Raw genomic sequence first — 72,089 nt, 5'->3', positions numbered from 1 at the left:
ATCACTGGCCTGGCATTTCCCGGGGACTCCTGCACAACTGAGAGCCCCACCAGGCCACCCACTCCTGGCAGGGTGCATTTTTAGGTCATGCCCAGGACCAGGAGCCTCTTGACCATCCCCTACAGCTCCTGCCCTTACCTCCAGGATGTTCCAGCAGCTCTGCAGCCAAGTGATGTTGCTGCCTCCCCAGCCAGCAAGGAACTGAGCTCTTTATATGGGCAGCCAGAGATCTAAAATGGTCCTGCACTCTGTGAAGTTAAGCTGGACCAGGTTTCCCTATGCCTTATCTGCATATACATTTTATGAGGATCCCAGGAATTATGACAAGAACACCCAGTTTCAGTCATGAGCTGGGAACTAATTAGCACATGGATTCTTTGGGGCACCTGGAATACACTCACACACTGAGCAGTGCTAAACTGTAGGGTCACCATGACTTGATATGTTATTGACTCTAGTGAGGTCTAGCCCAATGGTAAATCTTGAGCCTTTTGGCTTTGGACTAATATCATGCCTAGTTTGTACTATATAAAAGTAAATATAAAAGTACTGCTTAAAAGTGTGTTTATAGAATATCTTCAATAAAACTTGCAGCAGTTTCAGAAAAGATCAAATGCATCAGTTGTGGATGAACTCAGTCTATGGGTACTATATGCAAAGGTTATTGTTTTCAAATTTTCTTTTCATCTCCATGTGCTCAGGGAGAGAAGGGTTTCATTGTAAGAGGAGGGGGAAAGGGCTGTAGAGGGGGAAGAAATTGGGGGGAGATAGAGGGCACGGGGGCTACCTGACCCCCCAGATCTATTTTCCCTGCTGTAGCAGTAGGAGGGGAACATATTCAAGGCAAACCTCCAATAATTAGATTATAGGCATGGAAAATGATAACAAAATTATAAGGAGTACTCAGTAGCCATGTTGGCCTGATCCAAAAAGATATATAAAAAACTAGAACTCTTGGTTCCAAAATGATACCATTTATTAGACAAACTGGACTAATAAAAGGTATCATTTTGGAACAAAATTATAAGTTTTCCATATATAGATGGTAATTATTGGGGGGTCATCTTATGATCAGTCATCTTATATTCAAGTAAATATGATATATCATGAAACTAGTTTTTAAACTAACACCTCCTCTTCTTAGACTGAATCTTAACTTAAACAAAGATTCTGCTCATCACTAAGAGGCATTTCTGAAGACAATCAGTGGCTTGTTAGTTATTTTATTTTACTAGATATTTTCCAAGTAATATTTGCATTTACTCTTTCATTTCACGTTTTGAAATTTTATTCTTTTCAAAAAGCAAATGTCACTGTATTGAAATTTAACAATACACAGCCCTAACAGGATTGAATAGCATGAAAGAATAAATGTAACATGAGCAAATGATTTACTGCGCATCACATTTGAGTTACGGCAGCATTCCTTAGATAAAAAAGCCCATATAGTTATCGGAGTTACTAAAGATTGACAGTACTATTTCAGTTAAGTTTATTGTTCATACTAAACCATTACAAAGTATAGTAAGAGATAGAACAAATTTGATTTTGAAGTTGACTTTTTGTGCTTAGAGCATGTGATGAGGGAAAATGTTCTGACAGCTCAAGCTTACTCAAGCTTAATGACTGATCTAAATTGGAGCTTGGAGATAAAAGAAATTCTTTAGTGATGCCTCAGTTGTCATTGATTGCTATGAGCAATTTTAAAGCTATTCAAGATGAGAATTGCCAGCTTGGTTCTAAAAGAGGAGAAAGTGGTACATAAGATTAGAGGCTGGTGCAAACGCTATCATGTAAAAAAAAGAAAGAACAGGTTTGTATTACTTGCGTACATAGGTGATAATCGCAACTGCATATAGAATTATATATCAGCAGGAAATGACTCAATGAATCTACAGGGTACATTGTAAGCACCAGCTGTGCTGGGGAAGATGAAAATGAAAGGCAGTGTGCATTACAAGCATCAACAGGAGTAAGATGGCTGAAAACAAAATGTTAGATGCTAAAGCCAACAAGCCAGTTAACAAATTCATAACAGAAGCTCTTCTTGCAAATTATAAATTATACAGCACAGGCTTTTTCCAGGGGTTTTCTGAGGATCTTAAAATTACAGAATGGAATAAAGGAAGGGAGAGGTTGTTCCCACCCCCATCCTCCAATAGCTCAATACTTTTAATCTCTGACTAATAAAATCATCTGCAACTTTACATAAATATGATCACATGCATGCTCCATTTCAGCTCTGCCTATTAGAGCCATCATATATTTCTATCATTTAATAAACAAATTGTGACACAGATGGATGAAAGCACCAGCACTCAAGGCTGATGTAAAGTGAGACTCTTCTCGTATAATCATGCTAAGAAAAGGGTCAGACCATGGAATAGGGGAGGGGGGCGGGGGGAGATAACAAAAATAGAAAGCAGAGGGTTTGCAATTGTTCATATACCTGAATAACTTAAATTGAGCCTCAGGGCTAGATACAAACACTCAAAAAGCCCAAGGCTGAATTGATTCAGTTTTTGCAGATTAGTTTAAACTATACAGATTAAATTGAAACAGCAGTGAAAAGACATTTACCTTTGATTCAAGAAATGCAGCCACATGCCTGCAGCAGCTCAGCCAAAAGCTAGCAGGGGGAGCGGGGGATGCTAGGGCACAGCTCTCTGGCTGTGTGTTCACTTCTGCTTCCTGCTTCCCCTCAGGTCTCTGGGATTTGCAGTCCAGAATTACAGCAGCAGGACTCTGCAGCATTGCTCATCACTTTCCCTTCCTGCTTCCAGGTATCTCTGGGATTTTTAGTCCACATTTGCAGCCAGGAGTAAGTTTGAGCAGGCGAAGGGGTGTTTAGTCCCCCTCCCTAGCCCCAGACCCTAGCCGAGGTTTGCTGGGGGGGGGGGCAGTCCCTGTAAACTGGGCTGCATCCCCAGCCAGGCTTTCCCCCACCCTCCCCTTGTCAGCCAGCCCTCACTGCTTCAGCTAGTGAGCAGAGGGGTGGGGCCAGCCCTGCTCTTTGGAGTAGATAGCCCAGACCAGACCAGGGCTGGAAAGTATACTGGGATGCAGAAGGGGCTGTGATTTAACTTGAACCAGGAAGAGGTCTGGAACAGAAGTTTCATGAACCAGTTTTATCCAGATCAATTAAGACTGATACTACATTCAACCATGATTAACTTAAACCATTTTCAGCCATTTGAAACTGGTTTATGTGCACTGAGCTTCTGTTCTGTTACAGATTTAAACCAGTTTCTGATCACTTAAACCAGCTTATGTGTAACTTCTGTCCCTAGCCCAAATGGCTACTGTGAAAATGTGTCTTGGGGGAGGAGTACTTGGCAGGTCTGAGGTGGGACAGGTGTCTGACAGGATTGGTGGGGGCTGATGGGCCTACAGGGGAGGTTGGGAGGTCTACAGGGAAGGTTGTCCATCAAGGAATGGTGGAGTTAGGGGACTAAAAAATAGTCCAATCAGCATCAGGAGGTTAGGAAGAGTGCAGTTCTGGGGCTGAAGCAAGAAATACAACTTTTCCAGCCCTGGGGCTGCGCTTAAAATGTATACAGACATTTGGCAGATCTACCTAATCTGTTCCTGATCTAACTTAGTTCACATTCTCAGATGAACTAACTTAGATCTGGCCAGTCATTTTTTGCCTGATTTCAGATCTCCGAACACCTGCATCAATCAGCACTTATATCGACCTAACTCTATTAGGTCAATCTATTTGTAATGTCTGTACATACCCCTAGACTTTAAGTTCTTTGGGGCAGGGTCTTTATCAAGTGCAAAGAGGGGTCCTGAACCTGACTGAGAACTCTAAACATTACCTTAATACCCATAACAATGATATTTTCCAAATCTTTAATTGGATTATGTCTGTTAAAAGTTTATGAAAAAGAAACTCAAACATCTCTCTCACACATGTTGGAGTGAAAGAGAGTTATACATATATATTGACTATCAATAGTTTCTGGAAGGTTTTCTAAAATTGAAAACAAAGTTTTCATCTTTCAAATAGAGCAATAAAAATAGGAAAAAATCCAGGCTATATTTTTGGCCAGTTTTGGATTAACCCTAAATAATAATGAATAATGATGATAGTTAGTTAACATCTTTGGTTAATATTACTTACAGTCTTGGGTCAGTGAAGAAAGTGAAGAAGGTAAGATCAGTAGAATGTAGAATGCTTCTGTAAAAAGTGCAGACCCTGGCAGCAATAGAAAACAGCTTGAATAATTGTACTTACATGAGATGCATGAAAATATAAAATCAATACTTGGACACCAATCCTACAAGTAAAACAGGAGCAAAATAGAAAGTGACTGAAATGTTGAAAGTGCTACTGGCTTTTTTTGTTTGAAAGTAAAATGTCATTTTTTATTTTTTATTTTAAAAGATAAGTATTCTCCTTTTCAACTGCTTTTAGGGAGATTGCACTCATACATGGAGTGGAATTTTTATTGTCTTTTTGCTCTACTTTAAGTTGTTCCAAAAGCATTTCAGATAGTTGAATACATTAAGCAAATATATTTTTGTTTAGGGTGTCATGCCCCATGCTACTTCTGCTGCTGACCGACACTTCTGGTATCAAACTTTTTTCATTGTAGATCTTCCAGTTCAGTTGTCTATATCCAGATATATTAGGAATAAAAACTTCCAAGGTTCTGTTTATAAAATATTATCGCTTTGATACTTTGGTCAAGACTGGGCCTTCCTGCTTATACTGACATACAAGGTGGTAATATATTTTATTAAACTAACTACAGGGCTAGGAGAGATTTCACACAAGCTTTCAAACACGAAATACTTTTCTTTAGGTCTGAAGTTCAGGTCTGAAGCTCACAACACGTGGACCATCATGGCTGTAACATCACTCCTATACTGAGATGAAAAGCCTTGTCTTCAGTATCTTTAGCTCTTCTTATTTGCCCGATTTCAGATCTCTGAACACGTGCATCAATCAAAAACAGGGTCCAGAAAACTGGACCCACACTTAAAAATGTGTTGACCCAGGTGATTATTAGGATAAGAAAGTTGCTTGAAGTGACAGGATTTGGGAAAGGTACAACAAGCTTCCTGCCTCCTTGCACTGCAATGGCAAAGTATAATAGCCATCCTTGCCTAGCAGTGGTGCCATAATCTCAAAAGAACTGTAGCTGAGTCTCCTCATTCTAACAATCATTAGGAATTAACTGTATCAGTCCTTTGTATCCAAGCCTATTCTGGTGTGTGACTGTCGGGCTAGAGGAGGGGGAGGGAGAACCCCCTTCGGAACAGCGGCATGGTGGAAGGGTGGCGCTATTCCCCTAGGTCCGGAGCAGATGTAGGGTAATCAGGTCCCCGCCCTGGTTCTCGCCCGCCACGACTTGTTGTAAGGTTCAGTGGGACGGCTCCTGATTCTCCGTAGCCTGGGATCCCCGACGGTCACATTGCGGGGCTCCGCCACCCCTTAACACCCCGGCCTTACTCCCCCTTGGATCTCCTGTAGGCGAGACCCCAGCCCTCGCCCGGGCTTTCCCGGTGATGTTCCTCACCGGATCCCTTGCCCGGGGGGGAGAAACTTAGCCAGCTGGCATCCCAGCTTTCGACCTGGGTCCTCCTGGGGATCCTCCCTTCCAGGTTCTGGTCCGCTGGTGTCCGGCGTCGGTCCAGGCACTTATGGTGCCTCGTCGGTGCCCTCCCAGGCCCCTGCGCCGGCTCCCGACCTGTAAACTCCGGGTGCAGGTGGGACGCAGTCCCAGTACTCCCCGTCACTGGAATCCTTGTCTTCCGGGCCAACCCGCCGCTCCCCGCTCCGGGTTCGGGGTCCAGCTGCCACCGCTGTCCTTCCCCCCAGTGGGGTAAGCGGCCACTCCCCGTCGGGGTCCGCGCTCCCGCCTGGTGCAGGTCCCCCTGCCGTCTCTCCTTCTGGAGCCCCAGTCTCCGCGGCAGCGAGTCCCCCCTTCGGACTCCTCCCACGTCTGTTCCGGCCGGTTGTTTTTATTGCCGGCTCCCGGCCACCAGCACGGGCACCGGCTTCCGGCATAAACAAGTGGCGGATGTCCCGCTCGGGCTCCGCCGCCTCCGCGGGCAAGCCCCGCCCCGTCCCCCCGGGACATGGTGCCATTCCTTGCATGTGTTCAGAGGGATCTACAAGTAGTCTTTAAAACATAAACATCATTAATATCAAATCCAGAGCACGCACTACATATAAAGAATACATGCAGATGTTACATTTAGATCACTTTGGGGCAAAGCATCCACACCAGAAGACAGGTATATGATCCAGGCTGACCTGGACAGGCTCAGCAAATGGGCAGATGAGAACCTGATGATGTTTAACACTGAAAAATGTTGTCCACCTTGGAAGGAAAAACCTGTAGCATCCCTATAGGCTTGGCAGTGCTACCCTGACTAGCACTATGGAAGAAAGAAACTTGGCAGTCATCATTGACCACAAGATGAACATGAGCCTAGGATGTGATGCTGCAGATAGTAAAGCGACCAAAAGCAACCAAAAAGCTGGCTTGCAACCATAGATGCTTCTCAAGCAAATTCCAGGACATCATTCTCCCCTTGTACTCGGTGGTGAGGCTGCAGCTGGAGTACTGCGTCCAGTTTTGGGCTCCACAATTCAAAAAGGATGTGGAGAAGTTTGAGAGAGTTCAAAGAGCCATGCTCATGATCAGAGGTCAGAAAAACAGACTTTACGACAACAGGCTGAGAGCCATGGGGCTCTTTAGCCTGATGGCCACCTATAAGTTTATCAGGGGTGACCACCAGGATCTGGGGGAACGTTTGTTCACCAGAGCGCCTCAAGGTATGACAAGGTTGAACGGTTATAAACTACTGCAAGACCGTTTCAGGCTGGACATAAGGAAGAATTTCTTTACTGTCCGAGCCCCCCAAGGTCTGGAACAGCCTGCCACTGGAGGTGATTCAAGCACTTACATTGAACACCTTCAAGAGTAAATTGAATGCTTATCTTGCTGGGATCGTATGACCCCAGCTGACTTCCTGCCCTTCAGGCAGGAGGATGGACTCAATGATCTTCCAAGGTCCATTCCGGCCCTAATGTCTATGAAATCTATGAAATTAACTTAACTGGGCTGGGCTTCTCTCCCTTCCTCCCTGCTGGGGCCATAGGTCACATTTCTGGCATCACACTTCTCCTGGTTTCAGTTCTACACTACTTCAGCTGGTTGTGCTCTTGTTCCTATTAGGTTGATCTAAGTGCTGAACATTACATTCATTTAGGGAGTTTAGATAAGGCAAAAATGGCCTCCTGATCTAATTTGGTTTACTTGAGGTGCACCAAGTAGATTGGGACAACCAATACCCAACCTAATCAAACATATACACACATTCAGAACACAGCCCCAAGGGTGGAAAAGCTAAACTTCTCACCACGGCCCCAGGACTGCACTTTTTATACCCATCCCTGTGGGAGCAGGAAGCCTCACAGGAGGTGGGCCAAGGAAGGAAGCCCCATGTAGGCTGAAGGTATTCCCCACGTACCTCCAGGAACAATGGCAGCGCCAGCAGAGGCAGCAGGAAAGTGGCAGGCATGGTGGCAACCCTGGTATGTAAGTTTCTGTTCACTCCACATTGGCGGGCTTGAAGGAACCACCAGTATAGCTGAAAGTCTGGTGCTGGCAAGAAAAGGGGCAGCTGAAGTGGCATGGAACTGGAACCAGGAGAAATGTGGCACCAGGGATGTGACCTGGGGCCCCAGCATGGAGGAAGGGAGTGAAGCCCAGCCCTGGGAGCCCAGCAGAGTGTGGGGCATTGACAGCCCAGGTGCTTGGAGAAGTGGCAGAAACAGCAAAGTCCAAGAGATGCTCCAGGATCAGGGACAGTGGAGGAACACTTGATCTGTTCTTCACAGTGCCAGGGACATATGGTGGAAGTAGAAGCCAGCCTCAATTAGTGATGCCAATAGACTTTTTCCTTTTCTTTTCTTACATGTATGAACTCTGATTGCTAGCTGGGATATTGTTGGGTGAGTACAATGAACTGGACAACTGGGACCCAAACTGTCACAAGGGAGGATTAAGGCAAAGTATATTTAAAAGACCAGAAGGTCTGAGTCAGCTCTTATTTTGTAGTTATGCCATGAGTCAGGGCATGATTTGCTTTAAAGTCTTTATTTAACAGAACGCCAATGTCTGAGCCAGGGATTGGAGTTGTTGGCTCTGCTGTTTGTATGAGCACACCAGAAATTACAACTCAGGACTGAGTGTTACCCACAGTGGCCAGAGGATATGGCTTTCAGCCCTGAAGTACATCTCTGCTACGGTGAACCAGTTGGCATTTGGAAGGTGTATAAGGGGAGGCAGAGCCCCAAAAGTCACCTTCGTGCAGGGTATATTTCTGTGGGGAAATATGTAAGCCATGCTGAAAGCCAGGCTGTCTGGACCCAGGGAATCATTTTTCTGGAGGGAAGACACCCACAAAGTCTGACACAACACATACTGCCCCCACCCTGACTCATTTATTTTTAGCTCACTGACCCACCACCTCTGGATAGACAACCCCCTTGTGAACTCAACAACTCTGCCCCTCCTGTGGACCCAGCAACCCTCCCTAATTGTTTCCCCTATGGACCACCAGCCCTCCTTCTCCCCAAGCCCCACCCAGCCCTTCTCTACCCCAAGTTACTTAGATTGCATTCCTGGTGCACCTCCCAGCACCAGCGAACACATGCACAAGCAGGGACCCAATTGTTGATCATGTGCCTTAAAAAAAAATGCATGGTCATAGATTGCATCCTGGGAAAACATGCAAGTGGACAAGGTTGTCCAAACATTTCTATTCTAGACTCTTTGAGCTCAAATGTTTCTTGTTTGGTATTTGCATCTGGAAGAATGTCTTGAAAGTCTGAGCCAAAAAGATTAAGCTGCTGCTCATGGAAACAGCAAAAAAACAAAAAAGCCCCATCTTTTCTGCAATGTTAGGTACATACACATAAGCCATTTCACATTACTGAGTGCCTAGGATAGGGTTATATACACTGTGTCAGATGAAATTGTTTTCTATAAAAATAATATTAACAGAAATTATAATAATCCTATTCATTTCAAGTCTTAATTTTTTTAAATAGAATATTAAAGTTTCTTTTATTTAAGAAAACTAATATCTAAGCAAATAAATATTAGGTTGAATATACAACCATAACTCTTCCCTACATGGGTAATTCTTCTCACTACTTTGTAAGACTTACAAATATCAAAAAACTTTCAGGGAATCTGTTCCCTGTTTTAGGTATTCAATAAAAACTGACATCAGGTGAGGCATTGCTTCAAAGATATGTTGCTCAGCATGGGGTAAATGCTGTAAAGCATTTCACTCCTAAACTAGAATGAAACTCATTGTGGGGACATCATGAAAAGCTCCAGAGACAAAACTCAGATGTTGTACTTAATGGAGGTCCCACAGGTTACTCATTTCAGCTTCCTGAAACAGTTATTTTCTATGAAAGCATTAAATGTACAGACTCAAAAATACTGAATGGAAAGAGCTGGTAATAATGTATGCTAAATATGTAACACTTTATTTAGTTTAGGTACAGTTTTGCATACCAGACATGAAATGCTGACCTAAAAGGGATAAACGTACAGTAATTGCAGTAAAAATGGTACCATGCTACATACTCAGTTACTCTAAATAGTCAGGCAACCTGATCTTCCTTTTATAAATTTGCCACATCTTTTTTTTCAGATACTTTTTTCATTCTGCTTCTCTTTACTCAAGTGCTATAGGTTAAAGTTAAAGTGTACAGCTTTTTACTAGTGCTGCTTTCTTTTTCCATGTATATATTCATTTTTCATACAGCAGATTTCAATCCAAGTGATTGGAAAGAATAGCCAGTTTATTTTCCTACTATTGCTAAATGTTATTAGTATATTAAAGGAAACAAGAAATAGAGATTTAGGATTCAAGATCTGGAAAATTAGCCGAAGGGAGTTTTGTACTTCATGTGTAATGAGCTTATGATTTTACAGGAGGTGATTTTCCTATATAGGTACTTTGAGATTTTTTGGATATTGATGTACTGAAATTGATGACGATGAGGATGATATCAGGACATTTGCAACTGAACATTTAGTTTGCAAAAATATGTATTATAGTAATACATATAAATCTGTTTAGTAATCCAGATAAATTAATCCTATGTGACTTTGCATCCTTATAACAACTATGATGCACAGATTTTCATATTTTAGAAGACAGATCTATTTTCATGAACCAGTCAAGATTATCACAAGGTGTGGAAACTCTACAGGCAAGTGTGTCTTACTTATAAAGCTTGGCTTGTATGAACCTTGATGGAAGAGAGCTGAGCAAAAGATGTCTTTTTCTGAACTTTATTTTTAAATCCCTGAAGGATTTAAATAGATGTAAAATACCTTTAACTAGTCTGAAGGAAATTAGAAGAGTAATGTTTGCAAAATAGAGTAAATCCACCAGAAATATGTATGAAAAAACTTGAATCTTTCTCATTTATTTTAATTATATTACAGTTGTAAAAATTTATGCCAAAGCACAAGTCAAATGTCTGACCAGAAGCAGAAATGTCTTTATTTTGTCTTTTAAATAAAATAAAGAGTATATAAAATAACAAGTTCAGGAGATTACAATTTGGTGAAATAAAAATCCTTTAGTGCTGAAATTCAGGGTTAGGTCCAAAACCCTTTGAAGTCAGCTTGAGTATTTCCCTTGATTCTAGTAAGCATCAGATCTAGCCTTTGGCTCACAGGCTCCTACAAGAAAAGAACAATATTGGTTAAGCTGTGGTTCTTTGTTTATTGAGGTGGATGAACACACACACACACACAGAATTTTACAAGTTGCTGACAAGCTTTATGCAAAGTTTGTGTATGCAATTACAGCTTCAGATTGGCAGCTGTTGCTTAAGTGGGCCTCTCCTCTTCTATATAGGTTATTATATTATGCTTACCTCCATATTATCTGCCTGTCTCCCACTTGTTCATTACACAGTGTGATAAAACACCTGTCATATTTTGGTTTTAATCCTTTTCCCTGCAGGCAAAGCATATACAGTGGAATATTGTTTTAGATAGTGTTTTCAGGGTTTTCCTCCACTACATATGTTATATTATCTTTTCTAGGCCGTGAAGTGCCTAAAAATGTGGATGTAAACTTTGAGTTTTATTTGAAATTCTATGAGAAGGTAGTGAATAGAGTGGTGGACTTGTCTGAAGTACTCAATGTTGCCAAGGAGACACATTTCAGCCTTCTGTACTAGTTGGAATTTTCTAAGTGTCAAAGCTTTCATGACCAGGCATTTCAAGTTCCAGTAGTTTGGACAAGAGATGTCAAAGACATGAATAACCAAGATCAGGTCACAGTTTGTCAGGATTGGATGCAATGTCCTTGCAAAGAGATCATAGTAGGTAGTACTCAAGAACGATATTATTGTAAGAGGCAGCAAAAACTTCCAACCCTAGACTTCTATCCTAGCATCAGCAAAGAGCTCAACTATCAGTTGTGAATGAGAACTTTTTATGGTTGGTTGGGCACTTCAGAACCATGAAGGATTATATGACTGGAAGTGAATAAATTCTCAGTTGTGCACTTCCAGATAATCTAGCATTCATTTCTTCAAGTTCTGGAATTCTTATAATGAAATGGCAACCCTGTTCTGAGGTAGCTGGATTTTAATGAAACTCAGTTTCAACCTTTGCTTTAACTAAGTTTTTGCTTTAAAATATTTTATAATACCATCCATTGGGCTGTTCATTAGATTAAGAATCTCTATATATTTGCACTTTCTAAAATGAATAAAGCTGCAATACATCTTAGTCTAGTTCAGGAGATATGGAGGAGACTGAATAATATAAATGCCAGCAATGTAAAAAGCTGTTCATTTTTTCCTTTCATTTCTAATCAGATTCCAAAAAGAAAGAAAATTCAAACATAGAGGAAATTATTTAATATGTCAACAATAATGCTGACAAAATTCTAAAGCAAATAAAACATTATAACTAAAAAGTATTACTCTTCTAATATTGCTGCCGCTGGCATTGTGAAGCCAGTAACTACTCCTTTACACTGGCTACTTACATAAAAGAAGCAGCATAGGCAGAGAAGTTCTCCAGAACTGCTTATGTCCTCACCACTATATAAATTGGTGAAAGTGGACTGGTGGCAACTGAAACCTGGCTCTGTCACCATTCTCTGGTGCCAGCCAGGATAGCTATGTACACACAGCAGAGAAATTATGCAGTGCTATTGGCCTGGTGAAACTTACTTCCTCCCGGGAACACTGAGAGAATTGGAGAGAAGTCAAAATTCTGAATGACAGTCTTCCTGCCACGCTCCTTCAGAGGCACCATAAACAGTGCTTAAGATGGATTGTCTATACACAGCCTGGCACACTACCCCCTTTCCCCCTCCTAAAGACAGACATTTACTCTTTACCAGAATCCTGCTCAAGTAAGAAATGTAGAATTGGCATCATACTGTAAAGGCTGGTGCAGACCGGTTGAGCCAGTTAATTAATTTGTGCCCCTGTTCTGAACTTAGTAGATTCCCTGATCTGATTCCTATTAAAAATAAACCCAGATTTTGGTATTTTGTTTCTCATCCCCACAGTGATAACCCACAACATTTACATCTAGACTGAGTTTTCATTTGGCAGCCTATTATGATTGTATTATGAGGAAAAATACATTGGGGCTTGAGTTTTGCGAAGAATAGAGAATTGTTTTTTCTCTTTATATGTTTTCTTATAAATTATTAAAAATATAAAACAGCCTGTTGTGAACCATATGTTCTTTCACTTCAAATGTCTTTTACTTTAGGACTTTTCCAAGAATCCAGTGTTTCCTTCTTCAGGAACTGTAACTGATTATTCTGCGGTATCACTTATAGTATTGTGTTAGTGCTCAGGATGCTCAGCTTACCAACTGGGCATTCTGAGTCATTCTTTTTCTGAGGCACTAATTTAATTTTCATAATCATTAATGGATAATAATAAATTCCCATTGACCCTGGTGGGAATTTTGGGTTTGTGACAAATGAAGGATCAAGATTCTCAGATATAATGAATGAAAAGTATTTTTCTAATACCGATTAAATTAGGAATTCAGGTTTATGTGCACATTTATTGTCCCTAATTTAGGCATCTAACAAGTTATAAGTTGGGCTTGCTAGTCTGCAGTTTTCAAAAGCAAAAGGAGATTAAAAGAGTCTTGATGATACTGTGATTGGGCTCAACACCATTCTTATTATGTTTCTTAATTTAGTACACAACTTCTCAATTAGGAGGAAAAGAAGAACTGAGCAATTACAAACTGAAGCACACAATAGAAGAATAATTGAACCAGAGAAAGAAATAATTTACTTCAATGTGAGTGTGCCTGAGTATGAACAGAGTAGGTACTTATTAGGGTCTGTGTTTGAACCATAAATGGACTTTCATACTTTCCCATTTATGAGGGAGAAAATATTGTTCCACATAAAGAATAGGGAAAGGAATTGTCATAATTGTTAATAGATGTAGAGTGGATTTGATCTGGCAAAACAATCTAGTTCTAGGCCTGCAATGATTCAAGAATTCCCAAACAAAATAAATTCAAATGAAACATTAATTCAACATAGTACAGCTTGCAGGATTCACAATGGATTTTATAAGCCTCATAACAGAAGTTTGTTTTGAAAAAAAATCAAGTAACAGATAAGCCAAATTATAAGAGAAAGGAGGATTTAGTTAAGGAGCTTAACAGGCATAATAAGGAAACCGTTAGTCTTAAAACCTCCTTTTCTCTTAAGCATACCCTACTGCGGACCTTTAAAATTTACAGCTAACAGTCCAAAAAAGAATATGAAGTCAATAAAGATATTGGAAATAAATTTAGAATCATTGAACTGGTAGGAAAAAATAGTCCATCACTCAAGTAAATTTATATGTAAAGTAAGTGGTGATTGGTATTTTTTCCCCTCCCAGGTAGTGAAAAAAATTAAGTATCTGGGACATGTTAGCAAAAGGGCCCATCTGCAACTGAGTTGCAATCCAAAAGCTAATGGTTCAAGCCTACATCACTAAAATCAATGGGAGTACTTCTGTCACTTTAGATGGATGACCATATTATTGCTGATCAAATGACAAGAATTTCTAGGTTTAGAATATACCCGTTGCATAAGTAGCCTCTAAGAAAAATGTTACTAATGTCCAAGAAGAGCATCAGAAGGATTTTTGGGCTATTTATTCCTGTGAAAGAGTAAACAGCGACATGGCAAAAAGAGCTGGAGAACACCGCTTCCAGAGCTATTACCTTATTAGGATAGAGGCTCTGGAAAAAGAAAAGAAAGAGGAGAAGGGAGTCTCAGAAAGGGAGAAGAAAGAAAGAGCATCTGAAGGAGAAAGTGAAGGAGAAAAAAGGTCTCCAGGAGATAAGACGCTTACCTCAGGATTTTTCTCGCCGCTGGAGAGAGCGGAGCTCTGAGACGGGGGGCGGATCCCCGAAGAGGCACGGCAGACGTGGCTGGGGGCTGCGCTAAAAAGTAAACAAAAACCAAAAAAAAGAGAAGAGTGAATTGACTCACTCCCACAAGCTTAGTGAAAACAACTGAGTGCTGACCACAAGGACTCAAGGCTTCAGGCATGCACCAGATGAAAGGTACACACTCAGGACAGCAAAAGTAAATAGAGAGAAATAACAAGGCTTGAAGAGAAAAGCCTGGTCTAAAAAAAAACCAAGGAAATAAATGGACAAACTAGAGTTAAAGGGACTTTGTTTATCAACACCAAGTTCAGTCCAACCAAACTGATAAAGGTTAAATAAGAACAGTATATAGACAGAATTACAAAGTTGATATAATTGTTAAAAAAAGGACCACTTCTGTTTAAAGATAATGAAAGTTTGTATAGTGTTATAAAGAATAAAGATAAAGACAAGTGTTAATCTGCATCTGATTGTGAATATATATATAGGCGAGTGTGTGGGAATAATCAAGTGAAGTTTTCCTCTACAATACCGGGATTCCTAATAGAGACACCCAAAGAGCAAAACAACAAATATATATATAATAACCCTCCCGACAGGTGACATCATAAAGCAGAACTTATTGTAATAAGATCCAAGATGTGGCAGGCGGGAAAGCTGGAGTACTTACAGCTCTTTGGGAGATCATAAAAGGATCCAGAGATGCAAGGTGCACCATCACAATTCCTTTTCTAACTAATAGATAGATCATGGAACGCAGCTCTTATTTTGTTATACACAAGACTTGAAGCCACTACTTTTAAATCTTTGTTGGGGCACATCAGAGGACAACAAAGTAAAAAATCTTAGGCTTTCTGACACTTACTTTCAAACAAGTAATAGCTTATGGATTACAGTGCTAGTAATACTTCTAGAGTAATAGTCATAGATATGCTAGTCCCTAGCAAGGTATGTGAAGGATAAGAAGAAAGGTTTCTACAAGTATGTCAGTAGCAAGATCAGGGAAAGTGTGGATCCCTCACTGAATGGGGGAGGCAACCTTCTGACAGAGGATGCAGAAAAAGTGGAAGTGCTCAGTGCCTTTATTGCCTCAGTCTTCACAGGCAAGGTCAGCTCCTAGACTACTGCACCTGGCAGCATAGTTTGGGGAGGAGGTGAGCAGCCCTCAGTGCGAAAGAACAGGTGAGGGACTCATAGAAAAGCTGGATAAGTACAAGTCCACGGGGCCAGATGGGATGCACTCAAGGATGCTGAGGGAGTTGGCTGATATGACAGCAGAGCCATTGGCCATCATCTTTGAAAACTCATGGTGATCAGGAGAGGTCCCGGATGAATGGAAAAAGGGAAACATAGTGCCCATATTTAAGAAAGGGAAAAAAGAGGATCTGGAGAACTACAGACCAGTCAGCCTCACCTCAGTCCCTGGGAAAATCATGGAGGAGATCCTCAAGGAATCCATCTCAAACCACTTGGAGGTGAAGAAGGTGTTTAGGAACAGTCAGCACAGATTCACCAGTGGCAAGTCATTCCTGAACAACCTGATTGCTTTTTATGATAGATGACTGGCTCTGTGGATACAGGGAGACTGGTGGATGCGGTGCACCTTTATTTTAGCAAGGCTTTAGATACAGTCTCCTGCACCGTTCTTGCAGGCAGACTAAGCAAGTATGGGCTATATGAATGGACTGTAAGGTGGATAGAAAACTGGCTGGAGCATCAGGCTCAGAGTGTAGTAATCAATGGCTCAATGTCTAGTTGGCAGGTGGTATCGAGCCCAGGGGTTGGTCCTGGGGCTGGTTTTTTTGTTCAGTGACCTAAAAGAAGGCATAGAGTGCACCCTCAGCAAGTTTGCAGATGATACCAAGCTGGGGGGCAGTAATAAATATGCTGGAGGGTAGGGCTAGGATTCAGAAATGGTGAAGAGCCTGGGGCACATGACTTATGAGGCGAGGCTGAGGGAACTGGGCTTATTTAGTCTAGAGAAGAGGAGACTGAGAGGGAACTTAATAACTGCCTTCAACTACCTGAAGTGGGGACTGAAAGAGGATGGAGCTAGACTGTTCTCAGTGGTGGGAAATGACAGAACAAGGAACAACAGTCTCAAACTGCAGCAAGGAAAGTTTAGGATAGATATTAGGAAGAATTTTGCCACCAGGAGGGTAGTAAAACACTGGAACAGGTTACCCAGAGAGGTGGTGGAATCTCCATCCTTGGAGGTTCAAAGTGTTGGCTGAGCTGATCTAGTTGGGGCTGGTCCTGCCTTGAGCAGGGGCTGGATTAGAAGACCTCCTGAGGTCCCTTCCAACCCTACATTTCTATGATTCTATGATTTCATATTTCTTGAGTAATAGTCATCGATGTCCTGGTATTTTTTGACTGAGCTATTTGTCTGTGTGAACTATATATAAAATTCTCCATTCTATTGCCTTATCAAATGTGTAATTAAATATAGTGGTTATCTTTTGCTGTGAAATGTATAGTGTAACAAAGTTAATCATGTTGAATCCTAAACCCTTCCATATCCATACCTCTGCATTCCTAATTTCTGTGTAATTTTAACCCATGATTTTGCATTAACACTTCTTTTTTTAACATTTTAGGTGATACATTTGTGATTTAAATAAAATACCCAATAACCTCACAGGTTAGGACAAAACTTCCTCTGTATCTTTCCTTATTATTCCCAAATATAACACCAGCTGAAGTAGCAGATAGATCTGTAACTAGACAATACTGTGCCCTGGGCAGCAATGCAATGGAGGAGCATCTGGGTGCACTGCCACTGGAGGATATATTCTCCTTCCTTTGTTTGTTGTTGACACATGCACCAAATGGCAAAAAATCCACCAGTTTTCCATGGAAAAAAGACAAGTGACACCTTCTTTTACCACAGTAAATAACCAGCTGCTTCTCCTGCACCACATGCTGCTGCCGTTCCTGCTGCCAGGGGTGGAGCTGCTGCAGGGAAGCTGCAGGGTATGGTGAGGGGAAAGGTATAGTTGGGTGAGGCACCCTTCCACCCTCCCTTTATATAGCACCCAGGCCTTGTGCCCTGCCCAACCATATTTACACTACTGGAAGCAGAATATGTTTAAGTATGTAAAGTACTATATCCAATAGTGCAATAGGAAAATAAAAAGCTGGTTTTGTTGACACTGTCATTTGTAAAAGCAGCCTTAGGCATTTTTATTCTGAATTTCCTTCCTTTTTTAAGTTTAAAAACTATTTGTGCTCACTCTTTATCGTGTTTATCAGAGGAAAACAAAAAGGTAACCTTTCCTTCACAACAGATAGTACTTATTCCTTTCCTGTAATTTGAAATGCTTCTGTATATTTTTATAAATACTCAAAGCACTGCCTCAGAGATGGAAGCACGAGCATCAGAAACCAATAGAAATGCAAAGCATTGACAGCATTTCAAGGATATTAGGTATGTTGTGTCAAGGCTTTGGACTCTGAGTCATGTATTGTAAGAATACTAAATATTGATGCAATTCATCATATTCAGTCATTCAGAGTTGTCATGATGTACTGTAGTTCTGCACAGTACTGTAGATCTGAACATTGGCATTTATCACAAGTACAGATAAAAAAATCAAACATTTCTGTGCACAGACAGGAGCAGAGTTACATGAAAATAAACATTTAAATGATAAACTTTCACATGATACTAATTCAAAATAAAACATAGATTTTCAGCCAGAGATGTAACAAGCCAGCTGGGTGCCTGGGGCAGCTGTAACACATGGGGACAGCAGAAGCTTTTGACCACCACCTTGCTGCCAGTGCAATTGTAGCACTGTAGTAGCAGCTGTTTTTTTCCATTTCCCGCCCCCACCCAAGTGGGTGTCCAACCTACTTTCTGTTGTCATCAAGAGAAGCAATGTAGGGCCATAGTTTGTTTTCCTACTTATAGATACTACACCAAAACCCAAAATCCATGTACTTGTTCAAAAAAAATAGACATGGCTATTTTAATAAATATTTACTGTTGCTTGTCAAGTTTAAGTTGAAATAAGTTTCAACTACTAAAATCACTCATAGAAGTGAGCTTATGTTAACTGTATTTTAGAGCCAAAACAGGAGTAATTCTATAAAGCTTACAATTGATCTGAAATGCAAAATGTAAGCAAGCCACCAAAACATGACATATATGGGTTACAGTAAGTTCTTAGAAAAGCAAATAGAAAATTGGTTTTCAAATGAATGCTGGGTTAAAAAGTGATAAATAGAAAATGGACTAATCTAGACTGCCCTATAGTACACATTTGAAAATAACATGCATTATTGTTCCAATTATAAGCTGACTCTGCATATAGGTCAACCCCTTATCTTCAGGTTAAATTTTAGGAAAAATAGCTTTTTCCTCAAATATAAATGAATAACTACAGTTAAAATCCTTGAACTACTAGTGTTGTCCTTAGCAAATCCCACAGGAGAATCAAAAAACCAAAGAAAGGGCTCAGTGTTAATTTTGTTGAAAACATTAAAATAAGAAAGTAACCTTTATAAAAAGTTAATTTTGCCCAAGGTTCACCATATTGTATTGAACGTAAAATTCCATGTTACTATATATCAAAACAAATATTTCTAGTTAAACAGAAGCTGTTCATAAGCTTAAGGAAAGCCAGGTCCTTATTTAAAGATGAAGTTTAAATTGCAATTCTGGATTCAAAATTCATATAACATGTAAACCCAAAGCCCTGGATCAAAACAGCTGTTTTAGGGGTTCAGAATCCAAATGCTCCTTATTTTTTGAGGGATGTGGAAAAAAAGAAAGTTGGAAATTTTCTGGCAATTTTTGTTGTTTGTTTGAAATTACACATTGCATTGAGCAACATGTTTCACTATTGATTTTGGCAAACTTCCAATGGATTTTGACCAACTTCCAGTGAAGCACAGGCACAGTTCCAATAGAACTCTACACAATTTCCTGCCATCTCACCTTGCAGCCTGTTTCCTGGCTATATGGCTCCAGTGGCAACTTGCCACATAGGCTGCCCTAGAACTTGGGACCTGAGGCTTCTCAGTTTCCTCATCTTTAAAGTAGAGCTAAGGGCTTGGAAGCCGCATTTTAACATAGGGTTCTTAAGGCTTCTGAGCTTTTATTCTCCCTATGGGAGGATTAATACCTACTTTCTACATCAGTGGAACAGACCAGAGAGATCTCTAGGAAGCAGGGTTGTGACCATCTGAGTCACCCTGCCATTATAGCTCTTCTGTGAGCAAATTATGTCCACCATCATGCTAAAGCAGATGAACCTGTGCACAGCGTCATTTGCTGCAGCATAGTGGTAGCACAGCAAATGACTCTGCAATACCCTTGAGGATGTTGGAGCAGATGTCCCCACACAGTAACTTTAAGAAAAATCAAATATATGCTACTCTCTGCCTCCTCCCCCCACCCCCTTCCAGAAGTGCTTAGCTACCAGAAAAATTCTGTCAGATAATCCACACCTATACTCCTCAACAGTACTTCCCTAGCAAACCCTGCCAGTAGTTTAAAATGATGTTATAACACGTGTCGTTAATATGTTTCTCTTCTATCAAATAGCTATTAAGCTTTTGTGCTTATTTGATGGTGCTAACTACATGTCTTAGCACAAAATTATAGATCTTTAATGACCCTCATCCTAATATGAATGTAATGGGATAAACCCTTGTAACCTGGCACCATGGCCCTGTTACTATGAAAGGGATGAAGGGTGCAAAAAACCTAGAAGACCCCGTTAAGAATAGGCCTTTTGTGGCTTAGAGGGGCAACATGAACTTGGCTTTAGAGAAAGACAAGGTCTCAGCTTCCCAACATCAGAAAAGAAGTCTCTGATTAGTCAGTTGCAAGGCAGGGATAAAGTAGTTTGTACAGCAGTAAACAGTTCTGGGAGGGTAGCCGCTAGAATAGCAGAGCTACCTGTTTCTATGGGAAATAAGCTGCCTAGCAATAGGTCCCACAGAAGCTGAACACCAGGCCAGGGGTAAACTGAGAGCTGCAAGCAGGTACAGAGACTGACCCAGAATGTGATCCAATACTGTAGACCTACCTTTTGTGGAGCAGGCTGAAAGTAAATGAAATTATAGATGGGATAATAGGAAACCCCTGTGCTGGGGCTGAGAGGCAGGGACCAGCTAACCAGAAGGGGTTAGCTGGTCCCTGGGGCTAGCTGGTATATAGGCTTGCCTCCAAGGTAGAGTGGGTAACTCTGGCCTTAAGTATTGGTAAGAGAGGAACTCTCTTGCAGAATGTAGGAAAATTACTAGGGCTGTGCAAAGCTTTGGTCGCTGATTCAATTCAGCGGAGATTCGGACCATGTGGGGGCTCCATATAGTCTCTCCATCCTGCCTGGATCAGATTGCGGTGGGGCCAGAGTGTGGTGGTGGAGCAAGTCTGGCCCCAGTGTGGGCTGAAGGAAGGAGAATTTATAGATCAACAAATTGAATAGGATTTTGCCTTGTCATTGGTAACATACCTGGATGAGATTTTTAATTCATTATTTCAAGATTATCATGAATTCATAATACATACAGGGTACATTTAATTTAAATTCTTCTTAAGAGATTTCTAAAAACCTCATGATATGTAATAGCTCATTTTTAAAGAACCAACAGCAGCAGCAATAAACATGCGAATTAATGTATGTACTTGTATACAAATTCACTCATTCATCAGAAACATTGTGGTCAGGTGTAGGTTAGGTTTCTGACTATCATTGTTGATTTGCTTACTTTATGTGCAATCTTCTTGGGGAAAATAGACAATACACTAAGTCTATAGTTAGTCTATAGTTAAATACTCAGTAGTCTCTTTGGGGTCATTAACTGTGTACTACTGTTTCATTAGGGTTTAAATTATATCTTTTAGAAAGAAAAGTAATTAGTATCTGAGCTACTAAATGATCACTTTAGGTCAGGCAAAGTGCCTATCAATTTAATAGGACAATAACTGTATATTAAGAATTTGTGAGATAAACTGTTAACTTGGTATTACTCTCTATCTTCATTCTGTCAAAGGAAGATATCACATTTTCTGTGTGAACATTAAGGGTGAAATATATTTGATCATTACTTTGAGATCTCTAATTGCACTCCTATAATTTTATCAGTTTTAATAATCCACTTAGAAATATGCTTTAAACTTTAAAGATCGCATTGGCGGGTCCTAATGTTAGAATGTAGGGGTCCTACTGCATTGGAGGAGAGAAATACACCAGCAGATTATACCTCATTAGAAGACTGGAGAGAATGCTAGGTCATTCAATCACAAAGGGGAGTTAGAAACAAGTGGAATTGATCAATTCACGGAAAGATAATCCCTGCATTTGGTGGATGGTAGGAAGGAACCATGATGTGTTTCTTCCTGCTTTAAAATTTGTACTACTAGAAGTACATATGTATTTGATATAGGACTGATTAGAAGCTGCAAGAACCATTTTAAGATTCTTCATGTCATTTTGTTTATTAAAACTTTAACAAATACCATAAGAATTTTTGTGGGGGATTCGGTTCTAGGTATTGATAAGGAAAGATTAATTTGTTCTGATGTTCAGTTAGAAGCTATATAACACCAGGTCAAACCAGTATAATCATCCTAGAGAAGTACTAGTAGGATCTGTTCTACCTGAATCAAATTACTGAAATGTATGACTGAGAAGAAGTATTGTCATATTGAAACTTAGATAAAGAGACCCAAATCTATGGCTTTGATACCAATGAAGCCTATATGAGTGATGAAATTGACATGTATTATTTACTGAAAAAGGCATAGAAATGTAAGAACAGTTTATTTCTTTCTCATATCAAATTATTTCCTCAGATATTCTAAGAACTCAGTAAGATAGTCTAAGATATTTAGTACCTTGGAAGCAACCGCTTGTTGACAGATGTTAACAGTGGAACGTAAAAGATGGCTGAAAGAAGCATTAAATAGCAGTATCTTAGTAGAAATATAGTGAGCTTCCTTAATAGCCATAACTGGTTAGGCTCAAAGGTTTAGGTCATGAAAAGTATTAGTAACATTGATGACCCAAACCTTTATCATGTATATAATCTCTAAAAAAAAGGGAGGAAGAAGAAAATAAAATTATGCACAATTGCGAATCATTTTGTACCCTTTCTGGATAAAATGAAAGATGAACAATGAAACTGGTCTACACAGCTGAACTGTGGTATTTTGTCCATAATACCACCAGACTTCTGGTATTCATGAACATCCCTGAAAATAATTTTCTTTATCTCTGAAACCATTAGATGGCTAGGCTAAATTTGAACACAGTGGTTATTTCCTCTTTTGTTATTCTGACTTGGTGTTCTGCATCATTTTGTCAAACTCATCAAAGATTTGGATAAGCTCAAAACTATTTCCTCTGTGGGATTTATATAGGCAATTAAAATCCCTTACCCCTTAAGGCCACTGATGCTAAGCTTGGCCCTGTCCTATTGTGATTAACTTTGCATATACTTGTTCTTAGGTACAGCTTCCTTTCCCGATGTGAAATAAATGTGTTTTCTGCATTGATATTTGCCTTTTGATACAGACTCTGTTGTTATCCTCTTTATGGTATAATAGGTTTTTAAGATATTTTCAGAATGCTAAAGAGATTATTGTTTTTCCTGGTTTGGCTTTCTTAAAAACAAATCAAAGCCTCAATGCCCAATTTTGTAATTTGATTCTACTGCCATGAAGGAAGAGAGAAAACATTCTTATATCAAAATTATTAATTTCCAATCCTAACCCATATTTTCTATCATGCAAATTAAATATATTTAATATATTAATCAAAGTTGGGATAGCCATGTTGACTGTGTCCTAAGGTTTTATTTCTTTCTAATAGATGGGAAAAGGGAGATAATTCTGAGGTAGGTCAAATAATGTATTTCCTATATTTACATCTGCAAGGGCTTATATGTAGCTGAACTATTTCATTTACAGATAAAAAATGAAAAAGGATGTAGATCAGGATGAAGAAAACAGCTAGCTACTCCCCAAAATGTTAGAAAATAGTTACTTAGAAGTCACTGAGCTCTCACTAGAAATTGGAACTAGAAGTGAAAAGGTAAAAGGTCTCAAAGTAATGCTGGGAAAAAAATTAAATGGAACTTTTTTCATCAGAAAATTCAGTTTACTTAAAACAAACTTGAGGGATAGTGGAACATGTTGATTTCAAGAAAATATTTGGCAAGAAAAGGTCAAAACAGTTTAATATTCCTAATTTCATTTCTATAATAAAGTCAAAGTAACAATAAGGTAAATATCTTTTTATACTTTATTGTTTCTATTCTTCTTATTTCAACTCTTATTTTAAAATATTTGATATTAAATTGTGTATTGTATTCTGTATTATATTAAAATGTTTTGACTTTGAAAGAAAAGAATAAAGAATAAAAATTGATTTTTTTTCCTGTAAGTTTCAAAATGTTGAGTTTTTTTTAAAGAAAGCAAATGTTAAAATAACAGAATGGGATTTTTGTTTCCTGATACGGTGTACCTATAAAAAGAAAGAAGTAAATCATAACTATTTTGTTCTGAGGCTTTTACTTATCCTTTTGTCCACTAGCAAGATTTGTTTGGAGCTTTGGTTTTATGAGCAAAATGAATGTCAAGAAATCTGAAGTACCTGACCATGATACTTTGAGTTCTTCAGAATTGAAAACTGGTTGCTTTCACACAACTTAATACACACAAATTAAAAGATCTGTTGATTTATTTACAAGGCCAAAGAGTGATTCATCGATATACCCCTTGGGATAATAGTATGGTTACAAACCCATTATAATCCTATGACAGAATTGTCTTTATTAGCAGCCTTTTACTTGGGAGACCTGGCATTTAAGCTCAGATTGTTTTACAAAACTGGTAGTAGATCCTATCAACAACTCAAGAAATTTCAAAATCATTAAGAGGCTAGATGATTTCTAGCCACTTAGTAGTAAAGTGAAATCTCAAGAGGCAAAAGATATTAACTGTACTAAGTGTGAGAAAGAAACAAATCAATAATCTTAGCTAGAACAAGCTGTATTTCTATTACGTGTTTCTCTGCTGGTGTATTGCAAAGATTTCTGGAATAAAGTAATGGTTAACACTGGCAGAGCCCTACCACCTGCAAAGCATAAAGGAAAAAGCCCAGCAAGAAAGATTGAGGGGGGAAAAGAAAATGAATGTTTAATAGCTGAAAATCTCCGATGCAGGTAAACTATGCTAAAAAAACATCTGTTCATAACTACCATCAAAAATAGATTCTTTGTTCTTACAGCTGTTTTGTCTACAACTCACATCACTTACTGATTTGCAAATAATGATGCAGACAAAAAAACCTTTCTAATTGCTACTCAGAGTTTTAAATTGTTTCTACAAATTAAGGCTTAAACTCACATCAATAACATTATTACCCATATTTACATTAGGTTAAGGCATTGGGGAAAAAAAACAGAACATGAAAATGTTCTACCACTTGAAAATGAAAAAGTTGTCCCATGAAAAGAAAAAGTCTAATATTATTTATCTTTTTAAAAATGGATGTTATTTTGACTTTCCTTGTGTTCTTATCTAGTAGTATCAAGGAAAGTCTACATATTTTGTATTACTGTTATCAAAGTAATTCAAGACAATTTGCTTATTTTTTTAAATAAAAGTCTATTCTCTAACCATATCTCAAAGACTCCTTCTAAAATTATATTGATGATTTATTCTGAAGGGGAGTGATTTGAAGATTGCTTCACCCAAGGGAATATTTAAACCCTTAGACATATGCTCAAGGATAAAGTTATAATAAAGATTTTAAGACTTGTAAATAAAGTCACTATCAATTGAGATTTTCAAAGTTACTCTTTTTTTTCCTTAAGAGTAAGTATTACACCCTCAAATTCATCAGTGTTTGGCCATTTGAAAATTCTTAATGCAAATACACAGGCTATGCGATTTAAAGAACACTCAGTGGAGGCATCTACATGTGCACTTTGCTGTGGAGTTGACTAATTAGCTCCGCAGTAAAACATCACCATCTACGCATGCAGTGTTATTAGGCCAATAAACTAATTAACTCTGCTGCAGGATAGTACTACCCAATGCAAGTACTATCCTATGACAGTTATTTACTGTCCAGCAATGCATTTTTATACAGTAACCGGGTTGGCAGGGGCACAAGGTTGCTATAGTTCAGGAGTGCCTGCTCGCTAACTTCATGTGTAGATGAGCTCATGTAAATGTACCCATGGATGTAGATGTGCCCATTTCTTCAATATGAGGGAATAAGCCTGTAAATATAAATTTTAGCAAACTATTTAATGAAGAGATAGCACCTTATAAAAGAACCTAACAATTTCTGTTTACAAAATATCATGGTATCTAACTATACTTTTTAGTTAGAGAAACAAAATGTTTATAGAAATTATTTCATATTGTCAAAATTAACCAGCTTTTACAATACTTTGGGCTTTTATTTGACTTCCAGAAGGAGTACCCTTCTAGAATAGATGTTAATGGCTATCCAAGCTAGCTGTTTCCAAAAACAGGCCCTTGAAACACCTATCTTTTCATTTTCATTTTCATCTTTTCTTTTCTTTGCCTGTTCAGTTCCTAATGAAAACATTTCCAGTAACTTGAGTGGGAGCTGAATGGGGCTAGTACTCTTTAAATAAGTGAATAAAATACATCTAAAAATACCAGCATATTCTTCCTAAAAAGTAATTATTACATGAAAAGTTATCAAACTAAATGAGTAAGAGCATGTATTGCTGTAGAGCAAACACAAAGTGAAGAAGTCAGCTAAAAGGAGATAAAAGATAGAAAGGAAAACTACTGCATCATCAAAAAGATAATGAAGTTTAGACGAAAGTATAAAAAAAGCAGAGACTTTGTAGGACATGTATAAAATGCAATGCAACTCAAACCAATAAAAGCAGGGAAACTTTTGTATAGGAACTGTCACTAATTAGATATTGTTAAAGCTGGAATTAGCATTTTATTTTTATGGCCTGGCAAATAAAACCCTTATGCCAGCATTGCTGATTTTACCAGTAACTACAATGCATATTGTATGCCATTTCCAAGGGACTCATCCAACAGTAGTGTGGTGTGATTCGTGTTGGTTGATAATTGTGAGATATGTAGAATCTCTATTCTGTATGCCAGAAGAGATCAGCGTCATCTTGCTGGAAGGGTGCAAGGTGACTTGCTCTTTGACCAGATCTCTTGTATTTGATCCAGAAAAGGACACGCATACAGCTTCATAAGTCACTCTTTCCCCATGTCCAGCTTACAGTCCAATAATTCAAGTATTGCCTAATTAAGATCTTGGTCCTACAAATCCACGTTCACTTCCTTAGTGCTATTGATACCAAAAAAGCTACCTGTATGTTCAAGCCCTATACATTACTATTATACGCCATAAAGCAACTCTATTTACTTTTAGTCACCTTTAGGAATAATGATCAATATTCACTGAAACAGCAGAAGTCTATAGCAGAAAGAAATCTATAGCAGAAGTCTGTCATTTTTTTTCATGAGTCCCAAAATCACAGTTAGCTGCTAGCAACATCTCTGCCATACAAAAAAACAATTAAGCTGTTGAATACTAGAGTAACTTATCATAAAAATTGTTCCTGAGTGCCATCAATGCATTCACATTGTTCCCTGCCTCAAGGGCTTTGTATTTCGCATTCCATTTGATAACAATACAGTTAGAATGCATAACACATCGGGGTGAAATTCTGGCCCCATTGAAATCAATGGCAAAAAATAGGGGGAAAGGGAGAGGAGAGAGAGGGGTGTCTAGATTTCTCTTTTCACTCTTCTTTTTTTTACTGCAATTGCAGTGAAGGACTTTGCCAGAAAAAAATGGGTGCTGTAAAGAAGGATGTGAATGAAAACAGCGTGGTTGTTCCACAAATAATGAAATGACACTTTGTAAATCTCTTTCTCTCTCCTCTCTTAATATGCATTTGTGTTAGTTAGAATCATTGGATGTGGCTCCTTCATCCAATCTAATCATAGGAAATATGTCTGGTAAAACAGCACAAATAAAGTAGAGTAAATTCCAGAAATGAATTAAAACACTCCATCCAAAAGCTGAAAAGCCACGTAGAAGTGGATTCATAAGAAACAATCAAGGAAATGTGCAGAAGAAGAAAAATAAAGAATGGGGATAGGACATTGGGAAAGACAGTGTTAAAGAGAAAATAAAGAACATTGGGAAAGGCAGTGTTAAAGAGAAAATTTATGGTTCATTAGGTTCAGCAAGGTAAAGACAACACACTTCTTGCCTTTCTCCCTGGTTTCAATGTTGTTGAATGACAGAAGCACAATTTCTGAGTTTAAAAAATTGCAGAAAAAACTTCCTGAAACAAAACAAACAACAGTTTGGAATTTTATTGTCAATCCAAAAACAGCTGACTGCCAGAAAGTATACCCATAAAAAAAAATTATAGCTCAAATCCCTCATTTGCCTAAGCTTGCAGGAAATGAGAAACTTTTACAATTGATATGCCAACTAATGATGCCATTTTCTGTAGCTTGTTTTCAACTGAAGTCTGCAGACGCAGAGCCCCCATATTCATTCTTTATTTCACAGTTTACTAATCTGTGCCAAGAAGAATCTTACAGCCTAACATGAAAATATAATTTATTTGGAACAAGGTTTTTCATTCCATCAGTGATCCCTTCATTATGTGGTCACAGAAGCAAACTCATAGTAAAGACAGCAGAAGCTAGATTCTACTCACATCTGACTGAGCTTCTTTTCTCCAAGCTACCACAGCGGCAGGGATTCTACTTTTCTTGCATAGATGAATAGTCCTCCTGTTCTCTCAGGAGGAAGCTAATGCACTTTCAGAGGTGCATTCTACTTTATCCTGCAGAATTGCTAATTTCTACCATGCATTTCAATGGGAAGTACTTAGGCAACCCAAGAGACAGAACCTCTCTTGCCAAGTAAGCTGAGAGAAATAGTCTATCAACAGGGAAATTTAGCGTTTCCTAAAATGCTTCCATTGGTTGAAATTCTACTTCCCATGGACCACGTAAGATACAGTGGGCATATCTACATGTGCTATTAATTCAAAGTAGGCTTACTGTGCATTAAAAATATTGTGCAGTAAGCCTACCCAGGAGTACGTTTACATGGGCTCCCTGGTGGGAGCAGATTTGTTTCCAATTACAGCAACCTAGTACAGGGCTGCTCCTGCCCTGTAATGCCCCCCTGCAGCAGCCAGAGGGATCTCCAGAATCCCCCTGGGTACTAGTCTGGGGCCTGGTAGGGAGCACAGGGACAGTCTCCATGAGCACAGGGCTAGTCCCAAGTTACACGGGGCCAGGAAGCCTCTGCCAGCTGCAGTGGGAGCTATCTCTTGGTCCCACACAAATCAGGAAGGGTCCTGATGTGTACAGGGCTGGGTGACAGCTGCTTCTACAGAGCTCTCCAGCCCCATGCACATGGGGACAATTCCTGTGCTCAGCAGGGCTTCCCCATGCAGCCCAGAGCTGGCCAGGATCAAATGCTGGATATACATGTATGAACTTTATTTTTCTAAAAAGAAAAGTCTCAGACCTTGAGATTTGCTATTAAAGACCTATGAGGCTTCATTTTCCTCTCTCCAAACACAAGTACACAGTTTCCTCTTAAGGATCTGGATATCATCTTCCAACTGTTGTTTCCTACATGAAAAAGCACTATAATAATGCCTTCAAATACTAGAGGAAAAGATTTAGCCCCACCAGGAGTTCCAAGCAGGTGAAGTGCTATCTAAAAAAGCCTTTGCTCTGCTCAGTGCTGTTTATGTGTTTTTTTCCAAAGACTTTGTAATGGATAATGTACTAACAACATTGGAAACATGGGTTTGTTCCCTCCATAGCAGTGTCAACTTCTTGGGCCACACAGTCAAGCTCCCTCTTGCCTGCTCTCCTTTTGACTTACAAATCTTCCCCCCTCTTGGTGGCCAATGGTCTTGATTCAGCAGATGAGTATTCTCAACCTTGCCTAGGCATGGCCTGATGATTCCTTCCTGTGGTAGGTCTAGAATCTAGGTGTTCCATGTTCTGAGCTTTATCCACTAAAATATGGGTTAAAAGGTGGGCAGTACCATGCTGTTGTGATATTGTCGTTTTCCTGATGATAACAATTTTGGGGGTTTTGCATAGTACTTATGAGCCTCTGCAAGAAATTTGTTTTACCACAGAGCATAAATGGAATCAGTTACTTTGCTGGCCACATTGAATTCTTCTGAATATGTCCAGTAAGGTAGAAAGGTAGATATCTTATTGGGATTCTAGCCATTATATTGGAAGGAGTACAATGCTCATGATTTAGATGCCTAAAAACTGAGTAAGTGCAATGCTTCAGTCACTGATTCAATTCAGTGGAGATTGAGCCCGAATTGGTGGCTAAATCTCTGAATCTGAATTGAATCAGGAGACCCCTTAATCTCTCCAAATTAAATTAGAACCCTCTTAATTGATTTGGAGAGATTCAGAGAGATTTGATGATTCAGACATAGACACAGCTTTAAATGTTTTTTTGTACATATCTCAAGGTACCAGGCGGCTCATGAATGCTGAGATGGTGAGGCAGATGGAGTGTCCCACGGAAGCATGGGGGGGTCCCCATCGCACTCAACAGCAGACCCAGAAGTGGACCAGAAGCACTTGAATGCCACCCCACCCTCCACTCTTGTGGGATGCTGCAAGCACCCCAGCATTGCAGCATTCACAAGTTGTGCTGGTACCTTGAGGTATGTAGAAAAAACATTTAAAGCTGTGTCTATATCCAAATCACTGCTTCTCCGAATCAGCATCGAATCTTCAGATTTGGATTTGCCCAAATCAAATCAGGAACAGTGATTCAAATCAACAAATCAAATCACCGTCCCCCAAATCAGCCCGAATCTGAATCAATTATGGCCCGCTTGCACACCCCTAGTAAGTGCCACTTAGCCATCTTCATGGTGAAGCAGAATTTAGTTCAAAGAGTATTTTGATTTCCCTCAAAACTTTCACATACCATAATTTCCTTTATATAAAATTAAAAAATTATACATTTTTAAACAAAGTTAAGTGAAGCATGCTACAGTTATGCAGTCATTATATAAACGTTTTGTTTATTGAATGCATCCTAATCTTTTGAGGGTAACTAAAAAATAGCTTGCTTTTATCATTTACTTTCAGATCCACCTAGCCTTTGTGGCAAATATGCCTTGGAATCACTTAACTGATTTTGCATAGAAATAAAAAACATAGCCCAAATTTTTAGCTGCTTCTAATTGATGTAGCTCCATTGAAGTCAGTAGAGACCTAGTCCTGTAAATAAATTCTGATCTGTATACTAGTCTATATTATAAAGATTCACTGAAAGGAAATAGAAGATGACAATATAAGGGATCTCTTTCCTTGCAAGGAGCAGCAGGGTAGGCTGTCTAGGGTCTCTGATTAGGATGGACTTGGCTTCCACCCAATCTAGAATCAGGTGATTATAAGGAGAATGTTTGCTTACTAGGGCCATGAACACACAATGAGCTCTGCCATAGAAGACTCCTCCATTTAAACAGAGCCCCACTCATATTAATAGGGCCTCAGTTTACCCAGAGGTCAATCTGCACTAAGGCAGTGCAGAGGTCAAGCAGGGACCTGGTGGAATGATGAAGGGTACCAAGCAGGATATTAACTTCATCTTATATAAGGCAACTTGCCTTGAAACAGCAAGATGGTATTTATATGTCAAAAATAACTGGCAGTATTCCACTTTGTAAGCATGTGTTTCCTTCAGGTAACAGCAGATTTTCCTCTTTTTAATACTTTTAAAAAACCATGAGTTTGCTTGTTTGAAGTTTGTCCTTTATCTCTGTATATAGATATGCAGCACATCTCCCCTTGCTTTATATTTGTAGAAGGGCAGTTTCTCTCTTAAACCTTGTAAAGACTTCTTGGAGTAGTAATGCTACAGTGCAGCATATATATCAATTCTTGTTATAGTCACTGTTTTGTTACCTATTTTTACCCCCTACCAGCTGCCTAACCCTAACAATCTACTGTTTTTACAATCCTGTGAAGCACGTCCAGCTGTCAAACACTTTTACTCTATCTGATGTTTTAGCAGCAGTCACAGTCATGAATTAAGTATTAGGGATGCATTTTATATGGGTGTTTGTAATTTCTTGAACATTACACGTATGGTCAATTTTGAGTTAATCTGCTAACATACTGTGTATCTGAGAGAGCATCTTTTAGATGATTCTTCACCTCCTTGTAAAGAATATCAAGAAATTAATGGGGGAAATAATCTCAAACAGGGTTCTGTCAATCAGAGTTGAGTCATTCTTTGAGACAAAACGATTATCTGTGACTGAAATGGTCATCTGCATCACTGAGAATTTTCTTTACCTCTCAGAGTCAGTAGTATTAACGTGACTGAGCTAACTTCAAATATCACGTCCTTTACTAGGACCTACAAAGAAGTTCTTAAATAGTTCTCATTTTTATTATGCCATTCTGATTTGCTGACAAGTTCCAGCTATATTTCATTAGTGCTATATCCAGCACTAATGAAAGCCTTCAAGAAATCTTTCATTCCTCTCCCTAACTTCTGTGAACCTTACCTGTTGTCACCAGATCACATAATACTCATAGACATTTCCACATTTCCTTTGGAGTAAGCGGGACCAGTTTTATTGTTGAAGCTGCTTATGAATATTGCTAATAAAATTAAATAAACCATAAGTGCAGTCTGAAAAAATTAAGCTTGTTTGCTCATACAATCTGAAAGCTTATAGGATCTTAAAGCAACTTGTTTTCAAACCTTTTTTCACTACCTCGTTCTTAAGAACATGTGATTCGATATACAATCTACCCTTGCTCATTAATTTATTCCTTGCTGCCCTTGCTCACTACTTCATACAAGGACCATTTGGACCTCAAACATTTTGAATATATGTTCTTTAGCAAACACTCTGAATACTGAAGATCATATATTGATTTGCTATGACACTGTACTTTCCCAGGATGTGATGTTTTTCACTGAGATATTCAATTTTTTCATCATCTTTGTGAATTGTTTCTACAATTAACAGGGTCAGCACCATTTCTATCATTGATTTTTAGTCAGAACTGTGCATAATAATACTCGTGTCACTTGGACTTCCATGTGTAGATTGACAGCAGTTTGATTATAGAATAAGGTTAAGTGTTATTTGCTGGCCTCCAAGGTGCTGGATCAAGACAACATTAGTTCCTCCAATTCTTTCTTCATTGTGAACGATTTCTTCATTGAACCTATCTCTTTAATACTGTTTCAAAACTGAATGAAATTTATCTCTTGCATTTCTCCATAAAAAACAAGAAAGAACCACCATTTCTGCTTCAGCACAACTCTGAGGATTTTTTTTCTTCATTCTTCCTGTTTCTGAAATTCACTTTTCTTTCTCCCCTTAAATATCTCATTATCTAAAGTTGAATTAGCTTTTCTAGCTGATGCTAATTGCCACCATTTGCTGCTCTAAAACTTATTTGCCCTCTTTCAGTTACCTTCAAATTTTGTACTTTTATATTTTCCTAATTTTATTTTTTTCCTGTTTCATAGCTTCTCTGATTGCAAATCTTTGTTAATTTTATGGAAAAGGGGCTCTTATACACATGCAAAGAGGCTGCTCCCATGCGCTGTAATTCCAGCACCTCAAAGTGGACTTGACTGAGTCTGCTGGAGCATGGTAATCACTGTGCATCATGTGTATCAGCATCCCCACACTGAAAATTGGCAGTGGGGTGCCTTAAACTAAAGCTCATTCAACCAGCTTTAGTTCAAAGTGCCCTGCCGCCATTTTTCAGCTCAGGGACACTGATACACATGATGCTCTGGGTGCTTTTAATTAGTCAGAAAGCATCCCCTACCTCCCCCCCACCTCTCAGAGCATGTCTATAAATGCCAAAGGAAGCCAAACTTTGTCTATTGAGTGAAGAAGACAAAAGCTACAGAAGGTGAGGCTCTCTCTAATATTTTGGGTCCCTGTACCACAGAAAATAAGCACAAACACCATGATGCTTCACACTTTAGGACTTTACTGTAACAACATTTCAGCAAACTTTTGATTCTTTAAAATTCTCTCACTCTCCACATCAGTCTTCAGGATAGAAGTAGAGGTTTTGCAGCAGAAATGATATGAAAGGGTTCTGTGACTTTAGGAAGTTTGAAGACCACTGGCCCAAAGGCTTATCCATAGTGCAACAGCTCTGGTAAGTCAAGAGGTAAGGTTCAAGTTGTCTCAACTTGTTTAAGGTGTCAGATAGATAACTACTATCTGACAGTGGTTGGTCTAATGGAGTAAAATGGTTCAGTGGTCTCAGCAGATTTCCTAGTGAGCAGATAATCAACATGAGCATGTCCAGATAAGCACGCACATGCGGCACCACAGACCCATCTGCAACACTGCATGCGGCCCATATGCAGGTGTTCCCCAGTATCAAAAAAACCTGAAGCTAAAGAAGCAGGGTGGTACATGGGACAGCAGCATGCACCACCCAAAACCAGAGCCTGGCCAGCCAGAGCCATTTTCCAGCTGCTGGCCAGGATCCATGCTGCCTGATTGCTGTAGGTACAGCCCTTGCAGATCCCTAGGGCTCCAGGTAAACTGCTGGGGCCAGCCTACCTGCTGGCTCCAGCCTCCCCTACCCTATCTGGTGCAAGAGCCACACACCAGGGTGCCACTGCAAGGGTGTTTGCCAAGGACAAGTAGCAGCAGCACATATTGTGTCACTGTTGTTTGTCCTCAGGGAAACACACGTGGATCCAACCCAATGGTCAGCTTAGTAGGTGGCAGGAGTCATGGGGTCTGATTCTGTGATGAAACTGGAATTGGAAGTGTACTGAAGGAAATATCCCTGAGCATTAGGATTCCTACTGTCAGGTACAGTTGCTTTTTCACAGCCCTTTAACCCACATATGAAAGGTACCAGGACCCGGCTGGGGATCAACTGTGAGGAAGTGGTAGACTTAGGGTAACTCCATCATGCAGAAACTATTAAGAAAGGAGTGACTACCTGAACTGTATTGGTTACTGCTTGAGGTTCCCAGTTCAGTTAAATTATTCAGATTGCAGCCTAATTAAACCACATCTCTTGTAACTTGTCTTTCTTCCTATGTGTCTGGAACGTGGTCTCACATGCCTAGTCATTTCATTATTCTTTTCTTGTTATTCTGCTGCTATACTTTCAGTACAGAGCTTTTTGTACTTATCTTTGGTAGGTTTCTTGTGGACAAATCTTCACTAATGCTTAAAATGAGACTATAAAGTTCATTTTACACATGCCCTAAATTGTATTTGAAGTCAAGCCTCCAGAGGTGAAAGGCAGGTGAATTAAACTATTATGCTACCTCAGCCCATACCACATCATTAAAAATGATTGTACTCACTCATTTTTTTGCAAGTATCAAACAGTGTATATAACTTTCCATTAGTCCACTGCCCTACTTGTAGAATAGAGCTAAATGAGTAATAAGTGAAGAGTATTAACTTTACTTTTAATGTAACACATGAATCTGTGACATTTAAGTCTTCCAAATACTGAATGTGAAATAGCAATGCTTCAGGTTATTTCATTGTTGACTGGGGAGTAATTCTTTAAACTAGTTTAAGTCCTTTCCATCACATTAAGGTATTCTGGACTGGTGTTGGCTGGAGTCAAGGTTTTTACTATGAGCTTTATCTTAGTAAATTCATTACATCTTTTTAATGCATCAAGAGCAAGCACTGTAAATCACTATGAAATTAGTATAAAGAGCTTTAAATCACTCATCCTCTTAAAAGGGTTTTAAATGTGCTTTTGTACAATAACTGAATTGGCAGTGTAAAAAAAAGTCAATGAAATAAGTAATTTGAAAAAAATCATTTTCCCTGATACAAACGGATTTACTTTGGAGTCGTAGTAGAATTTAGATGTCTTTGATATCTCCATGTCACCTAATTCTACCTTTATTTTAGATTTGGTTTGTAATTCAATAAGAAACCATACACAACTTCCACAATATGGGAGCCCAAACATAAGTTTGCATTTAGTTCTTCTTTCTGTAGGCCATCCCCCTGCAAAACCTAACAGGATTTCTAGTGAGATGCGTTTTTTTTCCCTTTCTTTTAATCTGTGTACTTTGCTTGGCTTGTCATCAGAATTTTTCCTACATTTACACTGAAGGAACAGGCAGTAGATCTGAACTAGTTTAAATCATTAAGCTTGTATCATATTTCTGTAGTCTGGAAATATCCACAAGAATAACTATGATAAAGAATATTAAGGTCACAAGTCAAGCATTTAAAATTAGGAGATGCCAAAATGAAGATGGTCTCTGAAACCTTAATTCAGTCCATGTATGCATATGCATTAAGGATACAGCTTTTAATTACATGATCATGTTATTTTTCCACAGGACCTTTGCCATTTTAAGTGCACAGGATGGACAGTAATTGCTAACTTAATGAGAAGCTTTTCACTATTTTGATTTATTGTTCAATGTGTGGTCCTAAAATGGATTTATGACAAGCTTGTGAAACCCTGTTTTGAACACAGGGTTTCAATAGCACCCAGATGTGTCATTAGCGGGACTGGAACCATTTAGATGCACCACGTAGTTTTTTGTCCATTCAGGTAACAGTCTAAATGACAGCAGTAGTAGGTTGTTCCTTCTGTGGATTGAATAGATGCCATATTTACTTTAATATAAAATGACCCCCCAATAATTAGATTCTACATATGGAAAATTATAAAATTACTATAATTTTCCAGGAATAGAATCTAATTATTGGAGGTTTGCCTTGAACTTCTCTCCCACCCACTACTATATCAAGGAAAATAAATCTGGCAGATCAGGTTGCCTTGCCCTCCCCAAGTTCTTCCCCCTGCGGCCCCTTCTTACTATGAGACCTTGCTCTACCTAAGCACATGGAATGAAGGGCAAATCTGAAAACACTGACCTTGAAATAAACATACCTATAATAGTCTGCATATAGACTTCAAGTTGCAGCACAGGTAGTCCATAAGCACACTTTTAAGCAGTACTTTTGTACTTAGTCTATAATACAAACTATTCATGATATCAGTCCAAAGCCAAAAGGCCCATGATTTACCATATTGTTTGCACCACTGAGCAGCAGATAGTGCTTAGGGACTCGTTAAGTACAATTAACCCTTAAATGGAACATGAAATACGAACACAGACAACTCGGTGTCCTAAAATCAAAGTCTAACTTTATTAATACAACAAGTATTATCTCAGCAGTTTCTATATCGAGAAAGAGAAAAAACACTTAGTAGAATGATCTCACCGAATCTGAGATGTTATTTTGCCTTACAGAAAATATGGCCACTCAGTTCTTGAAGCAAAGGGCACATCATTGGCTGGTATTATCCAGACAGGTGTTGAAAGTTGAATTCGTGATGTAAATGATGATGATGACGATGACAACACCTAACTTTCTTGCTTCCCCTTTTATGCTTTTCTTTAACTTGACTCCTTTGATGACCCCTTGCTTTTGGATTGGTCTATCTGCAGTCAGCATATTGCTCATATTTTATCCTGCCAGCATATTCCTTTGGTAAATATCCCCATTACAAGCACACCTCTTAATCTGGCTTTTTTCTAGTGTCTTAGTTTAAGCACTGTCCATTGGTTTCCTTTATCACCTTTCATTAACATATCCAATCATTTCATCCCTCTGATTCAGCTGATTAGTGCCAAGTTCAGTTAATTTGACCTAGTAACAAAACTATTACTTATGTTGTGTTAGAAAACCATCACACAGTGAAAGAAAAAGGAAAGAAACATCATGCAAGCAAACTCAAGGCCATAAGCTGCCTTCAAGAAGAAAGGCCAGTTGATATTGCAAACACCAGAAAAATGAAAAGTTCAGATAACAGTGGGGCTATACAAAACTTTAGCCTGAATATAAAAAAAAACTTTAAACAATGCTATAATTCACCACTCTATAAACAGGTGTGACTTGAAAGCATAAAATATGACAAGCTACCCTAACAATATAACTCACTGGGCTGGGCCCCAGCAGAGTCAACAGCATTTCAAGCCATGGTGAGCCCACAGCTCAGCACTGCTCAGTATGTGTTTGTACTCCAGATACTCTCCACAAAGGATCCATGTGCTAATTAGCTCCCCCTATTAATGACTGGAACTACATGTTCTTGACCTAAGTCTTGGGATTCTCTGAAAAATTATATGCAGATGAGACATAGGGCAACTTGGCCCAGCTCCACCTCATAAAGCGTAAGACCATAGTAACTGTATGCAACATGCTAAGAGAAGGGGCGACAGAGGGATTCTGGGTGAACTGCTTGGAGTCCTGTTTGTTAATGTTTACCAGACATTTAAGGCTGGAGAATAAACAGGAATAATAGTAAATGGGAAAGAAATACATAGCTCAGCTGTGGGACTGAAGAGGAAGTTGGAATGTATTCAATATAGTGTTTCACCATGACTTGGAAAAGAATCAGCAAGGAGGGAAACTATTTGCAATGGGCACTACCACTACCATGTATCATAATCAGAGGAATTGCAGTAACCTATCTTTGTGGTACGTTTACAAAAGGAAAGTCTGGCAACTATGTCCAACCACAGGAAAATATAGAAGGCAGGCAGAGACTGACACAGGGTATTGACCACGGAGCTGCTACCTGAAGATGACTACCAGGCCATCTGGGACCAGATCTTCCACAAAGATCTGTGAAAGAACCACAGAGCATTGAACTGGCTAATAGTTCACCACGCACTCCCAGTGAGGGTGTGGGGACACAGAGAGGGGTGAGGCACTTGACCCAGCTGCCCCAGGGAAATCTGCCAAGGTGTGAGAGAGACCACTGACCACCTCCTATGGCTCTGTCCCTATGCCAAGCATACATGGAAAAAGGTAAACTGGATCCATGAAGAGGTGGCAGGAGTCAGACTGATGACAAAGGACATGACACTATACAGACACCTGACTAAACATCAGGGGTCCCCAACAACCCACTTTGACCAGTTTGTGTCCTGCATCAGGAGAGCCCTATGGAAATGCAGGAACATACTGATGTACAGACACATGGAGCTCAAGGAAACAGACTGTGTTAAAATGTTTCTGAGTGAACTCCAGTCCTGCTAATGGAAATCAGCGATAGAGGACAGAGAAGGTACAACCAACTCCACATGGCAAAGGGACACTTGGCAAAGGCTGTTCAAAGACACCCTGATAGGGGGAGTGGTTGGTGATAACGAAGAAGACAGCACCCCAAGTGAACCTTGAGACAGCAATGAGGACAGCAGCAGTGAAAGCAACAGTGACAGTGACAGCAACAAGGACAGTGAATGAGCTGAGAATATAAACCCCAACCGGGACAGATGCCAAGAAACTGTTAGGGAAAGGATCATGCACAGGTATGTGGGAGCTCTGGGCTGTGGGTGCATCTATTGTAACAGGTGCTCAGGCATTAAATGTGTTTTAAGGTGTGTGAAGAAAAGATTATGCTGGATGCTGTGTGTGTATGTGTGTGTGTATGTGTGTGTGTGTGCACGTATATACACATACACACACACACACACACACACTAGAAATACATTTAAAAAAGAAAGAAAGAATGGTTCCCATTATGGTCTTTTAATGATTCAAATGGATTTTGACCTTATCTGTCTAATTTGATTTGGGACACAAAACATTTCCTTAAAAATAAAATAAAAAAAGGTTTGCCTAATGCTAATACATGAGCCATGCTTAGTGTCGGCTGCATTTAATCAACTTCATAGTTGGTTTCCATTACTGAGCACATGCTGCTTTTGGCAGCAACTTAATGATAGATGAAGTATTTAGTGACATTTTCCTGCACGCAAGTATAAGATAAGAGGCTCTCCCCCCGCCTAATATTGATGGGGGGGGCTTGTTTTGTATTTGTGTAAATATGGTATTTACTGACAGCAGAAGAATGGTGAAACTATCTTCAGTTCATTCCAGATGACAGACAACTATATGCCGTCATATGTATGTATATGTACCTCTTCCTATTTCCTACAAACTTCAGTCTTTGCCCTGTCCCATTTCCAGTCCTGATGCTTTCCTCTGTGGCTTCTTCTCTCATTCCTATACTTCTTGACCACTTAATCACTGTCTTTGCTCCTCAAGCCTCTCAACACAGTAATAATCCTTATGCCCAGTTAAGCCTGATATCCTCCTTCCAAATCATTCCTGAGTTCCATTGTCTCCCCAGTTCCCCAACCAGTCCCGTATTAACCACTAACCACCATCTAGCTCCTTAGTTTAACTAAGGAGTTTAGCTCCATATTTCCCATTAACCACCATCTATCTCCCATCTAGCTCCTCTATCTAAATGGACCCCGCAATTAATGACTCCTTGTTTAACTAGTTCCGGCCTCCCCCTTCTCTTGTTCCTGGCTCTCAATGTCAGTCTCATTACCCCAAAATTCCCAGTCTCCCCTTTCATCCTGCTGTAAGTTTTGGCCTTCCATTCTCCCTGTACAAAGAATGTATTTTTCCATGTTTTCCTCTCAGAAACAGCTGAATCATATCCCCAGTCAGACCTCCAAAAAGTCCAGCCTACAGCAGAAACTAATTATGAAGAAATATAGGCCAAACAATTATGGATTAGCAAAAATATAATGAAAAAGGTCTTATCATGAGGACTAGGGATAGAAGCTACACATTCAGTGGTTTAAATGATCAGAAACTGGTGCAAACCTGTAACAGAAGTTCAGTGCACATAAACCAGTTTCAAAATGGCTAAAACTGGTTTAAGATTTATGAAACTTCTGTCCCAGACCGCTTCCTGGTTCAAGTTAAATCAGAGTCCTCCAGTATCCCAGCATTTGCAGCCCTAGGCTCCAGAGAGCAGGGCTAGCCCCACCCCTCTGCTTCTTAGCTGGAATAGTGAGGACTTGCTCACTGGCCTCACTGACTGGCTCACTGTTGCCCTTCTCCCACCCCCACCCAGGCAAACCCTGCTGGGGTCTGAGGCCAGGGAGAGGGGTTAAACTTCCCTTTCCCCAAGGTTGTAGCTGCTCTGCTCTCCTTACTTAGCGTTGGCTGTGACTGTGGGCTACAAATCACAGAGGCACCTGAAAGCAGGAAGAGGAAGTGATGAACTGTCCTGTTGCTGTGAGTCTGCACGCAAATCCAAGAGACCTCAGGAGAAGCAGGAAGAGGAAGCAAACACACAGCCCATGCTGGCTATGTGCCAGAGAGTCATGCTGTGGTGCCCCTGGCTTCTGGCTTCTGGCTTGAGCCACTGCAGGCATGTGGCTGCATTTCCTGAATCAAAAGTGAATGTTTGTTCATTTGCTTATAGGTTCAATATTTGCAACTTAGACTAACCTTCAAAGAAAAGACTGAATCAATTAGGGCTTTCTGTACTTAGCCAAGAAGTGTCAAGCAACATATTAAAAGCCAGAGCTATCCGCCACTTCTATACTTAATGATAGCTATTGTGCTTAATGCTACACACAGAAAGAGTAAGAAACAAAGGTCATAGAAGTGAACCAAAGTTTTATTGGTAAATTCCTGTTTGGTCAGACAGTTCTTGGGGTAGCACTGAGAGTTGCACAGGGAATGAACATGTGTTATGTTTTGCAGCATGGGAAAAAAGTAACTACTGAAATTCATGTAGCTGGTAGGAAAAATCGGTATACGTGATGAAACCAGGTAAAATATAACTTTGTTTGCTTGAGGATGCTCCATTACCTCTGTGCTCCACTTTCTGGTTAAGAAGCTTTAAAATATAAGTATCTTGATCTGGTTACTAACAAAAGAAATATGTTTGGGTTCACAGATGCCAACAAAAACAGTCTGCTATGAAAAAAGGTACCAAGCGCCTACAATATAGGGAGTCTTTAAAATATTTAATACTTCATAGAAAGGTTTTCTAGATTATAAAATATCGCATACTAAAAATGTCTTCTTGCCAAAGTATTGTTATAAAATATTAGCTTTTACTTCCAGTTTTTACTCCTTCGACAACATTTTTCCCAAGAACAAAGCTGCTTTTTTTCTTTGTCCTTCTCTTTCTTTCTCTTATTATTCTGAAGTAGCATATCTGAATATATAAAGAAACCCTATTATTTGACCAAGTCCCCACTTTTAAGAAGTTTCCAGCTTTATCTAAGTCAATCAGTGTAAAAGACAGTAGCTAAGTAACAGATACAAACAAAACAAGAGAAAAATGATGCCGTTAGTATTAAATGAGCACCAATGGAAATGCATTAAATGTTACTGAAGAAAATAAAAACAGGCCAGCTTAGGCCAGTTTATACCACAGGGAGGAGAACATACTGTTCCTTAAACATCTGCTGTGTGTCTTCTTTAGCCAGTAATGAGGCTTCCTTAGAGTTCCTAGGAATAAACAGTGATTTCTTAATGCAGAAAGTGCAGTACCCAAAGCAAGATAGTTCAATGCTGGACAAGGAAGAGTTAGTTGCTGACCAAATGCTAGTGATTGTGATGTAGTTGTGTTAGTTTTGTAAAACTAGAATATGGTACCTCACCAGTAATGCACATATTTGATAGTTTAAAAGGGCCAGTTTACAAATTTTAAAGCAACATTGTTGATACTAATTCAGAATATAAATTTAATGCCTTTCTATTATATTAAACTTAGTGGCTGGAATTATTAACAGAAATTCAACATTGGTCAAGGATGTCCAAAAGACCATGTTTCATAGGATTACAAATAGGAATTACCCAAGTTAAGATAATGATCTACAAAGTGTATATTATGGTTTTATATTCCCTTTCTATATTTAAAAATAATCTTGTTTAATGCATTGTTTTATGCTTAATATATATTATTATGATCCAAGCATAATCCAAAACCTAGAAAAAAATAATCATAGAATCAATGAGTCGGAAGAGACCTAGACAGATCATCAAGTCCGACACCCTGCCATGGGCAGGAAGGAGCACTGGGGGTGGCAGGGGTCATAAGACTTCAGCCAGGTGCCTATCCAATCTCCTCTTGAAGATTTTCAGGGAAGGTGAGAGCACCACCTCTCTGGGAAGCCTATTCCAGGCTCTGGCCACTCTTACAGTGAATTAGTTCTTTGTAATATACAACCTAAACCTGTCCTCCCTCAGCTTGTGGCCATTGTTCCTGGTGACTCCAAGGGAGGCCCTGGTGAACAGACTTTCCCAGAGTCCCTGCTGCTGGCCCCTGATAAGGTTGTAGGTAGCCACAAGATCTCCCCTCAGTCTCCTCTTGTGGAGACTGAAGAGATTCAGGTCCCTCAGCCTCTCCTCATAGGGCTGGTCATGGAGGCCCTCAACCATATGAGTGGCCCTCTTCTGGACCCTCTCCAGGTTTTCCACGTCCATCTTGAAATGCGGTGCCCAGAACTGGACACAATACTCCAGCTGCGGCCTGACCAGTGCTGCATAGAGGGGGAGCAAGACCTCTCTCGACCTGTTAGTGATGCCCCTGTTGATGCATGACAGGGTGCAGTTGGCTCTGCCTATTGCTTCGTCGCATTGGTGACTCATATTCATCCTGCAGTCAATCATGACTCCAAGATCCCTCTCTGCCTCTGTGGTGCTGAGAGGGTCAGTCCCTAACCTATAACCATAATGCTGGTTCCCTCTCCCCAGGTGCAGCACCCTGCACTTGTCCTTGTTGAGCTGCTATGTCCCGGAAAATGCCATGACGACAAGCACTTACCAGCAGATTGGAGGACAACACATGAGGGGCAGATGGAGGAGCCCGCATGGCTCATCAGCCACCTGTTTATTCAGCTGCAGTTGGCCAGTGATGTCAGTGCTAAGCGCTGGCTGGCGAAGATAAAAGTGGTGGCGCAGGCTGCGGATCGGGCAGAGACACAGGGAGGTGAGCTGCTGCCGACGCTGGTGGCTGCGGGACCACTCTTCACAGGACACGGGGGTTGGAGCCAGCTGTATCGAGCGCAGGCTGGCTGAGGAGAAACCCCACAATGTTGGCCCACACAGGACAGTGAGGAACCGACTGGAGCACCACCCAGAGACACCGACAGGGAGATCAGGAGAGATGAAGGTGACGGCAGGTGGGAGTGCGGAGGCGACGGGGCGCGAAAGGAGTCACACTGGGGAGAAGAGGACCCTTGGGCAACCCCAGGGGGTTTGTGGGCAGGACGGACATTGCTGCCGTATTCAGATGGGTCATTGAGCAGGAGAGAGGGCAGAGGCAAAGCGATGGGAGGAAGATGACGACCCGTCACCCTTAGAAACCCAGGAAGGGTCATAGGGAAGCCAGAGGGGCAGGCTACCCAGTGATCTCTGGGTGTGCAGGCACTTTTGTTTTTGTAGAAATTTTCTCCAGCTACAGGGTGCAGGAGGGGAAGGTGTCCCCAAGTAGCGGGGCCAAGCCTGAGCCCTAGAGAGTAGGTCTTGCCTGTAGGTTCTTTTCCTTTTTTTTTCCTTTTCCTTTTTTTTTGTCCCCCCCAAGGGAGGGGTAACGGAGAAGCAGCCTAGGAAGATGAGGTTCCCATCATGGTGCCCTCTCCCCATAAGGAGGAGGACACAGAATAGACATCGCTCCAGAGGGGGCATGAGACAGGGGTGTAGGGGTGGTGGAGCCCCGTGAGTAACTGCTGGGAAGCCCCGGGCCCATCAAGTGCGCCCGAAGGACAACCCTGCACACTGAGGTCCAACAAGTCATGGCAGGAAAGCGTGGGGTTGGAGACTGGGGCGGAGGGCATAGGCTCAGGCAAGAACAGGAAACCGAGAGGTATTGAACACACCTATTACTCGAGTGAAAGCCACCTGTGAGGGACTGTTTGAGCCCTGGCAGTTACACACATCCTGTTCAGATCCGCCCACTTCTCTAACCTATCCAGGTCTGCCTGGATGCAGTCCCTGCCTGCTGGTGTATTCACTTTACCCCACAGCTTGGTGTCATCAGTGAACTTGAACAGGGTGATCTCTATACCCTCATCCAGGTCACTAATGAAGATGTTGAACAGCACCGGCCCAAGGACCGAGCCCTGGAGGACTCCGCTGCCCACACCCTTCCAGGTCGACATCAACCCGTCCACCACCACCCTCTGGGTGTGCCCCTGGAGTCAGTTTGCCACCCATGTGACTGTGCATTCATCAATGCCGCAATCCCTCAGCTTGCCCACCAGAATTGGGTGGGACACTGTGTTGAAGACCTTCTGGAAGTCCTAGAAGATGAAATCGACTTCCTCCTTCACATCTAAGCTTTTTGTTACCTGGTCATAGAAAGAGACCAGGTTAGTCAGGCAGGATCGGCCGGGCACGAACCCGTGTTGGTTACCTCTCAACATCACTTCCCCTACAGGGCTCTCACAAATGTGGTCCTTGATAATTTTTTCAAAGATCTTCCCTAGGATAGAAGTGAGGCTGACTGGCCTGTAGTTGCCGGGCTCTTACTTCCTCCCTTTCTTGAAAATAGGGACCACACTGGCCCTTTTCCAGTCCTCAGGGACTTGGCCCAAGCACCAGGAGTCCTCGAACAGCCGTGCCAATGGCTCTGCGATGACACCAGCCAATTCCCTCAGCACTCGCAGATGAAGGTCATCTGGGCCTGCCAACTTGGATACATCTAAGCCCTTCAGGTAATCCTCAACTAAGTCTGAACTAACAGTCAGGGGACTCGCATCCTTCCTGGGCCTCTCTATGCTATCACCAGAGCACCCCATTGTCAGCAGACAGGAACACAGAAGCAAATAACTTGTTAAAAAGTTCTGCCTTCTCTTGCACATCCATCACCAACTGTCCTGCCCTGCCCTGCCCTGCCCCACCCCGTAGGGGTCCAATGTTACCCTGAGACTTCTTCTTGCTACCTACATACTTGAAGAAGGAGTTTTTGTTATCCTTAATCCCAGAAGCTAATCTAAGCTCCAGTGCTACTTTAGCCTCCCTTACCAAATCCCTACAAGCTTGGGTCAGGGAGGTGTATTCATCCTTTGTCCCTGCCCCCTGCTTCCACCACCAGTATGCTTTTTTCTTTGCCCTCAGACTAGCCTGGATATCCGCGCTCAGCCATGAAGTTTTCTTTTTCCGCCTTCCTGTGCAGTGGAATTGCATCCTGCTGCACCCCAAGGATAGCCTCCTTAAGGAAGGACCACCTTTCCTGGACCCCCATACTAGCTACCCCCTGAGCTTTGAGTGCCTCCCTGACTACTGCCCTGAGTACATCGAAGTTGGCTTTCCTAAAGTAAAGCATTTGCACTGTGCTAGTTACCCCCCCACCTTTCTCTGAATAGCAAATTGGATCATTTCATGATCACTGTCCCCTAGCCTCCCTTGTAATAGCACATCTCCCACCAGCTCACCCCCAGAGGCTAACACCAGATCCAGTATGGCATTTTCCCTAGTGGAGATGAGTACCTCCTGCATAAGGTGTAGGTCCTGTACGCGCATCAGGAACCTTCGTGAGTGGCTAGACCTAGCCGACTCGTCTTCCCAGTTGATGTCAGGGTAATTCATATCCCCCATGACCACAGCATCCTTTGCACTCACGGCCTCCCCAAGCTGCCTTGAAAATTCCAGATCCAGCTCTTCCTCCTGATGTGGTGGCCTGTGGTAAACCCCTACCACCAGAGCCCTCTCCCCCTGCCCTCCTTGGATCTTGACCCACAGGGTCTCAGTTAAGCCTTCCTCTGGTCCCATTTGGAAGGTAGAACTGGTATACTGTTCCCTAACATATAGCGCAACCCCCACACCACCTTTTTTTCCCTTCCTATCTCTTCTAAACAACCTATAGCCCTCTATGTCTAATGCCCAGTTAAATGTTTCATTATGTTACATTTCATAATGTAAATCAGGGGGGTCCAGTCCAACCTTTATTCAGCTGTGCCACATATTAGCCCCGCACCTTCCCTAAATCACATTCCAATCCTTTTTCCTTACCCAAGTTGTTGTTCTGTTGTCCACTTCCTGCTCTGTGCTCCCTGTCTGATCTGCTTCTCAGCTTTTTGCTTCCTATTCTATCTGCTGTTGTGCTGCCTGCACCCTCCCCAATCTGCCCTGAGCCACTTGTGGACATCTCTGCATTAACTACATAAAGACAAAAGAAAGGTTAAATTGTTAGTTAATAATTATCTGTGTGAAATATCCTAGGAAATTGTAAAAGAAAGGGAGAGATATTAGTGGATCAGCTCTTGAGTGCTGCCAGTACTAAGCAGTCTAACAAAATAACAAAGGGGAATAAATAAAGGATCCAGATGGCTTCTGGAAAAGAAAAAACCTCACTGGAGGAAATAGAGAAAGGAAGGTTAGTAGTAATTTTATGGTCCTACTTGGAAAGAAAAAGGTACACACCTGGTTGAGATATGATCAACTCAAGGCTAGTTTTGACCAGTTTCTGGAAGGTGAATAGTCAAAAAAAAGGAAGATATAATTGAAAGTCTAGGGGAATAAAGGACATTCAGAAAAAGGGTTACTTTGCTGTTGCCCAGCAATCTGTGTTGGAGCAGTATTGTTTTGATTATGCAATGCTCTGTCAAACTCTGACCCTTGTAGACATCTTATTGTGTTTATAGTTTATGTCTGACAAACACTCATACATGTGAGTGTATCTATATTGTAAATACAATAGTTGCACTACATAGTATTGCATAGTATTTATAGTGCACACTTAAAATCATTGTAAAAAGGCTGACTGGCTTTTGACCTTAATAAAAGGATTTTAAGTTGAATTACTGAATTGAATTCTGAGTGACACAGGAAGCTAATATGGCTTTCTCTATGATATTTGACTTAGTACATTAAGGGCTCTTCTACACGTACATTTCAGCACAGCTAAATTTAATGCACATAAAGCTAATGCTCATTAAGCAATGTTTACCAGACTTGGCACTAAAGTTAGTTCACCTGGCACTAAAATTAGAGCCAAGTGCCTGCAGTCCTGTGAAGTGCCCCTAGTGGCTGGGTAGACTTGGCACTAAAGTTAATGCAGGATTGCATCTACACATATGTTAATGTGCTTTAACTAGTCACGTCTAAATTTGATAGCTGCATTTGCAGGTATCAAATTTAGGCATGATTAGCCGAATTTTGCCATTTCAATGTGCATTAAGGGTGTGCACATGTAGATGCATGCCCATAGTGTGCATTAAACTAGGCTAAAGCATATTAACGTGTCATATGCCCTAAGGAGCATCCACACATGCATTTGGTCCAAGATCGGTTTACTTGCAAGTAAACTAACTGCAAGTAAATGCTCCCGGGCAAGCGTCTACACATCGAGGGACTTGGCAGCACATTTGCTGCTCTTAGCACCAAATTAGTGCCACTTCCTGCACTGGGCCCCTACCACCACTGGACAGAGTTCCAGGCTCCAGCTGCAGCTGCCAGCAACTGGCAGCCTTCTTGAAAAGACAGCCCCACTCTCTGCTCCCTGGCTAGCCCCTTCCCTGGCCAGGAGCAGCATGCATACCCCAGGGGCAGCCCATGACAGCTTTCTCCTTGCCAACTCTGCCTCCCCACACTATGGCAGCTCTCTCCTTGCCACTATGCCCTGCCAGCACCTACCTTTGGCAGTGACTACCAGCACCCCGGGCTCCTGCTGGCCACTGTGCTGGCCCTGCTGGCCTGCTTTCCTGACCTGCAGCCGGCCCATGGCTATCTGGTCCCTCCCTTCTCCCCCATACTCAGTGACCACCTTCCCAGCCCCACTGCACAATCCCAGGGCTGCTGCTGCCACACAGCTGTTACCTGGACCCCATCCAGGTGCATGGACCCTGGAAGAAATCCCAATGATGTGTTGCTGGATGCCACCACCGGGGCTGCTCTTGCCCTCCTGGCTCTCTAGCCCCACTGCCCCTAGGTCTACTGTGTCAGCTAGGACCTGTCATCTAGCAGACCTGGGACAATGAGCTGTGGCTGGAAGCATTCTAGATGATCCAGATCACCTCCCAGGACCTCCTGGAGCAGCTCCAGACAAACCTGGAGTAGCAGGACACTGCCATGTGGCTGACCCTCCCCATGGACCTGCATCTGGCTCTCATGCGTCCTCCAGCTGATCCTTCAGCACAATTAGCTGGTCCAGGAGAAGGCATAGCAGGCAGAGGCTGCCTGGCAGTGGAAGCATCTGCTGTGGCAGCAGCAACAGCACCCACCCCCAGTAAGGCCTTGGGAGAGCCGCACACTCTGCACTGGGGCCAGGTTACCAGATATGAGCGGCACTGGCCAACCACCTCCTCCTGCACTCTTAACTGAAGTCAGCCTGGACTGCCACCTATCAACCTCCCACCCCACCTGCCCAGCCCCAGCACCACATTCACTGCAGACACATCTCAGAAGAATAAGTTTTTATTCCCCTCACATCAAATTGCCCATCCTCCCTTTCCCCCTCCCTCTCCAACAGACAGAATTCCTTTCCCTCACAAACAAACAGAGCCCACCTCTCTCTCATAGCAACAGAGCCTGTACACCACCCACCCTGCCCACCAGCAATAAACACCCTCTTTCTTGAGTAAACTATTTACAAAGTGCTTTGTGTGTTATCCCTGGGTTTGAGGCCATGGGGTGGGGACACCAAAGGGACAGAACCTGGGGGCAGGTGGCCAGCACCCCAGTCTCTGGCTGTTCCCTCCTGGGTGTGTACACTGCTATGAGCCCAGCTGGCACAGGGGTGATGGTGGCCAGGGGTCTCCTAGCACGAGCGGCTCCCCCTCCAGCAGCCAGTGTCCAGGGCCAGCAGGGCCGGGGCCAACCACTACAGACATTTCTGGATCCACTTCTATGTAGAGCCAGGGTGAGTGATGGGCCCAGGACCAGGTGTGGGACGGGGCTGGGTGACGCTGGACCCAGGGTGGGCACTGAGCCAGGGGCTGACTGCTGGAGGCAGCACAGGACCTTCTTCCAGGCCCATGGAGGGCCTGCTGATGGGCAGCAGGAAGCTACCAGGAGCCAGGCTAGGTTAGGGTGAGGGGCCAAGCAGTGGGCAACACAAAGGTGATCACCAGGGCCAGAATGGTATCTAGTACCCAGCAGTCATCATCTGTGGCCTGCACTGCCCTGGCCAGGATCACATTCTGCTCACATAGCTCCTCCACCAGTTCATGCTCCAGGGCCAGGAGGTATGCCCAGAACTCCCAGTCTGCCTGGTCCTGCGCCTCCTGGCATCAGTTCTGCACATCCTCATGTGTGATGTCCTCCACCCACCAGGCCAATGCATCCTCCAGTTGTTCCTCCAGCACCATTATCAGCTCATCTATGAGGATGGTGTGGTCATGGTCCCATCTCTGGTGGAGCTAGTGGATCTGCAGGGCCCCAGCTGTGGGTGGCAGTGACCCCGAAGTCTATTCCCAGCTGCCTAGTGTGTCCTCTCCCTTGTGCGCAGCTGCAGGACTTGTAGAGCCATGAGAAAGAATCTGTTTGTGAGAGTTTGCAACATTTCTCAGGTAATATGCTCTGTATTAGGAACTTTGCACTGCCCAGCCTCAGATCAGGATCAGGCATGCATGGGTCCCTAGGGACCATGGTCAGTTGGGTGGGCAGGCCCAGGCCCAGGCCCAGGTGGCTGTTGGTTGAGCCCTGCATCCTCACTCACTCCCTTGGGGCAAGCTGTCTGCTGGATGCTAGCTAGATGCAGCTTGCCTCCCCTATCCTGTTCCCAGGCCAGGACAGGGCAGGATCCTGGCAGTAACTGCTGCCAAGGCTCCAGACCCCTCTCACCCCTTCTCCTGCAGGTCAGCTGCTCTTCTGTGCTGCTGCAAAGCCCACGGTGCCTGGGTTTGGGGGCATGGGGCTCCTGGACTACTGGGACAACTGCACTCCCACCCTCCCCACAGGAGGCCTCTCTGGGGAGGTGCCCTTGGGCTAGTCCCCCCCGCCCCCCATGCCAGTGCTGCACCCAGAGCATGACTCCACTGCATATGTCATGGGTGGTGAGCGACGAGCTGGTTGCACAGACCAAGATGTGGCTGACCCAGTGCACCCTGCTTCTGATTGCCATGGTGCCCCAGGCACACTTGTCATGGAACCCTGAGCTTCAACAGTGGTGGCAGAAAGCCCTGGATGCTCAGTATTTTTGCATTATCTCCCACCTCCTTGCATGCTGTGTGGGGGGAACCCAGGGCTAGTAGAGAGAGGCCAGGCTTAGACGGGGGTGAGGCAGGGGGTAGAGGCTGGAGTCAGGGACTAGGGAGCAGAGGGGAGGACCTATCCCCCAGTGTGGGGCTTACCACATGGCCAGGGATGTCATGGGTAGTGGCTCTACTCGGTCCCTGCTGATGGTGACAGTGTGCAGCTTCAGCTTCAGCTCGGACAGTGGGATGTGGCATCCAAGCAGTCAGCCAAGGGCCCCTCCTGGGAGGAGCTGGCACTGCTGGTGGCCAGCAGTGATATAATTGGCTGTGCCTCATGGCTGGGACTGCTGAGCTGTCACAGCAGGCACTGGTCCAGGCTCCCTGAGTTGCTGGTCAAGGCTGAGGCTGGGGAGCTTGGTGGGACAGGCTGCTGCAGGCCCAAGGGGGCTTCCCAAATGACATGTCACCATGGATACCAGGACAGTGCCTGGGCTCAGGCAGGCCTCCCTTCATGCTGTTTACTGCACAGTAAACTATGCTACTGCACAGTAAAGCATCTTGTGCATATGCACTCTAAGCATTTACCATTTTGATTTTAAAAGTTTGCATTTTATGAGAAAGAGTACTCATTGGGCATTCTGACAAGCATGCACATCTGGTTTGTGGTGTATCAAAACACCACTGAAAAAAGCAGTGTGGTGCATGCAGCAGCAGCATGTGCCACCATAAAGGGAGCCTGGCTGGCCAGCGCCACGCTCTTGCTCCTGGTTAGGCACTAAGCAGCTGGCTGAGTGCTGCTGCTGCCCCAGGAGGCCCCCAGGACTGTTGGGGGCAGGACAGATGCTGGCCTCAGCATCTCCTAACCCACCCAGGTCACTTTGCTGTGCACCATAGTGCACATGCAGGGGGGTACCCAGGGGCAAACAGCAGCAGTACAAATGCTTCTACTTCTTCTACTACTTCTATTTGTTCCACAGAAAATGCATGCCCCTGCCCACGTGCAGTCACTGGGATGCATCCATTAGGTGGATTAAAAACTGGCTTACTAGTGAAAGAGGTAATGGGGAGAAGGTTAATTGCTGAGCCTATTTCCATGTGGATTGTTTCTTGGCCCATGTTTCTCAGTATTTTTAACAACAATCTAAACAATGATATAAAATTATTGCTGATAGAGTTCCTTATAGAGTCCAGATGACACAGTTATTGTGGGATAGTAAATAAAGAAGAGTACAGAAATCTGCTACAGAGAAATCTATAACACCTGGTTAAATGGTCACAATACAATTAACTACATTTTAAGACAGTCGAATGATAAAACATTTGGGAACTAAAAATGCAAGTTTATGTTTTGAAAGGAACAACTATGAGACAGGCTTAAGGGTCATCTGAGGTGATAGCCTGAATCTGATCCATCAGCCCAATGCTCTGTCAGAAAGGGCTTCAGTGAATAGAAACATGGGTAGCAAGTGGAAGTTAGGTAGCAACCTTACCTTTCTACATATCATTCATAAGGTGAACACTGTGTACAGTGAGTTCACACTTTAAAAAAAAAAGGAAAAATGCTGGAAAGATGTTACAAGAAGCCTGTAAAAATGATACCAGGCTAGAAACCAATCAGTATGATGCGAAGCTTAGAGAACTCAACTTAATCAGCTCTGAGGTTGAGAGATGGCTTTCAGGGCTTAAATGTGGGAAAGTGATTTGATAGTGATTTGAAGTGATTTGATACAACTTGTAGGAGAAATTCTTCTTCTAGAGGGCATGAGATTTGGACTGTATGGTTGTGGTGATCTGTTTTGACTTTTGAATCTGTGAATCTGAGTTCTCCATTCATTCCTGGGCAGGTAAACCCTATCGAGAGCAAGATTGCCTACACTGCACTTAACATAAAACCTGCAGCTCAGATTAAGACACTAACAATAATAAAATCAAATGATTCAGATCTGCTTTAGCTTGTCACCAGGAGTCCAGAACAGTCCCGGCACAACTACAAAGAATTGTTCTGGTTTGTATATGTGTGTTTTTCTTCTTTTGAAGAATCAGTATTAAGTCATAATTGGACACTGGATGGGGTAAATGGTGCCTTATTGTGATACAGAGAATCATCTTTCATAGCTACATGGCTGGTGTATCTTGTTCATGAGATCAGTGTTATATTGACTGTCAGGCTTGTGGTAGAGGGATTTTTTATGAAATCAAATGGGCAAGAATCTTAGGGGTTTTTTACTCTCCTCAACAGTGCAGGACGTAGTTTCGCTGAAATGGTAGGAATTATAGGTTTGGGTGGTGATCTGATTTCTTTTATTCTCCGCCTTAGTTTCTTAAGGCCTGAGGTGCTTTAACTAAACTGCCTTGATATTGAGTGTTTGGGTGAAACGTAATGGGGCAGATGGTTTCTTCTAGTCCTTAAACTTTATTAAACATAGTGTAGAGAGATGTAAAATGGGAAGAGGTTCCATAAACAAATGGATAAGTAAACTACACATTGAGAAATTAGTTGGCAGTGGTTATGTAAATGCATAGCAGTTTCAATGAGGGATCAAGCAGGAATATTTTTTAGGCATCTATTACAAAGATACTCCACACTGTGTCCTGGTGATAAGGCTTTTAAAATGTCTTTCTCTCTGTGTTGTGACAGAATTATTTCTGCATCTCTGGAGGTAAACTAAAAACCAGTTTCTTTAAAAAAACGGAGTTTGCCTAGCTACTCAGTGGTTCTCAAATAGCTAAGAAAGAAGATTTATATGTGATATTATTCTGTTATTCACAGCATAAAAGTAGCCTCCTCTCCAAAAGCACCTTCTTTTGACTGGTTGGTCTCTCGTGACTTTTAGAATCATAGAAAAGACTCTTACTGGTATACAAAGGAACTGGAATACCATACCTGATGAACCAGTTCCATTGGTTACTAACATTTTGTCTGAGGAAAAAAATATTTAACCTTATTTGTAAGTGGTTTCTCTTTTCCCTTTGTGTCCCTTTATGATAGTTTCCTGAGAACGAGTATTAAGATACCAAAATAGCGTAATCTAACATAGTATATTATAAACCTTTATAATTTCATATTTTTAACTAAATTATAGAGGCCTAATTTTTTACCTCTTCTAAATACGAATATTGTTCTATGCCTTGACTAATTTCCTATATTTCCTTTTCGAAGGGGCAACCAGGAACATATTGATTTCATCATCAGTGTGCATAGCAGCATTATGTTTACAACAGTTAACATTCAGCACTTAGATCCATTCTGAGATATTTTTAAAAATACATGTCACCTAAGCATGTAAAACACTGCTTCACTTCAATAGGATTCTGGAGCAGGGACTTAAACCATCATTGAAAGATAGCTCCTTTTTAGCTTGAACTGATATTGGCTGAAGAGACGTTTTATCCAGATGCCTTGTATTCCTGCTCTGCTCCCAACCCTTCACAGTTAAGCAATAGCATTTGACTTTGTGAGGCATGAATTTTGAGATTAAACATTTATATAATCTGAAGCGTGGTGCGGCTAGACAGTACTAGCTTCCTGAAAGATTTTATTCCTAGTTATAAAATTAGGGACTTTTAAAGTTTCTTTTAATTCTTAAGATTCCAAGTCATATAGTTTTGTTCTGAATTTGAATTTTCATTGCGATAATCTGTGTTATGATGAAGACATTTGGTGAAGCCTTCTACCTGGTGCCTGACTGCCTGCCTGAGGCAGGATGTTATTTTACACAAACCTCATATTCCTTTATGTACGCTTTAACCCTGATAATAGTCTAGTAAAATTCTTCCTACCTAAGAAAATGTTTGTGATAGAAATTACTCATTTTAAGAAGGTAAATTTTGTATCATGCATGAAGTTATGATGGGGATTAAAAATAGACAGTGTTAAATTAGTAATAATGTACTAACCATTCTGATACTCTCCTAGCAAAACTGTTTGTTACTGTATAGTTAAGGCCAATAATTACTTAATTTGATTTTTACAATTTACCTAAGCTCTTGGCACATAACCAGTAAGTTTTAAAATATTTTATTGTAGTTTCATAGTTGTAGGGTTGGAAGGGACCTAAGTAGATCATTAAGTCTGACCCCCTGCCTTTTGGCAGGAGTGAATACTGGGCTCATGTGATCCCAGCTAGGTAATTATCAAGCCTCCTCTTAAAGCCCCCCAAGGTAGATGCCAGCACCGCTTCTCTTGGAAGTTGGTTCCAGATCCTAGCCGCCCTGACTGTGAAGTAGTGCCTTCTAATGTCCAGCCTGAACCTACTCTCAAACAGCTTATGGCCATTATTGCTTATTACTTTGGGAGGTGCTCGGGGGAATAGGGTTTCACCCATTCCCTGCTGGTCCCCCCAGTGAGTTTATAGCTAGCTAGCAAGTCCCCTCTCAGCCTTCTCTTGTGGAGGCTGAACAGGTTCAGGTCTGTAGCCTCTCCTCATAGGGTCTGCCCTGCTGCCCCCTGATCATATGAGTGGCCCTCCTCTGGACCCTCTCCATGTTGTCCACATCCCTCTTGAAGTGTGGCGCCCAGAACCGGACACAGTACTCCAGCTGCGGCCTGACCAGTGCCGCATAGGGGGGGAGGATCGCCTCCTTGGACCTGCTCAGGATGCATCTGTGGATGCATGACAACATGCGGTTGGCCTTACTGACCGCGTCCTCACATTGGTGGCCCATGTTCATTTTGGAAGCGATAATGACTCCAAGATTCCTTTCTGCCACTGTGCTTATGAGAAGGGAGTCTCAAAAGGTGGCTTTGTTGCCAGTATTATTACATTTATATATTGTGTGTGATGTAATTCACAAACAAAATGATTCCAGGTATCTTTGTCCACTAAAAACCCCTAGGCAGTTGCACTGTTCATTCTTCCTAGAAGGCTAGTAAATCTCATCTCTACTGGACCATTCTGGCATAATAACATAAGATAGAGTACTTTCAGTAGAGAGACCTTAAGGAAGCTTAGGGAAAAAAAATCACAGACAGTCAAGCTCCATCATCCCAGCAGATTTTATAAACAACAATTCCTGACAATAAGGAGGACTTCCTTACCTTCCAACAACTTGTGTACTACTAACTTATGTATGGTTGAGGTCAGTGTGTTTCAAATAATGTGTTTAGATAACTCTCTGCAGCCTTTTTTTAAACTAAATTTTCATTAAGATTAGATGATCACACTGATAGCAAAGAAGAACCACATTTTTATGTAGACAAAGTAGAAAAATAATCTTGGCTGCAGAAATATATTCACCTGTAGGTCTTTATTACTATATTTTAACATTTGCATTGAAGAAACAAAGATTAATCAGAGTTGGAGATCTCTTATGTGCATACATGAAAGTACAATAGGATTGCAGGATGTAAATATTTGTTAAGTGGATACACTTGAACTGGTTGAATGGTTTCCTCTCTCATAATTCTGTTACCACTAGAGGGCTCAAAATTGCCTTCTGATATGTGTGTGTACATAATGTATATGTTACAAAATTTTACATGTTAATTCGTAGTTTAAAATACTTTGTTTTATTTTTGAAAATTGAACTTTTAGATTTTGTTTTCTTTAGGATTGTTGGAATTTCTGAGTAATACAGTTTTTGAGAGTATTTCTCAATCATCACAAACTCCAATTAACAAAGAATCATATTTTCCTTCATATATCTTAACTTCCAATATTGCCCTCAGATATAAGCTTTGTGTTTTTGGCAAGTTTTTTCAAATGTTGTCTTCTGCCCCAGTCTGGGTCAAGTACCGTAAGCAATGACAACAAAACAGGATTCTGATTCCCTGACCAGTGCCTTCCGTGATCATATGTTTTATTAAGTTATCTCGATGACATTGAGTAGCATAGGCATAGTACATTTTTCATAAAAAAGCTTTGCACAGAATTGAATAGTGTTATAAAATCTATCAGACCAAGCATCTCTGTTTTCAGTTGTGACACATTCTCCTGAGGAATCTTACAGGCTCTGAATACATAAAAGGTTTCCAAAAGCTGACTGTTGTCTTCTACTAATGTGGCAATTGCACTTAAGAGGGGGGAGCTATTTTCCAAGTAAAGCTTCATTTTTAACCATGGTGTGCTCTACTTTTTCTTAACTTGTGGGTGTAGTCTCTATTGAGGGTGTAAATGTTACATGAGGGTCACTCAGAAAGTAATGCTCCTTTTATTTTTTCTCAGCCAAATACTATTGAAAAAAGGCCAGAAAATGTGTACATCATCACTGAACACACAGCTGTTTTTTTAATATAGTCATCTCTGTCAATGGCTTTTTTTCTGATACTGTGTGAGGATCAGTCGGAAAGTAACACTTCCTAATTTTTATCTCCTAAGTCATGGACATAGATGTTCTTCTTGTTGATCTCTTTCCTAAGGGAGCCATGATAAACTCAGAAGCCTAAAATGAACCATTGAAGAAACTGAAACCTTGCAACCAAGAGCCCATCCTGACAGAGCCATATCTGAAGAGCTGTTTCTGCATAACAACACTTACCTGAACACCAGCTTACACACCACAGAAGCAATTTTAACCTTTGGACAGACTTTACTCTCCCATCCTCTGTACAGCCCAGAGGATGTATGATAGACTATGAGTGCAGCATTTTCAGGATGTGAGTGATATGATTGAGGCTGTGACAGTGTTCACACAACAAGAACAAGGATTCTTACATGTTGGCATGCTTGCCTTTGCTCACTAGTGGAAAGTCTACTGCCGGAGAAGGAAAATATGTTGAAAAATAGCTGTGTTCGTTGATGATGTGCAACTTCTCTTTGTAAATGTACTATATTTTTTTCAAAATATTTGGCTGGTTAAAAAATAGGAGAAATTATGTTCTGACTGACTCCATCTGCAGTAGCCAACTTGCTTGTTAACCTAGGATAAAACAGCTGAGGTTCTCAGTATCATTAGATATATTACAGAAGTTTCATTTTTTTCCCTAAATACATGTGGAGTCATACCGCTTTCATTACAGAGAGACTACTCAAGAAACCTAACATTTTGCAAAGAATGATTTTCTAGTTTATAATTATTAGTAATTGATACTCAATGGAAATTATATCAAAATGCTTAACAAACAGTGGCATGAAATCCATAGGATTGCATGATATTTGGGTGAGTGGTAGCAATGAAACTGGGATTCCTCGAAAAGTCTGCAGAATTCAGTTCACTAGGAATAGATCATTAGTTTCCCAGGTGTGGGCCCGGTATTGATGGTTGGCATGACATGAATACTGTTTTATTGCCAACAATGCTGATCCATTGTACGACGATCTCTTAAATCTACCTGCTGTACTTCTGCCATCATGATACCCACTGTGGTCAAAATTGCTGCACTAGAACCGCACAGCGGAGACCCTTTGGTGTGAGGACTAGAAGTCAGCATCCCCCCAAACCAGTTCCTTATCACAGATCCTACAGTGTGCAGACCTGGCTTTCACCTGGAATGCAGTCAGTGGGCCTTCATGAATATGTTCCAGACAGGGCACTCTCTACTTCCTTAAGCTTCCTTAATTATATGCTTCCTTAATTTACTGAAAGACCATTTTGAAAAATCTGGCCATTTCATTTACTTAAAAAATCCAAGGCATTTAAAAAATATCTAACTCAGTTGTATGTTTGCACAGTTAAAAAAGCTAAGGAATAAAGTTGTTTTCTATTATCATTGTTTTCTATTAGTGAAACTGCAGAAAAACAATTTTTTCTTCTCTTTTCTGATATACCACATAATGCTAAAACATACATGTTGATATTGCTTTAAGACCATAACTCTTTTATTTCCTGCTCCCTGAAATTAATTGTAAGTGATTAATTGTATGCAATGGTAGAACTTTAGCATTTAGATAAATAAAAAGCAAACACAAATAAACAAAACAAGTATTATATTTGTTAAATACATTCTGGATCCAGTGGGGGGGGAAACAGATTAAGAAATGTGACAGACATTGCTTTGGCTGGCAAATATTTCAAATTATATTGTTACCAATAGTCCAGTTTGGCTAGCAAGTTGTGTCACCCAACCATTAATAAGCCTGGATTAATTTACCCTGACATATATTATATAGCTTGGGCTGATATGTATGTTGGACCACTTTGATAAGAGTAGACTGAAAATGGTAGTTTTATCACTAAGCTCCAATTCTGTAACCTGAGCAGGATTTATTCCCCTATGACAAGACTACCTCTGTATAGGAACAGAGATCTTTTCAAATGGATTTATTTGTAGAATTGGGAACATGATAAGAATTCTATAACAGCAGCACAGAATTGGCCAAATAGTTCTAGAAATTTTCTTAAGTTTATAATATTATTATGGTCAACTTAGAACAATTTGTATTGTAGAAGAGAAGCAAATATGAGTAAATTATGATAATGCTAGCGTTGGAGTGACATTACATTGTGTGTCTCTACACATGCAGGGAGCTCCCAGTGCCAGCTCTGCGACCTAATCTCCCAGTGCCAACTCCACGGTCACAGGGCTGGCACTGGAAGGTAAGGATCTCCCAGCCCCCTGGTCCCCAGTCACAATATCAGAGCAGCGGGCTTGGAGCTCTCTGCTGCCAGGGTAGACGGACATAGTCACTGTCTGAGCTCTAGTGAGAGTCCGCCCCAGCAGCAGGCAACTCCCGGGGACAGGAAGCAATTTCTCACTCTCAGTGGCTGACTGACCAGGAGCTAATGTGCTCCTGGTCAGGTCCCTACAAGAGCACTACTGCACAGTTAGTAATCTCAAGTAAATTTGCTACTTGCATTTGCAGATAGCAAATTTAGTCACGATTAGCAAGGTTTTCTGTGAAGTAAGCATGTATACATGTAGACGCACATGCTTACTGCCCAGTAAACTATGCTATTTCTCAGTAAAGCATCTCATGTAGATGCACCAGTCTTGATGGTCCAGCAATTATGTGAGGGGCAAGGATTTTTGTGGATAGTTTTGTTGGACCAACTGCATGGTTGAGCTGAAGTTAGGTCCCTGGTGAAGAATGCCTTACATTCAAAAGCTTGTCTAACTTTATCCTCATAGTTGGTCCAGTAAAAGATATTACCCACAAAAATTATGCCTCTCGCATAAATGTTGATAATGAAATTATATCTATAATAGTTTGTGTTGGCACCACTGCACTTTTTTTTCAGGTAAGTATTTTCAAGCTGACCTTTCTGTGTCAGTTAAATATCAACATTTATTACTAGTTAATAACAACAACAGCAAGAAACAAATATTATAGAAACTGCACTAATGTTCACATAGATCCTACAAGAAATCTTACCACATACGTAGCTCCGCAATATTGAGTCCTAATTTATTAACTCAGTGGACTTCCCATATAATAATTATTAAAAATGAATACATTTCAGTAAATATATATAAAGACTAGTTCTTGAAATTACATAGCCATACTGACTTTGAAGCTTATGTAAACCCAATGTAATAATACTTAAAATTTTCTTAGGCTGCTTCTATACAGTAATTCATTTTATACACTTGTAACTGCCAAATTGCAATAAAGAATTATATCTGAATTATATTGCCGGGTTGCAATTCCCCTTTCTCGGGTAGTTCTAGTCCTGTAGACAGATGTCAGTATCCTCTTGGGACCGCTGCGGTATCGGACCAGCTCTCTTTCACTCAGGGCCACAACCTTGTTCTCGCCCGCCACAACTTTATGTTTTTCTGTGTCAAGGCTGGGTTGCAGCGCGCTCCATGGCCCAGGTCCCTCGGCGGTCACATCCTGGGGCTCCGCCACCCCTACACCCCTGCCTCACGCCCCCTCAAGTGCGTCCTTCTTCTGTGGGTCCGATTCCTTGGTGGTGGGGGTGCTATTCCCACTTTCCTTTTCCCTATTTGACCCAATATAGGGTCACAGTACAGGCTCAGACTACTCACAGCCCCTAGGCCCTATTTGTATGAAACACTCCCTCAGCTATCCCAGCTAGGGCATCAGACATAAAACCAAACAAAATACTGTAACCAAACTAAGGCCTCGCTACTGGGAACCTTCGTTAGCTGAGGATCCTACCTGGACCTTCTCGTCAGCCCCTGGCCCCTAGTCTTGGACCCCTCCAATTTCCTACCCCAGTGGTTCAGTGGCGATCCCGCCACTCTCTCCGAGCCCTCCCATGTCTTCTTCCCCCTTGGGGTCACTGCGTCTCCGCACCACCGCCCCGGCACTCCACCTGTGGGTCCCACTATCTTCAGGTTCATGCCCTGTCGGTCCCTCCGTGGCTGTGCTCCCTACTCGTCTTTGGTCGGGCGCAGTCTCCAGCAATGCTGTCAGCCTCTGTTCACTCAGAGCCATGCCGTCAGCCGGTGCTGCTGCTTTTTTTCTTTGAGGAGCTGGCAGCTGCTCCTCCCTGGGGCTCTCCGCCCCTCCCGCTGGTGGAGCTCCCAACTGCCCGGTCCTGGGGCTCTCCACTCCTTCCACCGCTGCAGCTGCCTCTTTTAACTTTCCCGGCTGGCGTCTTTCCCTGATGTCACTGATTGGACGCACCTGCATAAACACGTGGCTGACGCACTGAGCGGATCCTTTTGGCAGCGGCGTGTGTTTCTCCTCAGGTCCTACAGGTAAGCCCCATTTACTAGTCATCTCCCTGGGACAGATACACTGAATTCTTGTAACTCAAAGATTAAGAACATAGACATAGGACTGGAAGAGACTTTCTGCCCATCAAATTCTGTCTTCTAAATTAGCAATAATTTATCCAAAGAATCCTAAAAATCATTCACTCCTTTGCACATAACACAGTATATCATGAAAACAAAGCCAAGAACACCAAACATGCCCTACACTATGTTACAGATAAAAAAAGAGAGATAATAGTGGTGACATAAAACTTCTAAAAATAACTTAACTGTAATTACCAGGAAGGAATGCCACTATTATATAGTATGTCTTATTGAATATATGGAAAAAAAGTCTAGCTAGTGTCTTGCATTAGATATGAATTTGGATTGCTGATTTGGTCACTATATATTTTCCCTGGCTAGGTAAAAAAGAAGTTCAGGCCCTTTTGATTTTTATTCAAATGTATATGTTTAATAGTGTCTATTATTAATTTAGGTCCCAATGTTACCTCTTTTATTTATGTTGAATAGGACCTTTCTACAGTAGTCACTAAGATTACTTATCAATTTAAGTCCCTACTCTATGCAAATAGACATGGAGGAATCAGGTCATCAGTTTTTAATCTATTGGCAGCAGTAATCTTTAAAATAGTATGACATACTAGAGTTTCAATGATTTTTTTCTGAGTTATACAATTCCTTTTACATCTCAGATCAAAATAATTTCCAATTGAATGGCAATCATGTCTTTTTATAAAATATCTTTATCTTATCATCCCACTAAAATGTATTTGAACATATTTTACAAATTAGTGAATGCTTTACAAATAGGAAAGCTCCTAATTTAAATGTACTATAAATGCCCCATTTTAACATGATTGATGCTATTCTGTGTATTTTGTCATCCATGAGTGTGTGCCTTAATACCTTTGCCATGGCACACTGCCAAAACAAATAATACCAGGCCATAAACCAAACTTAACTGTCTAGATTCTCAAATGGCAAAGAGATACATTAAGATCTAAGCTATTATAAACTTTATAACAAAATTATGTTAAATATTGGTGTTAAGGGATTAAAACCCTTTGTTATAAACACATAGAAAGATTAGAGTTCATTTCCATTTTAAATACTTACAAACAGGCCTACCAAGTGGGGCAAACATGTTGGACAAGATCCCAGGGCTCAGGATTACAGGGATCTAACAGCAGTCAATTGAAAGCGATGACTGTGTGCCACAAAGGTAGGGGGGCCACTTTTATGTGAGCCATGATAGATTTATAAGCATTGTTGCTAATATGCACAAGGTCTTCTTTCTGGTTTCCAATGCTAATTTATTTTTCAAAACATACACCTTGATATATACACATTCTTTTTAAAGGGTAACTATTTGCTTTTGCAGTAATTTATTAATTTCAGAAAATTAAATTTTCCAGTACAGAGAAGACAGCTCAAACCTCTGAATGAAAATAATAATGGCAAGACTTAAAAAACATTAAAAAATGTATTAAACAAGAGTATTTAACTAAGTCTTCTTGCTTGGTGAAATCATTAGAAACAAAATCTCGCATAGGTTCAAGGACAGTGAACCAGTGGTTGGTTGGTTGTTCAGCAACTTCATTAATGATGTGGACATTGGAGTCAGAAGCGGACTGGCCAAGTTCGCCAATGACACCAAACTTTGGGGCAAAGCATCCACGCCAGAAGATAGGCGGGTGATCCAGGCTGACCTGGACAAGCTCAGCAAATGGGCGGATGAGAACCTGATGGTGTTTAACACCGAAAAATGCAAGGTTCTCCACCTTGGGAGGAAAAACCTGCAGCATCCTTATAGGCTCGGCAGTGCCACATTGGATAGCATTACAGAAGAAAGAGACTTGGGGGTCATCATTGACCACAAGATGAACATGAGCCTCCAATGCGATGCTGCAGCTAGTAAAGCGACCAAAATGCTGGCTTGCATCCATAGATGCTTCTCAAGCAAATCCCGGGACGTCATTCTCCCCTTGTACTTGGCCTTGGTGAGGCCGCAGCTGGAGTCCTGTGTCCAGTTTTGGGCTCCACAATTCAAAAAGGATGTGGAGAAGCTTGAGAGAGTCCAGAGGAGAGCCACACGCATGATCAGAGGTCAGGAAAACAGATCTTACAATGACAGGCTGAGAGCCATGGGACTCTTTAGCCTGGAAAAGCGTAGGCTCAGGGGTGATCTGATGGCCACCTATAAGTTTATCAGGGGTGACCACCAGGATCTGGGGGAACGTTTGTTCACCAGAGCGCCCCAAGGGATGACGAGGTCCAAAGGTCACAAACTCCTGCAAGACCGTTTCAGGCTGGACATAAGGAAGAATTTCTTTATTGTCTGAGCCCCCAAGGTCTGGAACAGTCTGCCAGCGGAGATGGTTCAAGCACCTACATTGAACACCTTCAAGAGTAAAATGGATGCTTATCTTGCTGGGATCCTATGACCCCAGCTGACTTCCTGCCCTTTGGGCAGGGGGCTGGACTCAATGATCTCCCGAGGTCCCTTCCAGCCCTAATGTCTATGAAATCTATAAATGAGAAAGTTTTTGTTTTACATGTCACAACACTGAGTTTGCTTATTGTCACAGCAAAAATTCAATTTCCAACTTGTTTTGTGATTTTATTTTTTTAATGCTTAAAATAGTCTTCTATTTTTCAGTTTCCTATTTATTGATTTGGGGTGGTTGTTTTTTAGTATTATACCATCCACTATTTTTTCTTGGGTTAATGTATTAGAAATAATAATCTCTGAGTATTCCTATTCAGAATCTAATCAAATTTCCCATCAGTTTGACATAATGATGCAAAGAAAATAGTTGTATTAAGATGTGCATATTTTATAATAAGATGCTAGCAGCAGCATCCTTTACAAATAGTTTTACATCTCTTCTGCAGACCCTGGGTCAGGGCTATAAGTCTCAGTGGCCTAAACCTACACTATTGAATCAGTGGGCTTTTTAATATTACTTTCCATTGGTATAGAATAAAGTCACAATGCAGGTAGTTACCTAATCATCTGCCTAATTTTAACTGGATGACTAATTAAATAAGTTGATATCAATTTCTGTTTATGCTTCAAAGGTAAAATTTAGGCCTCATTGATATCCAGGTTAAAATTCTCATTAACCTGCATGGTTTTGTGATTTTACTCCAAGATCTCAGCTCGACAGGTTTTATACTCAGAACTGCCATTGAGTTACCAAGTGTACATAATGTATATACAATGGCTTTCAAATTATATGTATATTATAGATCTGCATCCAGTGCTGAGAGTTCTTCTTTGGGGTTTAATTTATCTAACTGCATTTTCTTTTCATGTGGTTTCCCTGAAAGGTAGGGAGTGTGTTGATTATAGAGTTTTCTCTCTACTAAAAAGATTCGTAACATTCAGCAGTGTGGTAGGTTCTCTAAGCAAATGTGATTATGTTATAACTATATTTGGATGTAAACTCTACATGGAGGCATGGAGCTTTGTCTTTGCCACTGTAAGGCCCAGATTCAACAAACATGTGGAGGTGTTTAAACATTAAGGATACAGAATACAGCACACATCAGTAGGATTTTTCATAGGCTTAAAATTAAGAACATTTTGTGTTTCCAGGACTGGGACTTTGGAAAATAGAATAAGTTCTAAAATATAAGGTACAATTCATTCAGTGGCCTACATCAAATAATCAAAAGTACTGTAGTGTGCAAATACATGGATAAGAAATAACTTTATCATCTCTGCCATACACATTGAAAAATACTTCCCTTCCCTTCCTCCCAGTATATTCAAGAGGTTAATACCAATCTGTTGGTAAAAAACAAAAAGGGATTTAAGAAAATTAAATGAAAGTGAAAAGCAATACATCTTACAAGGGCACCAAAACAGGAAAGGTGACCTAATATCCTTCAGCGATTAAAATATAGACTATAGTCTGATTTTTTGGGCAACTTTTTTTTTGGATCCTTTTCCCATAGAAATATCAAATTTTCATTGATTTCAGTCCATTATATGCTCTTATATATGTCTATTATATGGTCTGTGATAGATTGGGCTAGACTGACTAGTGCTATTGAAAAAATGTATGCAATATCTCTTGGCATTAGCAAGATGTCCTATGTCCCAAAAGGAGATTTAATATCAAGGGATGGCAGGCAGGTTTATTGCCAATCCCCTCCCTTCTTTTGCTGGAACACGAGAATATTCATTTACAGCTAAGGTTTTGTTGATGCTCTCCGATGTAAAAAATGATTTTGCTTTCTAGCTATGCTGGACAATTTGCTTCCTGCCAGCTAGTGTGGTACTGTACAAAAGGGTAAGGAAACCTTGGAGATATTCCCACTTCTGGAGTACTTCAAAGTAATTTTACTTACGCACAAGCAGGTATAAACCTTATGTCAGTTTGACCTCAGAAAGACAAAGCAGGTAGGCTGATTTAATTTCTTTATGACTCAAATACAATTAATACATTTAGTTTAATATATTTAATTTTAAACATGATCAAATGATGTCTTCAATAGGAGTTGGACTAGGCTGTTTAGGCGATAGCTGAAGGATGCTAAAATTTTCCTGAAAAATGACTTATATTTAGGATGCATGAAAAGGTAAAAATTGACCTTGCTATAGTATTTACCTGTTAACATTCCACTGTACATTCCACAAATGTCAAATTGTATAAACGTAATGTATAACTTTACCCTAACTCACTCTATTACACCACACTTAAAATCAGAAGATACTATGGCAGTTTGGAAAGACAGTTGAAAATTAACTAAACTTTATGTTGTAAGGGAGACGGGTTTTATATTGTAGTAGATGTTTCACAGAAGCTCTTTTGTTGGATATCACTGGGAGGAAGCATAGAATCAGCAGCAGTTGCTGGAAAGTAATGTATCCTATTTCTTCTCTCAAGTTATCTTGATGCCATTGTAACTCCATTGGCGCCAAAGGAATTACTCCTGGTTTTACTCTGGTTTTAGTCACAGGAAGATGAGGCCCAGTGTTTGGAAAGAACTGGAAATATATATACGTTGTCTGGAGACACAGAAGGGCTGGTTATCTCTATTTCTGTTACGACAAGACTGTGAACTGCTATGCAACAATGGGCTCTAGGAGTTGCCTCTGAATTTGAGGGTTACACCAGTAGATAACTAACAGTAGACTCTCTCTTGGCCTCTATAGAAAGACACATGTCAACCAGGAATGGGTCTGTTTTCACTGGGGAAATCTACACGAGACATTTACTGCACAGTTGTCTAATTAGCTGCACAGTAAAATGTCTCGGTGTCTATACATATGCCCCTATCAGGCTGAACTAGTTCAATTTACTCTGCAGTAGGTTAGTACTTGTAAATACAAGTGCTATCCTGCTGCCAATTAAAAACTTTTGCAGCAGCACATGAGTGAATGCTGGAACCGCTGGCGAAGGCATGAGGGTGCTTCAGTGCAGGGGTTGGCTTGTCCCACACTGAACCCTGCTGGCTAGTCCCACACTGGATCTCCCTTGTGCCCCAACACCGTAAGCCAAGGGGAGCAGCCCTGGCATGGCAGGCTGACCTCCGGGGTCCCCTGCCAGCTGAGGCTGCTCTGACCCAGCTCCATGTGCTACGTATGAATAAACTATGGAGTTTATTGATCTGAAGAAAACTGCTCCCAGATGCAAGTTCAAATGGCATGCCTGGAAGCAATAAACTCTGGAGCAACAACCTCTGTAGTTTATTCATGCGTAGTAATAGCACATGCAGACGCTCTCACTGACATGGAGAAGCAGCATCTCAGCTACTTTCTGGAACAATGTGCACATCTACACGTTCATTAATGCACCATAATTAGCACTGCTGTGCCTTAGGGTGGGCACCTGCTTTTTTTTGTGATGCTAATGTGCAGTAGAAGAATTCTACTGTGCTTGTAGCATCTCATGTAGACATGCTCAAGGATAGGTTAAAATACCACTCCATATTTGTACAAACAATAAAGGGATAAGGGCAGATGCTGAAGTCCTGGTCTCTTCAGCAAAGCCCAAATAAATTAGATTTTTAAATGAGATTGCTGTGGAGACTGCAGGGAGAAAAGGATCTTCCTACTTCCTAGGTGGTTAGAATAGTTTTTTTCCTTTTCATTCCTCCTTACATAGAGAGTTTCAGCTACTGCTTATTGGGCCAAATCATCACAAACTAATGGCTACATGTCCACTTTCTGACTTGCTTCTCTCAAATTCTTCCTCTTTTTATTGCTAGAAAAAGCCACTATGGAGTAAACGGTATGTGACATTTAAAGTTTTGGAAATTGTCCAGTCTTCGTCACACAAGTACTGAAATCATAATGGTATTGCTGCTGTTTGGGCAATGAATACCTGAGGAAGGGGAGAAGGTAAGATTTACCACTAAGTAATTTCTAAAATATTTAGGTTAAAGACTTTTTAAAAAAGGTTACTAGAGGAGGAAATTACATTAATGAGGAAGTGGAAGTAAAAGAGAGGTCATGAGACGTTAAAGGTAGCTTATTTGTAAGGTTCACAACCTTAAGTCTTTCAGATAAACATTTTCTGGAGTCCCAGCTATCCTTTGGCACTAAACAACTGCCTATGACATCCTCATCACCTTGGATAAGGATCAAAACTATTTTCTATTATGTTGCCTGGGTTTTTGTTTAAGAGGTACTAGTTTTATATAAGGATTATTGGAAGCTGTCATATTCTATATAACAGGAAAAGAATATCTTTTTGTTAGAAGGAAGGGAAATACCCCGCACTAATGAAAGAAACATAAGGCCCAATCTTGTTCTCAGTGGAGTCTCCAACTTCACTGCCAGCCAAGTCCCAAACAATCAAAACTTGAATACTTTTGGTTCTAAAATGAAGAACACTTGAAGCTGGACCCAGAAGTTATTTTAGATGACTTTACATATAACTTGTATTTGTTAGTTTATTTGACGTGATTGAAGAAACGTTTAATATTTAAGATGTGAGTTGCTCCTAATTTCTCTTGTTTGTAAACGTGTTTGAAAGGCATAATTAGTTTTTAGAAACATGACTATCCTTTTCCTTTGTCAAACCAATATGCTTTTCAGTAGCTGGTAAAGCTGAAAATTTGAATTTGTATTAGGTACCATCCCCAGACCTTGACCCTATTCAAAGAAAAGGATGCAACCAGTAGAGGGCACTTTGTTACTCAAACATCTAGGCAGTATGCTGAAAGAACAGGAAAAGGAAATAACATCCTGAAGTAGTGCAGAGAACCAATAGTTGCCTGTGAGAAGGATACAGCAGTCTCAGAACTGGATGTGGAAGGAAGGCTAGGCAGAGTAGAGACTGGAAAACCAAGGGCTAGATAGGATAGCTTCAAGTGGAGGGTAAAGGGCAAGTGGTTTGCAAGCAGTAAATATGACAAAACTGCATTTTGACAGCAGGAAAACAGTGCAACAGAGCATTGAGAAAGTAGCTGGACTCATTTAAAATACTCTGCAGATCAGTCTTTTATTGGCTTTGGGAGGAAATTTCTCTGGAAGACTGAAGAAATCCATGAAGTATACTGAAGTCTATCCCTAGAAACTATGTTAAGAGCTATGTAAAGAGGTTGTAACCATTATTTTTGCTTAGAATATATGTCTTATAAATTTTCCAGAAGCTATAACAATATAATGATCTATCAGTATAGTAGGTTATGAGATCCCATGGTTCTAGCCTGAAAAACTAATGTTTGGAACACCCAGAAAGTACTTGTTGCCTCTGAATTTACAGTATGCAGAGCCCACTACTGGATAGATAGTGTAGCACTGTATACAGAGACACCGTGCAGAGCTTTTGGTTATAAAGCATAAACAACTCTAGTTCTGAACCTGTTTTCTCTGAAGGCAATGAGAGTTTTGCCTTCCAGGGGACTCAGAGCTTGAATGCAGTGACAGAACTTGTACAGTTCAACGTAATGACATGCATAAGTCTTCAGAATGGGAGACCAGTTCTCTACCTTCATATCTCTACTTTTCTACTACATCTCTATTTTTTATTTCATGCTGTCTTGAAAAATGATGCTTTTATATTTTTAATTTTCTTTCCTCTTTGTATATGTTTTTAAGGAGGTACAGTGTACTACACAAGGCCATAAATAGCTTAGGAGCTGGGGAAGAATTCAGTTGATGCAAACATTAGTATTCTTCTGCTGACCCCTTCTTGGTAAGCCCTGGCAAAGAGAGAATGCAGGAGTTAGAGCAGGGAACAAAGCATATGCCACTGCGGTTGCTATGACTTGCCTCTCAAGCCAATGAGAGTATTGGAGGCTGATATAATTTAAACTAGCTTCAACTGAGCTAACTTGGGCACCCTGAAGCAGGCACAGAGCAGTGTAAATTAGCCAGTGTCAAACTTGATGGTACTGTATGTAGTTAGCCTGCTTCCATTTAGCTCACTTTAGGCCAGCTCATACATCTTTACACTAGAACAGACTGTACAATGTAGGGATGCCCTGGGATTAGGAACCCCAGCTGTTTGCGTTACATTGAAAGCCATTTAAGCCCTTAGGGTACATGGAATCAAGGGGACTTTTGGGAACTCTCTCTACCACTACAGCTATGCCTCCTGGACTGAGAATTGTGACCTCCCCTATAGTATTAGTGTATGTAAAACACGCTTTGTAAAGTGTGTGGAGTGTGTATAAAGTGTGTCTCTGTAATAATTATGAATCCTGTAAAAGTATATTGGTTTGTTGGAACATTTGCTGGGACACATATTTTCTTTTTATTAAAAGAAGTGCTATTAGGAAAATAGCAAAAAGCCAAAACAGATAAGTAACCTCCAGTGGGGGTCATTAAGAGACCAGGCCTGGACTAATAAACTGTAAAGATGCTGCTCCAGACACTAGCAAAGTTACAAAGCCTATTTTGCTAAGTCTGGGAACTTAGAGATCAAAGGGTATTAAACAAAGTTGCTCTCTGCAGAGTGAGGGGGAAGAAGCTGTGGAGGATTTTGCAGGGAAACAGACTAACATAGTGATACTACTTGGGTCTGAAGGAGAAAGGTTTAAAGTTTCAGAAGATGATGGTAGTAAGCTTGATGTAAGATGGTTTTAAATACACACTGTTTATTTTGTTAATAATGTTTTCCCTTTTCTGTTTTTGCTATTATTAAAACTGTTGTTTAATCTGAAGATTGCTGCAGATCACTGTAACAACCATTACTCACAGCTCTCAAAACAAGACTTTCAGGTTCTGAGCCCAGTCAGGCCGGCTGAGTTTAAGCATGATTGTTACAGGGTAGAACTGTGGGTAAAACCCAGGTCTGGTGAAACAGAAAGCTTAACACCCCTGGGATGGCTGCTCCCCCATCTCCATATGCCTCAGTGCATGGGGCTCTACAGCAGAGGCCCTGTGCTGAGGCACGTGGAACCCCTGCCTCAAGGCAACCTGCAGATATTTGCCAAGCCACAAACCACACATGCCTGCATGTCTGCATCCAGCCTGGGAGTTCATTCAATGAAACAAGGAGGGACTCAGGTGAAGCTTCTCTTGTAACTATGACACAATTACATTGTGTGGAAGGTAGGGCAGGGTAGCACATTAACTACCGTATTTTTCGGACCATAAGACGCACCTGACCATAAGATGCACCCAGTTTTTATGGCAGGAGAGACTATGTGTGCCGGTGGCCAGCCATTTTTATTGCTGGCTCCCGGCCACTGGCACGGGCGCCGGCTTCCGGTGTAAACAAGCGGCAGGTGTCCCGCTCGGGCTCCGCCGCCTCCGCGGGCAAGCTCCGCCCTGTCTCCCCGGGACACACACCTTCGGACCATAAGACGCACCCTCGTTTTCCCCCCACTTTTGGGAGGAAAAAAGTGCGTCTCATGGTCCGAAAAATACGGTAACTTTCTGAGCTTACTACTTCAGAAAGGCATGAGCTTTCCAAAGCAAAAGCCTACTTCATTAGATGCTGTCAGATGTAGAGGTACTATTTAGTCTCTGACTTGCCTCCTGGCTTTAGTTTCTGACTGATTTCAGCCTAATGCAGCTAGCCACCTCTCCATAGTTACATGATGAAATCTATCTTAAAGTAAGTCTGCTTTCTGGTTTTCAGCAACTTTGACATGGTATTTCAGCTCACAAAAGCTAAAAATGTTTTGTTTGTAGGACTGTTAGCCCTACAAGCTGAATCTGGGATTTATAAGTCACTCTATGCTTTTTCTGACATAAGCACTGTCTAATAAAAATCATCAACTATACCTTAGTAGAGAATTCCACTGGCCACAAACAAGCTAGAATATTTATTTAGTTTATTATATTTATTTATGTATTATTTATTTACAGCCCTTCCCAAGAAGGTTTCAGACAGCTTACAATAAAAAGCATACTTATAAAACAGAAGAATGACAAAACAACTTAAACAGGAACTAGAGTCATAGCATCAACGTAAGCTAGAGATCCTATATAATATCCAACCCAGCATTGTTTGCTGAAAGCCTTCCTAAATTGGAAGGTCTTCTGGTACTTCCAAAAGATGTTCAGACTTGGGCTCTGGTAGGCCTCAAGGGGGAGTTGCAGAACTGAGGAGCAACTGCTGAAAATGACTTTGTATGTGTTTTCATCAAGTGGCGTTGACATACTAATGGTACCCGCAGGAGATTGCTCTTGCCTGACCTTAGGGATCGTAACCGGGTATAAGGGAGAAGGCAGCTCCTTAGGTATGTAAGATTCAGATTGTTTTAGACTCCAGCTCACCCTACTATAAGAGCAACAGGAACCAAATTTATGTTCGTTCATAAACTTAAGCAGATATGATTCAGAATATACAAAGAGACTGTCTTGAGAAAGATGCCATTTTTATATGTTATTTTTCTGACTTTAAGTGGACTAGAATTCTTTCATCTATTGTATTTGTGTGGGACCTGATTCTGCATTCTTGGCACATATGTTTCCTATCTGGGAAGTTCTAGGTGTACAAACCAGGTTGGACTGAGTGCTTAATCACTGAATGCTTTCAGGCAAGAAACTTGTTTATTTGGGTGCTAAGGTATATGTATGTTTTAACATTCTATGATGTATTATTTATATGGTTTATTATTTATAAGTAGGGGCTGGTGCTGATTTTTAACATTTACATATATTCATGCTTTAAGTCCTAGAATGTGTTT

Source organism: Crocodylus siamensis, chromosome 2, assembly GCF_052110815.1.
Source record: "Crocodylus siamensis isolate JL-2025a chromosome 2, ASM5211081v1, whole genome shotgun sequence".
NCBI lineage: Eukaryota > Metazoa > Chordata > Crocodylia > Crocodylidae > Crocodylus > Crocodylus siamensis.
Note: the sequence above shows the minus strand (reverse complement) of the source record.